Here is a 71,217-nt window from a genome sequence, read left to right as displayed (position 1 = left end):
AGTGGGTGTATATTTGTGCTGGGATCCTCTCTCTCATTTTGCAGCTTATGGAAAGCAATCAAGGTCAGTTTTACAGTATGTCTTTGTATATAAACTAAAATATTCAGCAGGAAGAAGAGAAGTTTAGGTTATTGTAGCCTTTCTAGCTCCAGATACACACTTATGACCCAACTTGAGTTGTCAAACAGTCTTCACAAGCAAGCGGATAAATGCAGACACACTGGAGAGCAGAACTAAATTCATTCATTAATATACGAACCAAATAAAAGTGGTCCCCAGTATTACAAACATTCTCACACTGGCACTTAACCTATATTAGTCATTCGAGTGGTCTTACAAGAATTACTTGACAATACACACATGCTTAACCTCTTGCTTAGACATCTGTACTGTGAGGGCCTCATTTTTATTCCTTGACTTAACTCAATGCAGCTCTGTCTAAAACAGGTGTCTAGCTTTAATTACATGAATGGTCACTTCGATGTGATGCCACAGGGACACTTCACCTGTATGTAAGTCAGCAAACCTTAAGCATCTTGCTAGATAAAAGTACTTAAAATATAAGCATTGTGAACATGTGTAAATTTCTTTAGCTCTTTCATGCAGCATAGCCTAACATTTAAATTAGGACACTCAAGTCCCAGTAATACAAAATTACTTTGATCCAAACTGGTATTGGAGCAGGAATATGCAAATTCTATTTAATTCCAAATTTGCCAGCTTTGCCTCAATTGCCAGAAGAGAAGGTACATATCTAACGCATATCTTGTTGCACTGTTTTGATTGGCTGAGGAAACAGCCTCCAGCCAGGGCTGGCTACGTAGAAAAGCTTCAGCTTCCAAACTTCTGTCATTTTCCAGGGATATACATACATATGTATGCATATATACAACTCCAGAGTCTTCTCAAAGAAATATTTGTTTTCAAGAAAGTATACCGATTTTCATCCTCACAGAACTCAGATAAGTAGGCAGATCCACCTCAGGCTTTCCACTAACTTTTCACTGCTAGGATAAATCCAGAAACTTCACCACACACAAAAATACAGGAAGTTACAGGGTTTGGTTCAAAGCCTAATACATTGTTGGAAACATTTTGACTTCAGCAGCATTTGGATCAGATCAGTTTGGGGGGGCAGGAAATGTGTAATTATAAGCTTGATCGTATCACTTGATTTTCTTATTTTAAGATGTTTTCATAGCTAAAATATCAGCATCCATAAAGCTTTCAAGGTATGTGCAGAGACAAAGTCACCTAATCCATGCAGCATTATTGTTTGACAGGCTGAGAAGCTGAGGCACGAAAAAGTCCCAGCACACAAGAACAAGCATCCAACATGCTCTTCACCTACAAGACCATCTTTCCCTTACTGGACCACTTTTCCAACACACAGGAGTCCATCACAACTACAAGAGTACCCAAGTCATGTAACACACATGCACTGAGAGCCTTGGTTGGTATGGGCTCAGACTACGGAGGCAGCCTGTTTTATGCCACTCAAGGACATGGATGTGTTGCTGATGCAGGCTATTTGCAACCTAGAGTTACATAGATTAGCACAAACCAATTCCGACAATGGGACTGAGCTCTGTGATTTAAAAATAAAACCAGGTTATATTATTAAGGACTGCAACTGCAGTCAAGGTGGAACCAGCGTCAACCATTCCATAAAACATAGAAACTCACTTGTCAAGATTCTGAGTCCTTCACTGGAGTTTATTGGTGCAACCATAATACAAAGTATTAGGATTACGACACTATCTCTTGGGGATGCTCACTGATCAAAACATCTGCCTCCTGCAAAGTCTCCTGTGCCTTGTCTTAAAGCATCTGGTATTGGAAGCTAAGATATAATACACAAGAACCCTAATCTAATCTGACTATTCCTACATTCTTTCCATAAGGCAAGAAAGAGGTAGTTAAAAACTCAGTATATCAGAATTAGAACTGTACAGCCTTGGAAAGACAGTTCTGCTGCTTCTCTGAGGTATGGTAAATAACCTGAAGAAGGTTTTTCTTTAATTTGGTGAAACAGAACTATTAACACACCTAACTTCATAGAGCTAACTGGACTTCTACCTCAGTACATGGCATTTCAGAAGCTGCCCAACTTGACAACCAGATTTGTATCCTGCAAACACTCGCACTTGTGTTACAAGCAGTGAAGCTGATGGTAGGTAACATCAACTGCTCTCAACAGAGCTTTCCAAGGTTAGAGTCCCATGCCTAGGAAAATTCTGAGCTTTTGGTTTCGAGAGTTTAAGTCATTAGCATCTAGTTTAGCCTAAATATTACCTTCCAGGAGGTGAGAAATCTACCCAGAGTTTTATGCCTTCAGTGCTTTTTAATTATAGCTTACCATTTGAACTCCTTCTTTCATCACTGATTTTAAGTATTCATAGGCAGGCTAAACATCAATGCTTTGAAATTTACACACACCTAAATGGTTCTGCTACTTAAAAGGATTTGATCAGCCTCACTGTGTGGCATCACATTTCCACCAGCTGTGTCAGTTAGTTACAGAAAAGTAATGTATTTTACTAAATAACCTGATACTAGTAAAGTATTTTGAGAGAAAGCATTACTACTTCATTTAAGAAAAAAGCTGTACTAGGTGGCACCCCAACCCAGCTAAGCTAGTACAACAAATCAAAAACAAACAAAATCACAAAAAAGCACAAAGTTGGGAAGCTTTGTGCCTCAGACAAAGCTTAAATGTGCCTATTTAGTAGGTAATACAGTAAATCTGTGTGTAACAATCTTAGATGTGGCTCCTGAAGTACATTTTCCATAAGCAGAAACTAGAAGCAGCAAAGCTGGAACCTGTGTTTCTCTTTACCTGGTGTTTCTCCTGCAGATGGAAGAATTGTCACATTAGCTCCAATTCATCAGGAGGTGCCTCTATTCAGGCAGCACTAGCTTTACAAATGCACTGTCTACCAGGTGACTAATATGCGATGGGGGTGTAGAGGAAGAAAACCAGTTCTCCACATGCACCCTCTCCTTTAGCTACTTGCTAAAGACAAAAAACAAGCCTTGGCTGACTCTGAATCCACAGGACATCAATGACAATAGAACACACAAGCAGGTTCAGAGGGTTTCAGACACAGCTTTGTGGTCCACATGCATTTTTTGGCTTTAGGGAAGGAAAACACCCTCTGTTGTTTTCAAGAGCATGTGTTCAGAACATCTGAAGACTGGAATATGTTGAAGCATATGGCATATAATTTCCTTTCTCCCATTCATAATCCACAGCAAGATCAGTTCTAGTAAGAACAAGCTCCAGTTTTTATTTGAAAGTATTTCCATAGCCATGGCCTTCTAGCAAGCCTGTTCAGGCACCATCTTGATGCAAGTGAATATCAGAAAAACAGTAAGTTAGCACTGCCGTGGATTTGCTATGCAATTTACTCGCAGAAAGCAGATGCCGTACATCTTTAAGGCTTTCCATTCGCTTGCACTGGTATCTCATGTTGGAAGTACCAAATCTTCAGTAGCTTTGCCTGGAGCTGTGCACAGTCACCCGGCCACCCAGGTTTTGCTGCACTGACCTTGGCCGTGCTGAGGGCACCGGGCAGGGGGCCGGGGAGCTGGAACACACACTGTGTGGGAGCCCAAACTGCAGGGCAGCCCGGCGTGTACAACCTCCAGAGGGAAAAGCCATTTTACAAGATGGTTTATGGCATCTTCTTTTTCCCCATGTAGAATATGAATAATGGTAATGGTGACAGAGCCTACAGGCAATAAAAGGTCTTTGCAGGTATCAAACAGCTTCAAACTTTGCTTTGGAGCACTGCCAGCTACTAGTCAGCCAGCACTTCCTACCTAAGGCTAGTGCCAGTGTCCATTAAGTAATTACACAGCCTTACTGGTTTCCAGTAAAAAAAGAAATAGGTACAAAACCTATTATATTTTGATCTTAAAAAAAAAATCACATGAAAACCAAAAAGGACAAATTCCCGTTTCATGCACACCTGCCACTGTTAAATATGTATTTCTAATGGATAAGGAAATTCTTTTTATTCTCATGTTCAGCTGTCAAGTATCAAAACAAGAACATAGGTTGCAAAGCCACACAATAAAAAAATCTCTTATTATCATCCCTTGTTCAAACACCACATGAAGGCCCAAACCAAGAGTTCAGGGCTCCCCTGTGCTAAGCTGCTCACAGCAATTTGTAAAGGAGCTCCAAAGAGAACTTGATTGTGGCAAGAAATAAAACTACAAATGAAATAAGAAACAAACAAGAATTTTTGGGCATTACTAGTTTTGCATAGCAAAAGACATTAATATATAAAATTATATGTGTTAAGCTTGCCACTAGAGGTAAAACTTCAGATATTGATAAAATGTTAGAGTTCTACTCAGCAGTTGGAAAGTTTCCACTTCACACTTTTTGTAAAATGGGGAATACAGTTTAAAAGTCTTAATAGTTAACAGAACTGCTGTTTTACACCTGGCCTTATTATAAGATAGGAACTAAATACTTGATCATCTGACATGTTTTAACACCTGCACTGATTTCTCATCCCCCAGCATCTTAGGTACATTCAAAAGTACAACAGATAGAGAATTAGGGAACTGGACCAGCTGGGAAAGATTTGCCATCAGTTTCAGCACTAGTGAAGTTGGACTTGGACTCCAACCTTGTACTTTGTCCTGATAGAACCTCAAGCATAAGATCAATAACCATAAGACTGAAGAACAGACAGGATGTTAGTGAGTTAGGCACTATATGCACATGCCACGTCTGGAGAGGCTGCACAGTAAATAAGAGGAGAACAGAAGGGGGAATGGTATATTCCCAATTTACGTATCAGAAACAGAGGTCCACAAAAGTTAAACCGCTTGCCCAAAATCACACAGGAAGCCAGGAACTCATCCCTGCTCTCCCAGTTCCCAGAGCACATCTGCTTTCGGTCCTTTTGTAGGACAGGTAAATGTTACACAAATTGCTTAATGACTAGGGTTGGAGGAAGCAGGAGAAGAAGTGTTCTAAAAGAGAAAATAAAAGTTCCTCACATCAAGTAGTGTATTTTACACTCCTAATGATGTAAGACACTGAAATATTAAACATGTGATTTCCTTTCCCTAAAGAAAGCTAGCTCAAAAGACAAACCTGCAGCTCAAACAAACGAAACAAAATTAAAATCACAGTATTGCATGTCCCGTTTACCTGGGCAATGCCACCACCTTGTGGTCTGTACAGCCACACCACCACTAGCATCTTCACATCTTCAGCGGTAAATAAACATCATGCTGTCTTGCTGTTCTCTTTTGAGAGAACTGGGCTTAGACTTCACTCATGAACAACCTTAACAGCTCTGTCAGGTGTGCACACACGGAACTGAATGATGTACAATTATTTACTTACTGTTTTACAAAGTTGGTACCTGCTCTCAACACACAGAAAGCTACCCTCGCTGAATGAGCATAACACCTCCTACTAGTGTAATCCTGAAAAGAAGCCTTTCTAGTACTGTTATTCTGGCAGAGATGTCTTTTCTGTCTTCTGAACCACATTGTACTCCAACAGGGAGCACCTCTGTGCAGAGAGACTGTGGAATTACTTTAGCAATAGGTGTAGAATAAGATAAAAAGCATCACAGAAGTTAATCCCCCACAAACTGAAAACACTGGAAGTTCCAATCTGTTTCCTACCTGTTACAGAACACTGGTGCCACCACCTGTTAGTCAGCCACTACCTGCAAATAGGAAACACTTGGTTAGCTGCTGGCCTGGCAGGAAAACAACCAAACACACACCAAAACAACACACAACGACACACACTCCAAAAACAAACAAACAAACCAACAAACCCAAACGCAAATTACTGTCCATCTTGGGAGCTCTAGTGGCAACCTGTCTGATGAATTTAAGGCACGTCTTTTGGCTGAAAGATTCCAGACAAGGTACCTGTTTCAAGCTCTGGATTAGCTACAATAAGCAGTTTCTCCAAAACTCTTAGACAGTAACACGCTCTGTACCACATGCATGTGAATTCAGCAGGCTGGACAGACTGCTTTGGTCACAGCATCAATGCTGTAGGTCAGCGGGAGCAACTCGGTCAGTCACTAGAGCAGGAGCCTCGTTTTACAGCCCTACCCATGAAAATTCATTGAGATGTGACCACCTCAAAGCCACGTTCCATAGTCTGGTACATAAGAAACCACACTAACGCTCTTTGCCCCTCCAAGCACAAGTGGCAGCGTAGACTTGATGTTGCACTATGTACAGAAAAAAAAGATAAAACACTATTCACTGCTACCTCAGAGCAGTTCTGTGAATTACCTTTTGGATTAGACCCAGCTTTCCACCTTCAATAAGAAGTTGGAGCAAAAAATGGAGAATCGACAATCCCAGGCTTTGCTAATGAGGCATTCCACAACCTGAAGCATGTCCATTTCCTTTCCCTACCTTTTAAATCAGCATATCATGATTTGCAGTGTGACTAAAGATACTCATGTGACAGTAAAATTAAAAATAATAACAAGAAGAGTCCATATCAAAGCTATCATGTTTGGCCACACAACTATGTATTGCAAAGTTCAGTTCTACTCTAACTACAAAAAGCATGACTGAAACTGCCATAAAGAAATAAAAATACTTTGGATATCTGCTACTGATATAATCAAGACATCCTGTATGATGTAAACCTAGGCTGCTTTCCAGGATACCAGCACACACAAGCATCTACAGCAATTCTTCCTGCAGTGACCAACACTGAACTGGTTCAGGGTAACATCAGAGCCAGGAAAACACCTTCCAAGAACCGGACTTTGACAGGCTGCAGTATCCTCCTCAGGGGCAGAATTACACCCTCAATTTGCACTATGATACTTCAATGTAACACACGCTACCTCGCTGGTTTTATACTCTTTACCAGTTAATTTTGCAGTTGCACTAATCAGTTTAGCTTACACTTGCCAAATAGTCGTGGACCTCAGCGTCATCATGGTCAAACTCATTCAAAAAATAGCAAAAGCTACTAATTTTATTTTACCTTGCTGCTTCTTTCAGGTCTATGTGGAACAGCTTCAGAACTCAGTCTTGAAATAACAGAGGCCGCACTCTATGCGGAAGGACGATTGGAATGTTTTATTACGGAATCAGCCATTTTACAATTGTTCTCATTTTCTCCAAAGCAGATCAAGACAAACAAGGATTTCTAGACTAGAAACGTCTGCTTTGGGAGTGATAAAAAACAGTTATGGAGTAATTCCTGTCAGTTTTCTCACTCAGATAAGCTCTAAGGCCCAATTTCTACAGGCATTTGAGCACCCTATTCCCTTGAGTTCCTTTCAAAAGTTTTAGCCCATGAAGTCTTTCCCCCAAAGCCAAGTAGCATTTGGCACATTCACACACTATATTTAAATCTCAATTTGAATTACAAATACTATATTCTCTTTACAGCATCCATAGTACACTTAACACAACAGGATCCTCATCACCAATACGCATTTGTGCGGTTATTAGCACAAAAAGACATTTGGAGGCGGGGGGGTGGGGAAATAACCTTATGGTATAGAGATCGAATTTCATTTACAAACATTATAAATATCTGACAGAACAAGTAGTCAGAAGGAAAGGTTTTAAGACTCTATCTTGGATTACGTGTTCAATAACTTGGTAGTAATAATAACAAAAGCAGCCCAAACCTCCAGTCTGGAATTCACCAGAGGTGTCTGACTCACACAAAACTAAAAGCACAGAAGCATTGGCCTCAGACGCCATTAAATGTAAAAACAGTGCAAGAATTCAGATGGCAGTCCCTGAAAATTCCTGCTCTACTTCTAAATAAGAGAAGCAGAACACTTGTGAATATTTATGAACAAATTCCCCTATTTCTGCAGCCTTACCACAAGATAACTATACTAATGCTCCGGAGAAACTTCCACTACTGATTATTTCACCCTCATACTGATTACAGTAAACACAGCCGAACTGCAGAAAACCACAAAAAAGGCAAAAGAGCTACAAAAAAAACAAGGGGCAGCCCAGCCCTTAGCACAGGCTTTCCCAAACTGTTTCAAAAGCCAACAGAAAACACCACCATTTCCGCAAGAATCAGCCACAACCAGAGGAAAAAAAACACACTTTAAGCACCACAAAAAGCAAGCCACATGTCACCACAGCAAAGTAAATAATATCCTACCTGGGAAACATCCTTATGTTGTCATTTTTTGGGAGAGAAACCCAGGCGCACACTCCTCTGTTCCAGAAGGTTCTGCCGCCCTCAGGGCTCCCTCAGCAATCAGCACCTCAGTGGAAACACCTGAAGTGACTCACACCTGAGGTAAAATTTCCCTTCCTTCCCTCACAGCCTTTCAAGCTACTTTCCCTCTACACACAAAGAGAGTAATGTGATTATATTTCTTACTTTTTCCTCAAAAAATCTCTCTTGCAAGACTCAGGGTGGGTGTGGGCAAGCTGTGCTTTCCTCTGAGGAAAAGGTACTTCCAGCCCTACCTCAAGCCTTTGGGTTTGGGTCCCACTGCACCCCCTCAGCAGAGAAAGGCATTTTTATCGCATTTCTTGCACATTTTCAGCATCTTGTCCCACGGTGGGAAACGGGTAGTAATGCCAAAACATGCTTTTTAGCTGCAGGGCAGTGACAGCCAAGCACATCACCCCTACTCCTAAAATGCAGCCTCTTTTCATACCTAATACATGACATTCCTGTCAGGTTTCTACTTCGCCACACAAAATGGCGCCAAGTTGCAGGGCAAGGTCCCATCGCAGTCTGCAGGGCCATATGAACTGCCCCATTGCTTACATACAAAGACAACATCATATACATGCAGCAAGTCAGGTATATCCCTGAAAAAGGAGTTTTTCCTAATGCCTTTCTCAGCTGTGTCAGGAAAGATGAGGGCTGGAAGTGCTGCCCAGCTCTTTCTGGTGTTTTTACAGCACTTAGCATAATGGCGCAGTGAGACTTTACATCTGGGCCTCGAGGTGCCACCGTCACACAAAAATATTGCTTTAAGGACCAATTTCCGGATCCAATTTCAATTTCAAAACTAATTTATTTGGAAGGAAGAGAATTTGAGCCACCTCACGTCTAGGTTAACAAAGATCCAGTAAAAAATAGGGAGTTTTATCAGCAGATCGGAGGTGCATGTGCAAATCCTGTTTTCACAGCTGCAAACGTGTTGGCCAGATTGCAAAGGTCAGGTCTGTGAAATTTTCCATAGGTGGCAGCATTACTGCAGAGTTTCAGTGAGAAATACAGATGAGCTGTATGGTCTCTTTAGCATCAGTAGAAATCTCCCTTATGGGAAAAACCTTATAGGAATTAATTACTTTTCTACTGTCACCCAGCACAGGCTGCCATACAAACCTGGAAGATGTATTTAAAAGATATATATCTGGTAGAAAGGCTGTAACTGCGCCTGAACAAGGCTTAATAATGAACTAGATGTGTGTATTGCTAATTTATAGCTTGTAACAGGCCTGTTGTTACCAATAAAACCAGCCTTTTCTTTCACAGCTTTATTAAGGTTTAGAGTTATGAGAGTGAAAGAGCATATTTTTGCCATAAGTGTCATCTTTGGGGTGTCTTTGCTTCTGGAAGAATTCAGTTATTTCACAGGATAGCTATGTTACATGAAACACGCTGTATTAAATGGCTCACAGGTTGGAAAGAATTCATTATGCACCTGTATTGTATTCTACGGGCTGTTTAACAATCGGTGTAATCCCTGTGAGAAGCTATTAGCAACAACCACCAAATTAGGGTTCAAGTAAAGCACAGGCTTAATCACAGCCTGAAGCTCCACGCTTATACCCACAATACACGTACCAACAGAACAAGTTTCCTTGGATCGCACCCCAACACATCCCACACCACGCTCTGAGGCTTCAACGATCGCATCTTCCATATGCTTCGGAGTCACTTATTTGCAGATGGTGGGAAGAGATCAAAGCTACTTTTTTTTTTTTTTTTAACAGAGCTGTTTCACAGGTAACTAAGCATTACCTGAACCAAAAAGATCAACATTTCGCAGCACTACAGCAATAATCTCAAAAACACTGGGCCAACAAACAGTAGGTATTCTCAGAGCCAAATAACCCATTATAGTGGGTTGCATTTGACTTATGAGCAACCCCTTTTTGGGGGTCATCACCCATAAGAGATTTCCAGCGCTCATTCTTCAGCTTTTCTGATGTCCCTGTGAATAAAGGGATGGAAAGAGAAAGGGACCCTTGCAAGGGGTGTAGGGGAAAGGGACCTGGGGGTCCTGGGGACAGCAGGGTGACCATGAGCCAGCACTGGGCCCTTGTGGCCAGGAAGCCAATGGGACCTGGGGTGGGTTAGAAGGGGGTGGTCAGTAGGTCAGAGAGGTTCTCCTGCCCCTCTGCTCTGCCCTGGGGAGACCACACCTGGAATATTGTGTCCAGCTGTGGCCCCTCAGTTCCAGCAGGACAGGGAACTGCTGCAGAGAGTCCAGCGCAGGGCAACAAAGATGCTGAAGGGAGTGGAGCATCTCCCGGGTGAGGAAAGGCTGAGGGAGCTGGGGCTCTGGAGCTGGACAAGAGGAGACTGAGGGGGGACTCATTCATGTTTACAGATATCTAAAGGGGGAGTGTCAGGAGGATGGAGCCAGGCTCTTCTCGGTGACAACCAGTGATAGGACAAGGGGCAATGGGTTCAAACTGGAACACAGGAGGTTCCGCTTAAATTTGAGAAGAAACTTCTTCTCAGTGAGGGTGGCAGAGCCTGGCCCAGGCTGCCCAGGGGGTTGTGGAGTCTCCTTCTCTGCAGACATTCCAACCCGCCTGGACACCTTCCTGTGTAACCTCATCTGGGTGTTCCTGCTCCTTGGGGGGATTGCACTGGGTGAGCTTTCCAGGTCCCTTCCAATCTCTAACTTTCTGTGATTCTGTGATTTTCCCCCATTCTCCAAAGCCTCTGCTTAATAAGCTTCATACGCGTATGTGATTCAGAATTCCTGCTTCCCCTTCCACGTCTTGTTTTTAGGGCAATGTTAAAAAACCTCCTAAAGGAAGCTGCCTATTTTCTCACTGCTGCTGTGTCACATCTGCCTCATCTGGTTATGCTTTTGCTTCCCTCTCCTGGCTGATTTCATCCTAAAAAACACCGAGAAAATTGCAAAGTATAAACCAATTCTTTTAGAGAAGGCCAAGGAGAAGATATGCCCTGTTCTCCAAGCCGTGTTGGCTCATCATTTTACAACAGAGGCTTAAAAGAGAAATTATCCAGAACTTGTGAACTCCATCTCTAAGTTCCTTGCCTTCCTGATGGAGCTAACCCTCTGTCCACACACCAATGTTAACCTTAGCTACATCAAGGACAAATACCCCGAGTTGCTCTGAAGAACTTGGAAGTATTCCTGGCTGACAGTATTAACTGAAATGCCACATACCTTTGCCAACATATAAATGGGAGAAACCTGACCAAGCCTGTGTAGGATTTATTTTTAGGGGAACTGAGCCCAAAACAAATTTCAAAGGGGAAAGAGTGGGGTTTTATTTTCCACTTTTGAGAATTTGGTGAATTCTGTCAAGCCCCTACCTCTAAACAATCACAACCAACATTTAACATTAACTGGAAACCTCACAGAAATACTCAGTTTGTCCTCTTTTACTATACAGGTCTGAAAGTTAGTTATAACTTCTCCAGGCTTCCCTGCCATTTCATATATTTTAACAAATCCCACTAAAAATAAGAGAACATTTACATTTTTCTTTAGATATTCCTATGATTTTTTTAAAAAAACTGATTTATTTGTTCGTGTTCATGACTCCCCAACCTCTCCCTTCCATTCAAGCTCTTCTCCCTAGTCTCCTCCCCACTTCAACTATTACGCAGAAATGACCTCTTTTAAAAACTGTTCTGAAACAAATTGCCACTCCTATTTTCCTACATTTCCCAGTCTCTTTCTAAATATTCTCCCTAAAGCATGGTTGAATTTCTCCCACCATGACCCACTAATACTCCAAAGGGCAGCCAGTATCTGTCACATCGATTACATCAGTGCTCCATGAGGTAAGCAAAATTCAGGGAACGATGATGAATTGATTTTTGTTTCCTTAAAACAAATCGAAAATCACCATGAGCCCACAATTCACTGTTCTGTCTAGTCCACACACTGAACTTAATTAAGTATTTAATTAAACAATGAATGCCATTAGCAAAACGTGACATGGGTCATGCCATGCAGTCTTCCTCTTCTTTTCCGCCCCTCCTCCACGCATCCACTCAAGTTTTATCTCCGCCACCAAACAGAAGCCTCTCTTTGTTCCAGCTGCAACACGAGCGTCATTGACGAACGTACTCGTGCGTCCAAAAATAACCCCACGAGCGGCCATTCTGCTTGGAGCCATCAGCATCGTGTCCTCGCGCTTGGCACATCCCTCGAAACTCTACACCTTCTCAGCTGGGAATTCAGAACCAAGATCCCGGCTACTTGTAGACATTTAAAGGGACAATAACTTTGTTTTCTTCTACATGTTAAATATTTCTAAAGAGCTTGTGATACTTGCATGTTTGAGCAACAGTTGTTCAGGGAGTTATTTGCTTTGTTCTTGGCCACATTCTACCAAGGGCAATTACTCCCTGCCTTGAATTTCCCAGACAGTTTAATCCAATGTTGTCATTTGTAGTTCTACAGTTTTTCTGACATTAAAAAAATCTTATCCAGCACACATTTTACACATAGATCCAAAAGAATTTCAGGTCTTACTTATTAAAGAGCAATTCCAGAGTCGTTCATGTTGTAAAAGATTCAGGCTGCTCAACATCAGGTCCAGATAACCCAAATGCATTAACGTAGCTAATGAAGCCATTAATGTTCCTGCTTTCAGAAAAAAAAGGAAGGAAAAAATTAGATTATTTGCTTCGCTCATGCAACAAACATCAAACAGAACAGAGAACAAAATCCAGATCCCTCCAGTTCCTTGTCAGTCTTCTAATTAAGAGCTTACCCTTAATTTTCATAAAGAAAAACTATAGGATCTATCCCTTTTTATCTGTGCTGTAGTGTTTCTCACTAAGCAGATTTCAAAATCCGCCCCAGAAATGACTGTATTTTGGTGCTAGATGAAGCAGATCCTACAATGGGTACAAAGTGTAAAGCACAAAAAGGCAGTTTCAGCCTAAAAGGCATTATATAATCACTAGGATTGCAGATCAGTAGGGAATAAAGCTTGTTTCCAAGATCAGGTAACTTTTTTTACCTTCACTTTCATCTCTGGAATGCTTTTGGACAAGATGCAAGTGGAAACACCAGCCTATTCTGTTTTGTTGATATGTGTGAGAACAACATGAGGAACAACAATATTTAACGGTGCGTGTAGCTGTTCCCTCTTGAGGAGCCCTAGAAACATCAGACCCTGGGAAAACAAAGGTTTGATGGTTTATTACTGCTGTCAACACAAGTCCTAGGCAGGTTGGAATGTTCCTCGTGGAGATCTCGGTTTGAGTTGTCTCATGGCCAAAACCACATTTCTAAATGCAGGGAGTAACCCTGGATAAACATCATTCCAGTTCATGCAAATTTATGGCTGTCAGGTTGGGATTTTCCAATCCGCTGTTTATCGCTTCACAGGCCTCCCCCTCAAGACCAATGTCACGGTGAATTTGGAGATCCTGAATTCATCCGGAATTCGCTCATGGCAACACAGCGTTCCAGGTGAACAAAACACCCATCAGCAGCACAGCAAAAGCAAGGTACTTCTACCAGCATCCCATTTTATTTAGGGCACTGTGCTTCACATAACCCACGCTGTGCAGACAGCTAACGCGACACCAAAATCAGCGGATTCCTACAACTTGGGAGGGAAGGAGCGGCCAAGCTCTGGGGAACTGCAAATTTGGCAACATGGGATGAAACTGGTGCTACACCCAGGCTGCCTGCAAGTCCTGCTGATGCTGGCACTGCCCGGAGAAGTCAGAAGGAAAAAGAGCCAGCAGAGGACGGATCTATTTCCAACTGCTGCAGAAAACACCTCTGCAAAAGCAACACTGCAGCTTCGTTTTCCAGGATAGCTGTTCTAGCTTATTGTGGCAGATTCCAAGCCCAGTTGTCTCGTTACTGTTCTAAAAGGACAATACAGTGCTTTAAGCAAACAATTGCCTTCTTATGCACTGTTCAACCTAATTGTAGGAGGGGAGCACCAAACAATAACGTGGCCACAAAAATGAGAGAACAGACAAATGGAAGCGGGTGTGCAGATGAATTAAGCAATCACAGAATTGTTTTGAGCAGGAGAGCAGATACAAGGGTACGACGGCAAAAGGAACACAGAATTTGTGCTCTCTTCTTGCCTCTTGGTGCGTGGCTGAGGCCTTTGAGGTTAAAGTGAGTTTTTAATGCACTCCTCAAACTGAAATTCTGTTAGATGTGCTAAAATGATCTCATATATAGAGGGTATTGGTGCTGGCCTTTTAAAATGACCTGATTTGTAGAGTGAAGGTGAAGTCCTGATTGCTACCACAGCATTGTTGTGTTATTGTTCTGCTGAGAAGGCCTAAAGAATCCGCCTGTTTCCATAGCGTTGGGTGATAACAGGCGGAGAAGATTTTATGAGTTTTACATTTGATTCCTATGCTGTGTAGAGCTTACCAAGCTTTGACATGCACTTTTTTACCGGCTAGTGAAAAAGGCCTTTCAAAAGTCTTTTGTTGTTGTTTGGTGAAGTGTAGAGAAAGGGAGAGCCTCGGCCTTTGCTGATGATGGCCAGCAACAAATAGAATGACGGTGCTGGTTTGTAATGTGACAGACCAAGTTTGAAATCTTAGACAGAATCAAGCAGAACAAGAACTTAAATTGAGTCTCTTGTGGGAAAAATCAAAATGTTGTACCTTGCATTTGTATCTTAGATCATTTCATGGAGATTACATCCTTTGTTTAAATTTAAAAAAATAGCCTTTTTTCCAGGTATGGTGCAATGCAATTGCCATCGATGTGTTCGAACAAACTCACTGTTGTGTTCACTGTGTTGGTAAGAGCTGCTCAAACATACTCTGAGAAATGAAACGCTGTCCTGCTGAGACCCCAAAGTTCCGTTTGAAGCTTTGCAGGTTGCAGCTCCAGAAACTTTCACGCTTTGCCTGTAGCTGATTTGTTGTTCCCGCACCTACAGAACTGTTTTGTGAACCAGAGCACTGAACTTTGCTACTGTCAGAAGCACCAATGCAACCGCAGCCTCCCGTCTGCTGAATCTGGGCTGCCCTGGAGTCATCGGAAGAACCAGAGTGGGTTTTTCTGCACTTTGTGGAGGAAGAAGAGTCTCAACATACTGTCCTCAGCCATAACGCTTCTCACACGTCTTCACTCCCAGGTGTCCTCCCTGCAACCCAAGGAAACAAAAGGAATCTGTTTAGAGCAGGGCTGCCTGCAGCCACAGTGTGTACCAGGGACGGCAGGGCAGACTGACCACAAATCACACCAGACAATGGCTACGGGTTGTGGGGCTACATTTCCTTACATCCCCGCTAAACCATCTGCTTTGCGTTTTCACAAGAGACAAAAACAAAGCCTATACGTGCACGCTGGTGACTTGGCCCCCAAGGGTCCCTGGTCCTTGGAGCAGGGTAAGGAAATAGCCTCAGAAAAGTAGCCACATAGATTTCAAGCCTGTGTGTTATAAGCTGGTTTTAAAGCATGTTATAAATGTTTTCCCTGAAAGACCGAACCTATGAGCTAGTTCAGTGCTATCGTCCCCAGTTTATTTCAAATTGAAAAAATAGGAACAGAAAGCATTTGCTCAAGGTCTCCAAGGGAATCAGCAACACAGCAAGGATTAGAACTAAGGATTTCCTGTCCGATCTGCAAACCACACCTCTCTCCTGTTTACAATGTTAACTTATTCCCTAGCAGAAAAGCCCTGTGAATGGAACAATTCATTCTGCTATTTCGGCCTCCCTTCCTTCCCTTCTCGGTTCATTCCTGGCATTACCTTCGGGTCCTTACAGACCTGTGACCAGAACTGTGGGACAAAGCACAGCAAGCAAAGGACGTTTCAGAACAGCTTCAGCCGCACATACTTGAACAATGTTTGCTAAATTAAAGACAGTTTGAAACGCTTTTTAAAATACCCTAGAAATATTGTGCTCTTGTTAATGAAAAATGAAACCAAAAGGTAAATTAACCCATACAGCAATGAGTAAGTTAATGAATGATGAAAGCCAATCATGCTCGTTACTTGCACACGTCATTTTTTGCACGCATGGCTTGAGCAATACTAGAGTGATAGTGTTACTACTCAGAGTAAGTTGCTACTAATAGTTCCAGTATGGCTTAAGAATCAAAGAGAGTTTTAAAGAGCTAATATGTGTAGGCTCTTGGCATTTGCTTTTAGTTTTGTTTGTTTTAGAAGTCACATTTTCACCTTTCCCTCTGGAATCAAAAGCTAAAAACACCTTGAAAAATACCAGCTGAATTTCTTATGTCTTTCTGTGATTCCAGGGCTTAGGACATCCATCCATCCATCCATCCATCCATCCACACCCTTTACCTCCCAGGAGAAGTTAGCGACACCAGGCTGATTGAACGCGCAAGAGTTGACCAGAGCCTGGGATCAAGAGCAAGAATGCTTGAGTTCAAAGCCTACACTGGCATTTTATTCCAAATTCTATATTTAATCATCGCTTCCCACAATCCGTGGTTTTCAAGGAACATTTCTCCTAGCAAAGTCAGATCACCGACGTGATAAGTTCGTATACCCCGCAAGCAGCACACAGAGCTTGCAATTAACTTCTCACTGCAAAATGCGTGTAAAATTACAGGCTTCTTCAAAGTACAGAAACATGATTCCAAGGAGCTCATCCTGCTCTTTTTAGATCTTTTAATGTATGTTTTAATAACAATGGCTTCATGATACATGCAAGATAACTACAGGGCTTGAGCGAAGACTTATATTTACACATCCCTTTTGAAATAAACCTGTGCAAGTGTAAGTGAAGGATAATAGCTTGTTAACTTAATTAACGCGTAAAAGAGCTTTGCCTTAGTAAGGATCTAAATAGGAGATGCTAAACGCAATGTTAAAATTAACAGGGAAACCCAATAGACAGCAGTGGTTTTAAAACCCTTAGTTTCAACTTCCTGCTTTTGTTGGGCAAAATCATTTCATGCAAATCGCTCAGGCTTCTCTTTCACTCAATTGACATCACCTGTGTAGGTTTATTAGTAAGGAAAACATTTCTGTTCCCTCAATAACACTGCAACCCTTCCCCAAAAAGAAACGTTCCTGTGTATAGATCATGAGAGTTTGGAGATTAAAAAAGCAACACACACACAACCAAAGGAACCAAACGCAGGTGAAAACCATCGAAGGCCCTTTGCAGTTGTGGCTCTCGGCTCCTCCCCTTCCTGCAACGTGACTCCTAAAGGTGCTGAGCAGGGAGGCTCTTCTCACCTGGAGTTCTGCTGCACCTCCTCGACATGCAGCATGTTATCAGTTAAGTCCATGCATGAAGTGGTTTTTCCCTTCAAAAAATAACTTTCTGTTGTTGCAATTGTTGGTATTGCTGTTCTTTTCGTTTATCTTGATGTATTCAAGGAGACTGAGGAGCGTTAATTATCCCCTTTCTAAAGACTAATAGAAATCTTAATGCTTTTTAAAGGGTTCTCTGAGCATGGATTTATTGGTTTTGGTGCGGCGTGATTTTGATACTGACGCAAAGAACCTGCGGTTTCTCTGTAGAATGGTGAGAACTGGTGCTGGAAGGGACCAAGGCTTCTCTTACCCTTAGGCGGGAGCAGCTCTACTTACACTATTCCAGCAGATGGTCTCTAATCTGCTCTTAAAAGTGCCTGGTAGTGGATGTGCTGCAGATTCTTTTGGTGACATAGTTCAGCATTTAATTATTCTTGTTAGAGTAAAACCACTGCTGGAGCGTGCTGTGTTTGCGGTGCTTAGTTTAGGGTGACTGTTCTCAGTCTGGTCCATTTTTTGGTTTTTCCTACTGCTTGTAGGTCTCAGAGTTCCAAGTTATGGCCAAATGATCTTGAGGTGGAAGAGCCAGAGTGTCAGGGTATCCTGAACTACGTGTTTTGAAGTTACAGGAAGGGCTAAACCCGGGTCTAGTGAATCTTGTTTTAAAATAGAACTCCTGCCAGAATTCAGGCACATTAATCCTGTACAAATTGTGCTTAAATAATCCGTTCATGTAATATTTTGCAAATTGTGGCTTCAATCATTGTAATTTAGACCTGCTCTAAGCAAACCAACTTTTGAGCTGGTTTTAAACCTGCCTTGCGAAGTACCGCTTTAATGAATGTATGACATTCTTTCCAAGCCTAATTACCTTTTCTGTTTGCTTGTACCAGGCTAAAGAGAAAAACAAGCCTTACTAATTCCTGACAAAAAAATGCCGAGGCTTCCCCTTGTAATAACAGAGTTTTAATCCAATGAATGTCACACTTTTGAGATGACACAAACCGCTTGTTTACCAGAATTAGCGAGTTTTTGTTGTGTAAGTTTGCTCAGTGATGAGTAGTTTGGGACACTCTGTTCCAGAACCATTCAATTGTGCTGTTACGTTGTTTTGTTTGGGAAATGGCTCTCTAGAAAATTACTTACACTTGCAAAGTGAACTGAAACTTCTGTCCCATCCTCTTCTGCTTTCTGTCATTATTAACACTTAAACTAAACTGCGCAGTGACTGATCGGGGAAGGTGGCATTTTATCCCGCTTGGGAGTATTTCCCCAAGAGCACAGATGCTCAGAACTGCTAGAAACTTCAATTTCATTTCTCCCCTTTCCAAAAATAAACCCCAGCGACTTCAATGGAACTGCTCTAGTGAAGTAGGGCACAATATATGTTCGAGTTTACAATAATAAGGCAGGAACTGGAAATGCTTAAACTTCGTTTAAACCTTGTTTTTTAGCTGAAAATCTCCAGCCAGTGGCGCTGGGGCTTTCCAGGTGGGAATTGGTTAAAATGAACTTGGGCCGAGTGAATCCTGACGGTGCAGAGGTTGGATGGGCCAGGACTTGCCCCACAGGCACTTTACCCTGTGGGTTCTCCTGAAACTCGCTGCAAAACCAGGGGCTGCCTGACCTTGTGTTGAGTGGAGCTTCCATCTGGCGTTATTAAGATGCGACTCAGCACTATTTTGATAATGGTTGTTAATTAAGTGGCTACACACATAGAGATGATTACGTGAAATTAAGAATGGGGAAACACGGGGTGGATATTAGTAAACGTTTTCTAGGAGTTAAGGCTGGTAGGCTGTGAAACGCTCGCCCCAAAAGCAAAGGAAACCTCTTGCTGAGCCACTTCACACCAGACAGAGTGAAGTACAGAGGACACGCTGTAGGGAATTACACTGCCCCGATGTTAACCTGCCCGTGACCTCAGACGGCTCGGCTATTACTAAATTCCAGTGATAATTTTGGTAATAATTACCCCCTTTATTTCTAAACGGGATTGTTGTAATTCTTTATAGTCTTGTCTAACGGGTCAAATTACTGGGAAACTAAAGCAGATACAAAATGAGCTGCTGATAAGAGTCCTTCTTTGGGGACTTGGTTGTTTGATCAGAGAATTGACATTAATATATTTATTCCTATTGGCTGCCAGTCACATTTTGCATTCCCGATTTACGCTGCTGTGACCTGGCTGCTCTGTATGTGCTTCACTGGCCTTTAACAAATCCAACCAGAACCGTGTTTCTGTGGATCCCTGGGTGTCCCTCCCATTTCCTGGAGATGTTCTTTACTCTGAGCTGATGGGTTTGTCTGTAGAGTAAGAATTAGTAATTAAAGCGTGATTGGAATGTATGAATGTTGATTGTGTATAAATATAACGTCACACAGTTGCTGTCTCCCCAGAGCACCTGAACAAATGCATAAACTGCAGTGAAATCAAAGGGCTGCAAGTACGTGCTCACGAACTTTGAATCAGAGCTCAGCAATTTGCACCAGCCATTCATACCGGTGGTGTCTGAATTAACCAGCAAGTGAACACCCAGGCAAAGATTGGGATTCCCAAGATGTCTTGCTAATTACTCCGGCTGTGATTTAATGTTAATTATTTATTATACTTCATTACGTTCTGTAGCTCAGTTAGTTCAAAACAAAAACCTGAAATGTTGGAATTATGATCCGTCCTTCTGGCACCGTGATATTAAATATTTTCTAAGAGAGATTTTGTTTTAATTATAAGGTACATACTAAGGCTTCATTCATTTATATTACAGAACTAATTGCATTTTTTTTTCAACAGAAGCTCTTGAAACAATGCTCATTCTACTACGAGGGCCAAATTCTGCAGTAATTGCACAGAAGTCAGTGGATGAATTGAACTTGATTTGCAAATTTTCCTCCTCGGTGGTTGCAGGACAATTCTGTTTAGGGTTGAAAAGGATGTTTTTAAGGAATCATGAAAAAAGGGGCACGCCAGCTTTCATTCTGAATTTGGCATTGATTATATTGACTAAACATGAACACGGATTTGTAGAATTGAGCAAAGTTGTCCTTGAGCTCTGCGAAATGTGGAGCTGGGTTTGAGAGGGGCCTTCGTGTCCTGATCCAAACAGACTCTGCCTTGGCTGTGCATGTTTTCAAACTCGCGCTGTGTTTGCTTTTAGATTTGTGGATTGCTCTCCAAATGGACTAAGCAAAACACTTGGCTCCAGATATTCTCCAATTTAGGTGAGTCGCAGTTCTTCAGAATGCCCCATTTGTGTTGAGTGCTCTTTCGAACATCAATTTATTGTTGTTTTCAAGAATTATGTCAGTTGCATGTGCAATCTTTATCAGGGATGTAGAGACAAACCTGAATTTGTCCAAAGTAGCCGATAATCCGGGTCAGTCGTGGGTTTGAGGTGTTTACTGTCCAACCCTGGGAGCCTGGCTGCTCTGTGTCTGTTTAGAGGTGGTCAGTTCTATACGAGTAATTCAGTGGTCTTTCGTTTAAGAAAAGCAGCCTCTTAGATTTTTATTTTTGAGCTGGAAATGCAAGATCGGTGTACGTGATGACTTGTTTCACAGTCCATTGCGATTTTGTGGCCGCGCTGGGTTTGCAGGACGAGCTCATGAATCCCCAAGTGAAATCTGGATTAGCGAGCTCTGCCCGGCCTGAGCAGAAAGCAAACGTTTGCACAAACACCTGTGAAGGGAAACTGATGACTTTCACAAGATCTTCAAGAGATGGCACGGAATCAATCATCCGGGTGCCGGATGGGAACTGAGCTGGGCCCTGGTGAGCTCAAGCAGAGCCGTGATCCACTCGGAGCCCAGCCAGGCCGGGCTCAACTGTGTGGATCTCGCTGTCAGCGGGGAAGGCGGACGGAGCTAAAAACGGCTCAGGAGCACGGCCGGTGCGTGCAGGGAATAGCAATGAGAATTGCGAAGCCACACTCGGGTTCTCCGCTGAAATCCGAGACGGAGGCTGATGGAAAACATCCAAGAGGATGGAAAACGCGCAGCAAACAGGTTCTGTGGCTCCGCCGAGGAACTGCTGCGTGAGGAAACGCAGGAGGAGGAAGCGAGGGAGTGGAGGAAAGAACCAAAACCAAACAAGGAAGACAAGCAGGGGCGAGATTCGGTGAATGACTGAAGTAGAGGGTGAGTCTGCAAAGCATCCTGCCCGGCAGGCCGGGAGCGGGGCCCGAGCCCCCGAGAGGCGGAACACAGGCGCGGGTCCGGCGGGCGGGGCGCGGAGCGGAGCGGCGGCCCCGCCATCCCCCGGCCCCGCGGGGGGCGCGAGGGCCCCGCCCGCTCCCCAGCCCCGCCCCGCCCGCCCCCCCGCCGGGTGACGTCACCCCCAGCTCGCCCGGCGCCATTTTGAAAGTGGAGCGCTCGGCGGGGGCCGGAGCGCGGCGCGGAGCGGGGGCCGCCCCAGCAGCGCAGCCGGCCGCACCCCCGCCGCCATCCGCCGCCATCCGCCCCCCGCCGCCGCCCCCCGCCCGGCTCCGCCGGCTCCGCCGCGCAGCGCCGAGACCGGCCGACCCGCCGCGGCCGCTATCGCCAGCCCAACATGGCAGGTAAGGGGAGGCTGCCCCGCGGGCACCGGCCCCTGCCGCCGGCGGGCGGGGGTGCGCTGGGGCCGCCGGCGGGGGAGCGGGCGGCGCCGCCCCCGGGGATCCCGCAGCCCCCGGCCCTGCGCTCCCGTTCCCCCCGCCTGCGCCTTTTGCATTTCTTTATTTTTTTAATTTATTTTCCCCCTTGTGGGAAATCGTGCTTCCCACCCACCCCTTCCTCCTTTCCCTCATCGGGGGGGGCGGGAAAAAAATGAAGCAGCGAGGTGGAGGGGCTTCCATGCTATTTTGAAGTTGGCGTGCAGGAGGTTGGCAGACAGGGTGGGTCCTTGGCCTTTTCTGGTGCTTCTCCCCCTCCAGGCTCTGGGGTTGCAGCCGTGCTGGTGTGTGCATGGTGCCTGTAGCTGGAAGGGCTGTGCAGAGCCGCTGTGTGCACGGGGCTTGGTGCGGACGTGCTGGTGTCAGAGCCCCATCGCACCTTCCGTGGGGTCAGCCGCTCCACACGAGACTCAAAGCGGCTACAGGATGTAATTAAATAATACAGGTCTTACTGTGTTTTCTTTCCTGTGCCTGCTCCCCATTTTGCACCCTAAAGTGCTCTTAGGAGGTTAAAAGGTATCTCTTATTACTTTTCCCTGTGATTTCGTCATTTGGAAATATATAGGTTCCTTTTCTCTGCAAATGGATTGTCTTCTCGGGGCTTCGCGGTTGGAGGAGCGAGCATGGGAGGCTGTGCTGGGTTTGTGCTTGGCCTTTTTTCCCCACACCACACGCCCGTGCTCCACCCTCCTCTTTTTGTTTTAGGCGGGGGCGGAGGGGAAGTGCCAACTTGGTTCAAGTAAACTGGATGAAAAATCGAATTTTAGCCTAGAGTAGAAAGAGCAGTGATTTTTCTTCCAAGCTGTGCTCTTTAAATGCTTCCATGGTGCCAGCTGCTGCATAATGAAGAGGTTGGGGATGGGGAAGAAAATGGGTTGTAGGGGTTTGGGGGAATGTGTGTGACAAACCTTTCCAATGTACGTGCAAAAAGCGTTTGAACATCTCGTGTGGGTGCTCACCTTCACCGTGTTGGGTTGTGTGGCTTGCATGTCTGTAATCCTTCAGAAGAGAAATTAAGGCAAGTGAAAAATGCAAACTGGGCTCCTTGTCGTTGGCTTTTCCCCCTTAACTTAGCACAGAAGAGGGGAAAAAGTCCCGTCTGCATTATTTGCTCTCCCCAAAGCCATAGCAGACCTCTGGGTTCGTGTGGCAATGCCATCTGTTGCTCAGCCTGCTCGGATTGTTGAGGAAAAGTTCCATTTTGACAGTGGCTTTCAGGAAAACAAGAAAAAAAAAAAAGGGGAGGCAAGCCCATTTCAGTCTCTTCCTGTATGGACTCAGCCCTGCAGTGATTTGCTCAGAATGAAATGCAAAAGAAATGGGTGGTGATTTTTTGGTGTGTTTTGGTGACGGGGTTCAAATGAATCACTGCCTTCTGCCGGGCCAGGAATGTTCCTCAAGTTTTCCCTCCGATCTGTTTTCTACGGTAGTAAACTCGTTACCCTCAGATTGCTTGTTTGCTTCTCTGCTCCGATTTGCTGCTGTTTTGTTTTCAAGGCTGATAATTTGCTTTCATTACTTCTGCGAAGAGACTCTAAAATTGTGGTAAAATGGATTTTTATTTTAGCCTTTAGTATGTAGGTTCAGCTCAGTGTTTTGGTGAGAGGAGGACATGAATGGCACGCTTGGTTTGTATCGAGATTTTCCAGAAATGTACAGCTTTTCTTGACAATTCCTGTTGAAGTTGCGTGTGTTGTGTGAGGGTTCTGACTTCTGAAGTAGCTTTGTGTGAAATCGGGTGTTTTAAACGTGCAGTTAAAGTCGGGACGAGCCGCGTCGGTGATACAGGCTTTTATTTTTATCCCTTGTGCTCACCCCGCTTTGACAAAGCACGAATGACCCAAACAATATGGGTAAAGGAAGAAGGTGGGGAGTGGCGATGTGAGGAAGGAGGCGTGGGCAGCGGGACCCGAAATGTTCCCTGGCTTTGTGCGGCTGCGGGGATCTCATTCTTCTGATTGTGTTTTGCAGGAGCTGGAGGAGGAAATGACATTCAGTGGTGTTTTTCTCAGGTGAAAGGCGCTGTAGATGATGATGTAGCAGAAGGTAAGAGCAAGATTATTTTTTTACTGAATGTGTTTTGACTTCTTAGCTACTCCTTCGGTAGGAGATGTGAATGCAACCTCACTAAAATACTCAGTGTTACTGTGTAGAACTGGAGCAAAGCAAATAGACATTTAATGGTGCGTTTGGATACTCAGATTCAGGATTAAACTCAGTTTTGAGAGGGCTGTTGGCGCTTCTGAGAAGGGCTGAGTTCAGGCTGCTGGAATTGTTTTCCAGGATTGTTAAGATTTTTCCTGTCACTCGGCTTTTGATTTGTGTTTTCTCCCAATCTGCAAAATGAGGAATGTGATACTCGCATTCCACAGCGAGGTGTTATGAGAATTAATTAATGTTTGTACTCTTTGAAGATCTAAGTACTAGATAAAGATCAAGTAATTTCCCCAATCTTTCCAGCTTCTGTTAACCAGAAGGGGAAGAAATCTGAGTATTGATGCATTCTTACTTATCAAGAAAAGGGGGGGTTGCATTTGAAATCATACTGGAAGTTGCCTGACGTTTTCCTAAGCTGGCGATGACAAATGTCACCTTACGCTAAGATGGTTGCTGCAGATTGTGACTGCACGGAATGTGCTTGTTTTCCTTTACTGGGACTGGAGATCAGGAGGGGAAGGAAACTTTCTCTGTGCAGCTCAGCGGCTGCGCTGGGGAGCGACATCTCTGCGCTGAGGAAACTCCCGTTGGCTTCTGAATTGCTTTGGACACCCCGTCCTGTTTGCACAACGCAGCCTGTGAGATCAGGAGTTAAACTTTTTCTCTGGCGAGCAGTTGGCCTTGTCACTTATGGAATTCCGTGGGGTTTTTCCTTTTTTCTGTACGTCTCGGATGCTCTGACTTACAAGTGAGATTAATGTTGTATTTAGAAAAGTGGTAACTGCAGTTTCCACTATTTCCCCATTTGACATGTGGTTCAAATTAACTTCCAAAGGCCAAGAAAGCAGCATAAACATAAGTGTCTTGTTTTTGTTTATTAGCTGCAGCATGTGGCAAACAATGCAATTACAAAGACTCCTGTCATCTATTAGCTGAAAGATGGCTTTCACAAACAAGAAACCTGTAGCCATTTTGCTAAAGTTCAAGTCTAATTTCTTCAGTAAGTCTATTTTAAAGCTTGAACTCAAACTACTATTAAGTGTAGTGTAATTTTTTTTTTCCCTGGCAGACTTTAAATTCGGTAAGCTTGATTTTAATGACCTATGACACCAAATCCTTGAGTACAAATATTGAAGAAGTTGTGGTTGTGTGGCAGGTGCTTGCAAATAATTCTTCATTAAAATAGACCTGTTAACATGCATGTAATAGCAATGAACATGTATGGTAAAGTGGCTTTTAGAGCGATGTGGAAATACAGAAATCACGGTGTGCAGAGTGAATTACCAGCTTCACTTTGAGCAAACCAGTCGGGATGGTTTCCAAAACACTGTAAGAATGTCCATTCCTGATTCTACAGAAGGTGTAGAGAAGTTCCGCTCATTGGTGGCTCTGTCTGCCTTAGGATGGGTCTCAATGTGCAAACCCCAGATATACGGCGAGATATCCTGAAATTCAAGTGTCGATGTTGTGGCGAGAGGTCCCAAGGTTGGTGCTGTATTGAACTGGATGTCTGTCTGTGATACTCTTGGGGGAGTTGATAACGTATCGAGCTGGTCCTGGTTTTTGCGCCATGGTGAAGGCTGAAGGAAATCTTGTGGTCCGAAACTTGAATGGTTGTTTAAGTGCCGTGGTTTGCAAGCCAAGCTTAAAGTACGGACTCCAGTCTGTGGCTGAAGATAGTACCAGTTTTTGTCCAGTAGTACCCAAGGGGTGGGGCTTTGAGGTTGAATGGCTTTAGAGCTCAAATTTTTCAATCTAACTTGTGTTGTGGAGTGGCGAAATTCGCTAAAAACAAAATAAACAAACCTGATGGAAGTGGGAGGTTTCACCCGCTGTTTTCTTCCTCTTTGTGATACAATGTTGCAATGTTTATATTGGAAACTGACTTGAACTAAACTAATAGACCTGTTAACCAAGAAAACTGCATCGTTTCATTGCATTGATGAGTAGAATGCAAATCCAGTGGTCTCTACAGTGTTGCCTATAGAACAGGCCACTGGGGAATAACATTTTTAGTACAGTAAGAGTGGCAGTAACTAAAAAGCTCTCTAGGAATGTAGTGTAGAGATTCTAGTGTCTTTGAGGTCAGATCTGACCTCGTAACCTTCGCATCCTTTACAATACCTCTAGTTCTTTAGATACTTGGGCTGGAATGGCCATCATTACAAAGTCAGTATTTGGTGGCTTTGCCTGAAACGTGAACTCTGATACTGTCGTTTTTAATTGTTCTGAGCCCTGTGGGTGTTCCAGAGCTCACGAGGGTGGGAGGGAGAGGAGGAGGAGGAAGGTTGGAGGGCAGGAGATGCTGAGGAGCCTGGTGGAGCTTTTCAAACCTGAGGAGCAGAACTGGCCTCTCCTGGTATGGATGGAATTTATCCTTGGTTGTATGCTGTGGCCTGATCAGATCACAAAGTTAAGCACAGGCATGAGGTTATAAATTGAAATGTGGGTGTCAGCTTCATTATAATTTCAGTCGTTAATTGTAACTGATGGCGAAAGTTGGCCTTTTGGTGATGTAGTAGCCCATTGCATAAGGGCAAGGGTGTTGTAGCGTGTCTGCCTCTGTCTGAAACAGCTGATTCTTTGCTCAGCACACGTTTTCCTCCCTTCCTAAGTTTGTATTTGTCCTTCTGGAGCCCAGTCCTACAACATACCCGTGTTGAACCTGTGCTGTGTGCTCTGGAGGATCCAGAGCCAGGATGTTGGATTGGACAGGACTTCTCCAGGGGAGAACCTGCAGTCATTGTCCTTTAAGTTGAATCATCAGCTTAGCAAAAGCATCTGTAATACATGGAATTTTTTTATTTTGTGCCATCACTGTTTCATTGCAATAAGACTCATCTACCCCGAAATACTTGAGAGAAGTCATTACCATGTTTTCTTAGTGGAAGTTTCCTTGATAGAAATGATTATAGAAAAGGATTACAGGGAATTTTTTGCGGCAGTTTCATTGTTTTGGGGCTTGTTTTTACTCTTGTGCTGTTACATTCTCCAAGATGTGGCATAATGGCAACTCCAGTTGGAAACAACGAAGAATTGTGAATATAAACTGTCTCTGAAAACTACACACTCGCTTAATGGAATGAGTTCGTACTTCAGAACAAATTAAGTCAAATTTGTTTAATTACTTGGCAGAAGGAAAAGAGTCAAGCTGCTGTATCTAAATGTTCTTTCGAGTGTAATCCAGAGATACGTAGGAGTCCGATAGTCCGGGTCCAAGGCTGGGAGCCAGGAACCCAAGTCTGAAGCTTTAACCCTGCGTGATCCCCACTCATCTTTGACAACTCTTTAAGTATTTCCTGCCCAAATTGTCTCTGGAAGAAGTACTGGAATATCTGCTGTGAGTGCCAGTTACTGATTGAGTTTTTAAATCTGATGCTTGACTATTCTGTGCTGCTTTGTTAGTAATCTATGGCTTGTTTTGTGTTTAGAGCTCAAACATCGCCATAGTCTCTTGCAGTTTGCGCAGATGAACATGTGAAGTCTCTTACATTTCTGTCCCCAGCCAGCTCATGTGTGTTGTCAGAGCTAATAATCAACATTTGACTCTCCTCTCGTTCAGGAATGCTTTCTGTATTTGATTCTAGGTATATTTTTTTTATTTCAAGTGTAGTTTCACGTTTATTTTTGGCAGACTTCAAAATTGCAGAGCAGCTATGGGAACTGTTGTTGCTTCAGTGATGGTGATGTCTTCAGTGCACAAAAATAGTTATCTCAGAGTAAGGAAAACTGAAGCCAGGAATGAAGACTGCTGCAAAAAGCACTTTACCACCAGCTGGAGTTCACAGTCTCCTCTTGCCTCACCAGAAAGCTTTTCCTTTTTAATAGGAATTGAAATACACTGCAGATGTAAAAGACCCATGGTTATAGTCCTAGCCTGTATTCTTAAGTCTGCTCCTTCGTCTTCAGCCGTTTGTAGAATGACTGTCTGTATCTAGAGAGAGAAACAGGCTCCTGTGTTCTAGGAACGGCCGCTCTAGATTGACTAAAGCGTGTATTTAAAGTGGGAAGTTCCCAAAACAAAGAGCATTTGGCAAACAGCAAATAATAAGTGGCTGTTGAGTTCCAGTGCTCTTTCTGGACAGGGCACTTCAGCTTGTCAGTCATGCCAACCAGCACAACACTGTCACTTCTGTGACGCTTTGCTGTTCTTGGGACCTTTTTGGGCTAAAATTACAAATGGGTTGAAGAAAAAGAGGCTTTTCTTGTCATAAATCCGGCAGTGATAGTATCAAGACAAATGAATGCCACCGAGAGCCAAGCTGCAATCCTGGCAGATCACAGCTCTTGATCAGTTTTGTGAAACGTTGTAGCTTTTAATTTCAAAGGTGCTACTGAAGTGCTTCTGGTTTGGGTATTTCCACCTTAGAAATGGGTCTCTGTGGTAGCCGTGACTTCATAGAAGGTGTTTTGGGGGAACTAAAATGAAGAATAAAACTCCTAGTGCTGAAGTAAGAGTTAAGAGCTGGCTGTTCTAGCTCTGTCTCCTTTTTTTTTCTCCCCTTCTTTCTGTTCTCTTCTGACTTGCCTATTTAGGCCATGGCTACATGTTTGGCAGCATTTCTGCTTAAAGAGGCAACTCCTTCCACTCCTTCCCACCCTGGCACAGCTGTTCGCAGAGCTGCACAATGAACTTGTCTGGGAAGCTGATCCAGCTGAAAAACACTGAGAATTGTGGTTTCCACTGGATTATTTTTCAGCTGAACTGAAGCCTGGTCTGGTTGTGGGCGCTGGTGTCAGCGGAGTGTAGAGAGGGATCCAGCGCCTGGTTGATTCTGAGGGGTCCTACAAGATCCTGGTGATCTTGTAGACATGTACCCATGTGGGGACACACGCAAAACTATACACGGGAATAGGTTTCCTTGCTTCGGTGTCCGCTATGCAGAAAGAAGGTTTGTTCAGCTTGGTTCTGAGCTGTGTTAATATCAGTACGGTTCAGTCTCTTGGAAGCTGTTGTAGAAAAGAATAACCACTTAATTGGGAGATGGATTACTTACTGCTTGCTTTGCCGTAAAGCACTTTACAAAGATAATCTGACAAACGATAATCTTCTCTTATCGTGTCTTAATCACTCTTAATATAATTTGAAAAATTGATCCCTTGTTTGGGGTTTGGACTCACCTAAACTAATGTATTGTCTCATATTTAGATGCTGTAGAATTAGGCTGCCTTTGTGTTAGATGCTCTTTAAGTGTACATACAATTAAATCTGCCATGTGCTGTAGTAAAAACATCAATTACTGATGGTACCAAATTAAGGCTGCCGTTTGTTCTTTCCTCTTTAGGAAACACTGTGCTCCCAAAGCAATGTCATTAGTATAAGATGCTTTTATAACTGCCCTAAGGGTATTTTCTAGACCTTTTTTAAACATTTTCACTGCTCTACAATACACAATACTGTAACAATTCGTTCAGTATGGAGTGGAGAGTTTGTAGAATAAGTCAGTGTTCAGTAATTGTGTGAAACTGGAGTTTACCCTTCTAAAAATGGTTGAAATGAATTGGGTGGTTACGTTTGCTTTCAAAATGAAGACGCTGGCAAATGAGATCAAGTAGGGTGTTGCTACTGCGAGCTGATAATGTTACTGAAAATCATTATTTGAGGCTTCTGTGGGTAACTGTGATTCAGTTACAGAACAAGTCGCTGCAAGCTTCTCTCTTCTAACTTGTCGTGCTTTTGTTAAGCACTGGAGGAGAAATTATTAATTTGGTCAGCCATTCTTTATAAAAACGGATTTTCCTCGTGGCGATCTACAAGTGATAGCACTAAAAAAAGCAGCAGATTTAGGTCACACGTTGAACCCCTCTGGCAGTTCTGCTTGCAGCTCATTTGGGAAGAAAATTTTAGGGTCAGGAAAAGAGGGTTTAAGAGAGTTGTCTTGGAAGAAAGGTGGATTTCCCAGGTATACGGGATGTGTTTGGTGTGGAAATGTTTCTCTTTGCATTTTCCAGAGACCATTCTTTTGATTCTTAAAAGCAACTTGGTGCAGCAGAGAAGAGCTACATATAGAAATAAAACTTCAGCTTCGACTCTCATAAATATATAATGATTCTTAAAAACACTTGAGAATTCCTGGACAGTTTTTCCAATGGAATTACATAACAAAAACCTAACTTTTCATGTACGTGCATTATCTTTTAATAATTGCCCCGTTGAGCTTGGTTTAGAGTGAAGCGCGGCCTTGGTATGGGAAGAGGAATTAGAATTGAGGCTGCACCCGACTTGCCTGTGGGTTCGTTGTCATTGAAGCAGCTGCTGTTTTAGGAGGAGACGCCCCTTCCTCGTGCTTTGTAGCTGCAGAGCGATCGCTTTGGGAAACCTGCATGAAAATTACAAGTCTGGTGTTATTTGTGGTCAGGTAAATTTTTCTAGCCTCTTCTCAGCCGTTTCGTGCTCCTCGTTGCCATGTGCTTGTTGGGACACTGCCCATCTTATGGAAAACTCTGCTTTCAGTGAACTGAGGTGCATGTTTGGGGATGTGTGTTTGTTTGGTTTCATTTTGTTTGACCCAAATATTTGTTTTCAAGAAAAATCCAGCATCTTCCCTTTCACTCCAGACCCTTTAGGAAGTGATAACCAACTCATGCAAGTGGTGGGGTTGGTAACGTACCAGTTCCGTTACTGGAGCAGAACACGTTTTGAAAGAGCAGCAGGAACACAGGGAGCATGTAAACCAAACCCCTTGGAGATTCTGCACCTCAGGTCATTGACTCCCTGGAGCTTGTGGATTATTTTCCTTGATTTGACCTGAAGTGGTTTGTACCAAACCTGGGAAGAACAGACATTTATTGTTTCTGTAGCGCTCTCATCTTTCTGCTGTTTCTGAAAATAGGGAAGGTATGTTCTGAATTGTCATCTACAGCTGTGCTACTGGGTCATCTCTGTTCTGTTGCTCCGTGTTCCTGCACAAGGGTTATTGAGCATGTTATAAAAAAGACATGACTGCGTGTAGGTGCTGCATCCTGGCTCAGTCCCCATGGGTAACACTAATGTGCCGGGTTCCCGTATTGAACTTCCCAAACTTGTAAAAGTTATTGCAAGGAGCTTGGGGATCATTGCAGGTCAGCAATACTAAATACTCTTGTCTTGTTTTCAGCTGTTATACAACCCTTCCAAAATCAGAATAGAGAATATGAATAGAGAAGATGAGAGATGCGAAATAGCAAACGTAAAGTTCAGTATTTTAGTCAGGTTAGTAGACTATATGTATTTTTAAGACGTTATAAATACAGGTGTCTGCCTTACAGAGTTGTCCAGATTTGTGGATCCATTCTGCATCATTTAGAGGAGTGTTAAGAACCTCTGAAGGTCCAGGCCAGAGACAAGTGTTGGCCTCTGGTTAATAATTTTCAGAAGCTGAGGCATGTGTGCTTGGGCCAGAATAGAAACACAGGACAATACTTGCCAAGTGGGGGGGAAAATCAAACCAAACCAGAAGAGATGGAGGGAAGACAGTTTATTCAGGTTCCAAGTGCCACTGACAATGCATTAAGTATTAAAATGAAGTGATAAAGGAGTGAATGCTCAGAGTGAGTTAAGTCGTTGAGATTTTTTATTCCCCAGTCACTTAATAGTCCGAACTGTGTATTCATCTCTGCTGGAAACTTCAGTTGTACTTGTGACCTTCACAGGCGCTGCCTGAAATCCACCCAGGAGTGTCCTCCCCTTCTCCCCTCCCTCCCTTTATGGCAGCGAACAGTGGTTTTTGCTTTCATTTTCCTGCCTTAGGAGGAGGCACTTTACACCTTGGCTGAGGTACAACGGTCTCTTGCCTTCTACACATGAAGATTAAAAGCCACTGAAATGGTTTGCCTTAGGTTTCGCACCTGGAATAAAAGCTCTGTGCACCAAGTCACAGAATTCTAGTAGCTGGTTTTGAGAGGCATTGCCAAACCACGGTATTTTTCTCGAATACTGCTACTAATTTTTAACTCGCAGCATATGTTCTGGAATGGCTTCAGCAAAAAGAGAAAACCAAGATATTTGAGTGCTCTCAGTCTGGAGCGCTCCCGGTGACAAAGGCATTGCCTGAAGGCTTCTGTTATGTACATGCAAAACAATAGCACAGTATGTTATTTCCAAATAGATTGTTATTTGCAAACAAAACCCTAACCACTGGCTTTTCTGTGCTGTGCAGCCTATTGAAATTCTGGCTGCGATTCCAGCAGAGATTTTTCCATAAATAGCTCTGCACTACTTCAGAACACAAACAAGCCCCTGACAAGATCTAAAATAAGGATTTCTGAGAGGACAGTTTTGCCCGGTTATCAGCGTGTGCTCCGGTGGACGTGGGGAATGGTTCTGTAGGGTGAGGTGGGGCTGTCACAGGAACTGAGAACTAAATATTCAAATGAGTCCTTGAGGACTCCTGAATCACCTGTTTTGAGCATAGCAAATAAAAGCATAAGAAAAATGAACAGATGTAAGCAGAAGCAGGTATGGTTTCTCCTTGGCTGTCACCGAGAAGAGCCTGGCTCCATCCTCCTGACACTCCCCCTTTAGATATCTGTAAACATGAAGGAGTCCCCCCTCAGTGTCCTCTTGTCCAGCTCCAGAGCCCCAGCTCCCTCAGCCTTTCCTCACCCGGGAGATGCTCCACTCCCTGCAGCATCTTTGTTGCCCTGCGCTGGACTCTCTGCAGCAGTTCCCTGTCCTGCTGGAACTGAGGGGCCACAGCTGGACACAAGATTCCAGGTGTGGTCTCCCCAGGGCAGAGCAGAGGGGCAGGAGAACCTCTCTGACCTACTGACCACCCCCTTCTAACCCACCCCAGGTCCCATTGGCTTCCTGGCCACAAGGGCCCAGTGCTGGCTCATGGTCACCCTGCTGTCCCCAGGACCCCCAGGTCCCTTTCCCCTACGCTGCTCTCTAATAGGTCATTCCCCAACTTACACTGGACCCTGGGGTTGTTCCTACCCAGATTCAAGACTCTACACTTGCCCCTGTTCTATTTCATTAAATTTTTTCCCGCCCAACTCTCCAGCCTGTCCAGGTCTTGCTGGATGGATTAGGTAATGGTTCAAGTAAGTACAACGTAAAATATTTCAATGAACATTAAAGCATCCTTTAACATTTTTCCTGATGGGATGTTTGGTTCTGTAAATGAATATGCAGCTCGTTGGTGGTGCAGGTTTATCAGTGCCACATAGGCAAGCATCCTCTTGGATAAGTAGTACAGGGGCAGCTTTTGTGTGGATATGTTCAGTTATAATTGGTGTAAACGATCTCGAGGAAGGTGATTTGTAGTCTTGAGGACTTGTAAACATTCTGTGGATCAGAAGATGATGCGAGTAAATACTTCTGTGGTGTGTCTAGTTCACAGGGATGATTTTATTCTGGTCCTGTTGCTACTGAATATTTTCTTAGCAAAGCAGAAATCTCCTTTTGAAGGAAATCAAAGGGCATGAAAATAACTTGGGCATTTGTGAGATCCGTGCTCTGAGTGGCAGGCTCTTCGGTGTCCGCGGTTATCAAACAGACGTGTTCATCGGTGTCACACAGTGGGGGTGGTGGCACAGAACAGGGTGCTGGGGCCTGGGGAGCTCGGTTGTAGATTCTCCAAATGCAAATCTTTCAGCTATTCCCATTATTCCTGTTAGACATTCATCAATTTGTTTAAAATCAGAACAGTTCTGGTTGGAGGGAGAAAAGCTTATGGGTGGACTCGAGCCCTTTTTAGGTTTTTGGGTTATATGGTATCGCAGTGGCTGCAAAGAACAGGTCAGGGAGAAGCTGTGACCCATAACTGCTCCTTCCTACTTGCAAATAAATGTTGTAGTTCCACAACCTGTGAGATTCTTCACCCGCCTTTCTAAGGTTATTTAAGACGGGTACCAGGAGTGGGCCTGGATTTCTGCCACTTATGCCTCTTATGTTTATGATATTAATAAACTGGTGTCAAATGTCCTGGGAACGGGGGCTGCAGGTCGAAAGACCTTTGTTTCAGCCAACAATAGACCTGAACTAGTGTGAATAGGAAAAGCAAATAGGCACTTCCTCTCCTGTTTGAAGGAATACTTGAGTTTGGGGGAAGCGTGTGTATTAAAAGGTTTAAACTAGCAGCTCATCTTTTGCTTTTTTCCCTAGTAAAATATTTCTGTGTATGTATGTGTATTCTTGTGAACCAAAGACAGTGCTGTGGTGAATTGATTCTCTTTCCCCTAGTGAAGAAGGGGATTTGCTTCTTGGTTTCTTGTGTGTGTGTTCTGAAAGGAAAAAAAGTCTTAAGATTTAAAAATAGAAGGTAATTAATCAGGGCGATGAGGGTTAATGGTTTCTATTTGAAACCAAACAGCTTTGCATTTGTTTGTATAGGGAGACCATTCTTCTATCTGCTGTTGTTATGAGTTTAATATGTAAGGGTTTTTCATAGAAATTTTTCAAGCTTTTTATTAATAATTTAAGAAAATAAAAACACCACCCCAAAGCTATTTAATTCTTTCATCAGATTAAGTGGTTTCAAGGCACCAGTTCGCGACTGTTTTCCGCTAACACCCACCAGCCCCATAGGTTTCGTCATTCTGTAGGTTTGCAGTGGAGTTTGCATTGGAGTTCAAGTGCAGTGCCAGGTTAGGTGAGCAGACACCACCTGGCCAGCCAGATGTGGCCCCGTGGTTACAGTCAGTGTGCTCCAGGTTCTGCTTCACCAGCTCCATGGTGGATCACCATGTTATAGCCATTTAAAGTGTAAAAGCTCTTTCAAAAGCTCACGGTGTTTTTTAATGTGACTGCTGCGGCTCCTTTCACAAAGGTCAAACTTCAGAGCACGTTTATGTCATTTTCAGTGGTAGGAAGTGTGGACCAGTCAGTTCCCATTGGTTTGTGACACAGCTGTTTTCAAGGGGCCTTTTTATCTCTGTTTTCTCTGGGGCACCACAGGTGTCTTGGAGTCCTGTATACTGGGGACTCTGGATTTCCTACTATAGATGGAAACAGGAAACCAGTGGTCTGAGGTTTAAATCAATTTCCTTTCTTTTCTAGCAATGCCAAATTCTGACCTTGTTCAGGGAACCGTTTTGCGTGTAGGCCTGTGGAGATCTACATATCGACAGAAACGGTCGTGGTGATCTAACTCAGGAGGGATCCAACCTTTATTTTAGGGAGTTGAAAAGAATGTTAAAAATCAGATGTGTATTATTATTAATAAGTATATCACTTTCAAATCTAAAGTTGAATTCCTAGTTGAACTGGGACTTGCCTGGTGTAGAAAACGCTGGTTTTCCTCAAAGATTGACAAAGTCGGAGAAAGAAGGGGAGAAAAGAGAGTGAATAAAAGAAATGGGAGTACAGCCAAGTCCAAGAAATAGAGGGAAAGTCTGGGGTTTTAGGACTGCTTGCCAAGAAGTCTTACATTGGCTATTTTGCTTAGGGTGAGTAGATAATGCAGTGGACTTCAGATGAGCAGTACTACATGGATTCACTATTTGCAGGCTGGGTTTGTGTGTGTATGTTACACACACACACATAAATAGGAGTGGAGAGGCTCAACACTTCAATACATCTTCACAAACAGAACTAGAACGCTTCCAAAATCAGTGGAGGAAATGCCGAGTTCACAATAACAGCATGTTTTTATTTTCAGCATCACAGGGCATGGAGCACTTGGAATGCGTGTAGTGAGAATTTTTGCCACAAGCATAACCCCTTTTTTCACCTCTGTGTTGCATGTGTCTAATCCTGTCCCTGTATTTCTGAGGAATTAATATATTTTGGATGCCATCTCCCAAACCTATTGAAATGGGTCCTGGAATGCCCCTTGAAGTCACTTGAGCAGTAGGAATGCCTCAGCCCCGCTGCCTTTGGCTTTGTTGCCTGGTCACTTCTGAGAGCCGGGATGAATGCAGAGTCGCTCTTGAAAGTGAATGAAGAAAAGGGAAATGAAGTCAATAGTAAAATGGGTCATGGTGACTTTAAAGCATAGAATCCTTGTGTTCCCTTCCCCCTCTACACACAGGAATTAGGGATGAGGCTGGAATGCAGAGGGTGTTTTATACCATCAATACTAAATAGCGCTTACCGTTTTGCTCCCTTGTTCTTTCCCTGGGTGTGCAGTTGTGGAATCCTGTGTTGGGAACTCTGCGAACACACATGTAGAGTCACTTCTTAATCTGATTTAAACAGCATTTACACTTTACTGTTAACACTTTACTATCTGGCTTCCGAGACTTCATATATTAGGACTCTAAGTGTGGTAAATCAAAATCATGCCAACAATGGGTTGATGATGGGATGACTCAGTCCAATAAAAAGTCACAGTTTTCCATCAGCAGCTGTGACTCGAGCTGGAGTTTTTGGAAGTTGCATCTGTTCAGTAATCTGAAGCAGGAAGGGTTTGCTTCACCCTGGGTTAGAAAGGACCAAGCAATTCACAAATTATATCCAGACACTTAAGGTCTGCAAGTTGTCCTGGACAGACACTCTTGATCAGTTTTGGGCATGCTGACTTGATCTTTAGAGATAATCTAGCAAGAATGGGTCGGGTATGCTTAGTAATTGTGTTCAATTCAAATATTTCACGGTCTTTATGCCTAATTATATTTGTTTATTCCTTTGCTGCTGCTTTTGATTTTAGTAACAAACTAGAAGTTGGTTTCTTGATGTTTCCTGTTCCAGATGGTTTCTGAGGTGTCCTTGGAATGATCAGTTGATGTTTAGTTTGATCAAAATAGCTTCTTCTCTACCTAAGGCTGGCAAACTGAGGATGTGGGCTCCAATTTGGTCAATAAATTGCCTTTTTACCCCTTAGGACAGAATTACCAGCCTACAAGTAACCCGCTCTCCATTACAGATGAGATTTGTCCGAGTTACTCTCTTGGAAAATTCCAGAAATGGTCATTTGAGCCACTGGGAAAGTGTATAAACAATGAAGAAGTACCAAAATTCTTTTTAAATACTACAATTCTTTGTTCAGCCCTTGAAAACATCAGGAGATTGCTCCACTTGTGTAAACAGACTGATTTACTTGCTCTCTCTGCTTAGGCAGCAGATCAACCCGATTCCAAAAACTCGCACAGGAACATTTTAGGTCTGGTGGAATAAAGACACTCTTTGTTCACTGCCCTGATTGACTTGCTGCTGTAGAGTAGGTGACATGTTTTGCCTACCAAGCATGTTTTATAAGCAGAGTTTATATAAAGTTCATGGTATATTAAAATAGATAGCCTCTTCTGCTAATAAAATACCTTTTATTCTCTTATTGGAAGCAAATATGTTACAGAATTGCCTTGCAGGGTTCACAATGGGCCTTCTGGAACTGAGACACTGGATTACAGCGTTGTTTTTCTTGTTTGGATTGATAAAGCTATTTTATTCCCTTATTCCATAGACTTGTAGAGAGTGGTAAAACTTCAGCACAACCCCTTCTCTAATATTTTAAACATTGCTTTCCTTAAAGAGGGGAAAAAGCATTTGAGCTGTGTCAGTGCCTTTATTGATCTGGCTTTGACCAGTGTAACGTGCCTGTTTTGACCTCACCTTTCCTAAGCGCACTGGCCCAGAGCCTCGGTGTTTCCTCTGTTTTTTAAACCATTTGAATCCTGCCTGACACGTCAGGGAATTACTCGCAATAGCGAAAGTTGGTGTAATAAATATTGGTGAAAAAATTATGAAGTTGTGACTTGTTTCCGAGCTCAAGATAAGCTGGGTTTATGTTGGGTGGCTGATGTCTTGGGAGATGATTATTCTGCAGAAGCGTGTGTCTGCCACTGGTGAAGAATTGCTTGGGAGCTTCTGGTGTCTCCCTCTGGCATGAACTGTGAACACAGAACTTCAAGCAAAGTTACTTCTGTTCTTTGGGAGTATTTAATAGTCTTTATAGTGTTTCTACAACATTGACAGTGTCTATGAAGGGATATTTAAATGGCACTCAAGGACAACTGTATCCATCTGTACAAAGAAGTAGTTCTATTTAAACACTATAGTAACCCCGAGCTGTCTGTCCCAAGAGGAGCACTTAGCACAGGTACTGCAGATCCACTACAGGAGCGGAGATGCCTGTTTCTGTCCCGTTTTTTGCTGTTGTCGGAATGATGTGTTTGATGTTGCCCTGCAGTATTTTAAAATCTCAGCGCTTGGAATGTCGCTCTGCATCTTGGTGGCCAAGATGTCTCAAGGTGCCTGGGGGAAACAGAGAGAGAAATGTGATCTCCAGGGCGTGGGGGACTTTGTGGAAGTCTGGAACAGATAACGCTGTTTGACTGCATCCTGTGAAGGGGTATGGTCAGCAGATAAGCTTTTGGTGGTTATTTCTCTCTGATACTGGCATTTGAAGAGGAAGCGTTGAAATGAGCTCAGCAGTAACCAACAGAATGCATCATATTCCGAAAAGCCGTGGTGTTGGTGGCACAGAGCGCTGTGCATCCCCTTGTCCCTCAGCCATCGCTCCCTGGTGCTCTTTGCGGAGAGAAGGATCGTTTCCCAGCTCCTGGGCGCTCAGAGCAGTGCTCAGAGCAGCTCTCGGTGCTTGCAAGGCTCCCACCTAGAGACTGGAGCCAGAACCGCACGCACGGGAGGGAGGAGGCACAGAGAGGCAGCGCCTTCTGTAGATGCTCTTTTGCCCGCTGCGGTGCTGAAGGACTAAAATAACCCTACACGTAACTATCATTGGAATTAGAGTTACCATTTGAAAAGGATAACATTGGGTTTTATTTTATTTTTAATTTTTTTTTGGCAACGAGGGTGTTAATATAGATGAAAATACACAAGCGAATCAGTGCACTGCGGAAGATGAAATGCTTCCCCTGTCAGTTCTCAAACACTATTAAATCCGCCCAGTTCAACACCAGTGCCTTGATGTCTGTCTCTTTCTTTGACCAAGGTATGGGAATACAATATTCTTAACGGTGAGTTATTTGATTTAATGTGTATGATTGGATGCTTTGCTTTCCAGTACAGATTTTTATATAAAATGTGCATCTCGGCCCTGGTTTGGGATTGTTTAAGCAGAAATATTTTTTCTGCTGACTTCTTCAGCACGTTTGTTTTGTCCTTGGAAAGGGAACAGTCCAAGATCACAGTGTAGAAGGCACATTGTATTCGATAGAATTATTAGTTTAAAAATTAGTGATTTTCTGTTGTGATTGCTGCTAAGGAATGCATTTTGTTTCTAATTTAAAATTGATCTGAGTACTTGAAAAGCTCGTCTGCTTAGTGCTGATCAGGCACTGGAGAGTTCGGAGGACCCGGGTACCGCTGGCTGAGCTGGACTTTTGGAGGTGGGGGGATCTTAGTCCTGGAATTTCGTTCACACAGTTGAACCCAGAGACAAAGCAGGACCTGGACCAGTTTGGACATCACGGTCAGGCTGGGATGATCTTGCAAGTTAAAATAAATGCAAACAGTGAGAATGTCTAGAGTGGTTATAGAAGAGTGGTTAGCTTTCTGCTACATGTGAGACTTGGGTAATTATTAAATACCATATATATTACATCAGCAAACCCAAGAAAGTGGAGGTTTTATCCCTTAATTTTAGGCTTTTCTCACTGTTGTTGCTGCCTGTTCTAATAATAAGTCTTCATACCTAAGGCTTGTGACCTTGTAAAACTTTTCAGTCACCAATAAGTATTATGATGAACTTCTCCACCTATTCTTAGATGGATAGATAAGGTATTTTAAGGCAACTTTCTTTGCTGTTCTCTTTCCACATATGTGTACACATTGAGATCTGCTGACAACTTGCTGTATTGTCTCCTCTGTTTTAAAACTGGCATAGCTTGCAGTATTAAAGCTCTCAGTAGTGTTAAAAGTAGTAATTATTCTGTATACTGCTCACTATTGAGAGGTGAGTGACCATGTTTTTCTTCAATTAATTGATAACTTCCTTAAGGTCTTATCAGAGTATTAGAAAAATGTGGTTTGCATTGTATGGAATAGTCAGATAGCTTGGTTTGCCCTTTGCTTTTTCTGTATGCTTGAGTTGATTAATTGTATGTTACCTTTGTGCCCTGCTCGCTTCTGAAAGGCCCATATTGAATGCTGTATCTTCATCAGAATGGTGTGCAGTATTAAGTCTTACAGATGCGAGATAAATCACTCGTGTTGGGGAACAAGATTAAATTAATAGCTGAAGCAACTTGCATTCCAGGGAGAAAAATATGTGTGCTCAAATCAAGGTTTTTCTGTGTGCGATCTGGATCCTGGTTTATCACATACACCCTTACGTCATCTTTATGTCCTTAACAGAGTGTTCTTGAGACATTTCAGTCTGTTTGTGTGTCAGCGGTGCCAGATAATCACGGCACGGGAGGCCGGTGGGGACGGGATCATCCCGTGTTTGTCCTTTGTCGTGGGGCAGTTTGTGCTGGCTGTGTAGAAAACGGCGGAGCTGCAGGTCCCCCTGACTCGGCATCTCTGGCTGGGCGAGGGCTTTGCAGGGCCGGCTCGGCTGGGCTGCGGCTGCATCGTGCTGGTTGCAGACAGATCTGCTGCCTGCTCGTAGCTGCGGGGTGACGCGGTTATTAAAGAACAGCTCGGAGGCCACCGCCCGGGTGTTCGGGACAAACAGAGAATGATGCAAGTTGTGTTTTGGCGTTAAAATGAATAAGAAGAAAATCCTGCGTGTTTCACTTCTTCAAAATGAAATAACCCTGTAGCTGTCTAGGATAAGGTCGCTTCTGTGATGCGCTGTGCAATAGTGTCTAAACTCAGACTGAGGAGCTTTGCTTAGCAGTAGCTTTCAGTCTGTAGAGCAGGTACCAATGTTTAACTCTAAAACAGAGAATGAAGACACCATGTAATAGAAAATATGGAGATGTTGTTTATCTATATTAGACTGACATGAAGGTGACTTGCATATGTAAAAAACTGAGGTACTTTCTCTGCAGAAAATTAGATTTATGTCGTTGTTTTGCAATTTGAAGTTGGTGTTCAAAGAATGGTTTGGCTTTTGATTCTACTGTTTGATAGTATGAGGGACATGTGTGCGTTTGAAAATGTGAATCGTTGTGCTTGAGCTTACATGGTAATTTATCCTTTTTCCTTTTGCTGTATAAAGAAACCAGTTTGATACTAGGCATGACTTTTTTGTCAGTGTATATCCACAGTTTAATTTTAGCACTCCATTTAAAAATACTTGTGGTAATGTAAACCTTCCTCATCCAGAAGAGATACTGAAGTTTTTTAGATATGGTCTCTTGAATTTATTTCCTAATTTTCTGTAGCTGTTTTTCTTCTGCATCCGTAGACACTGGTGTCTGAGCATGTCTGCCCAAATATGGTTTCACACAGAATGTGAGGGGTTGGAAGGGCCCTGGAAAGCTCATCCAGGTCAATCCCCCCATGGAGCAGGAACACCCAGATGAGGTTACACAGGAAGGTGTCCAGGCGGGTTGGAATGTCTGCAGAGAAGGAGACTCCACAACCCCCTGGGCAGCCTGGGCCAGGCTCTGCCACCCTCACCAGGAACAAGTTTCTTCTCAAATTTAAGTGGAACCTCCTGTGTTCCAGTTTGAACCCATTACCCCTTGTCCTATCACTGGTTGTCAGCGAGAAGAGCCTGGCTCCATCCTCCTGACACTCCCCCTTTAGATATCTGTAACCATGAATGAGTCCCCCCTCAGTCTCCTCTTGTCCAGCTCCAGAGCCCCAGCTCCCTCAGCCTTTCCTCACCCGGGAGATGCTCCACTCCCTCCAGCATCTTTGTTGCCCTGCGCTGGACTCTCTGCAGCAGTTCCCTGTCCTGCTGGAACTGAGGGGCCACAACTGGACACAAGATTCCAGGTGTGGTCTCCCCAGGGCAGAGCAGAGGGGCAGGAGAACCTCTCTGACCTACTGACCACCCCCTTCTAACCCACCCCAGGTCCCATTGGCTTCCTGGCCACAAGGGCCCAGTGCTGGCTCATGGTCACCCTGCTGTCCCCAGGACCCCCAGGTCCCTTTCCCCTACGCTGCTCTCTAATAGGTCATTCCCCAACTTACACTGGAACCTGGGGTTGTTCCTGCCCAGATGCAGATAACTCTGGCACAGTGAACTAGTTACTGGTTTTCAAATGTACATCTTTAAAAAATGACTTGCATATTTTTGAAGACATCCCTACTTGTATTTTATAAGTGTACTTAAACTGAATTGAAGTACGCATTTTCTTTTTACTTGTAATAGATTTCTTGGCCACTTAATATTTAGCAGAATTAGTAACTTGTGGGGTTTATTTTTGTTCCCATGCAGCGGATATAATTTCCACAGTAGAATTTAACCATTCTGGAGAGTTGTTAGCAACAGGAGACAAAGGAGGTAGAGTTGTCATCTTTCAACAGGAGCAGGAGGTGAGTGCTAACTGCTTACATTGCATGCCTGTGTAATAAGTGATTAATGAAATTCAAGAGTGATGGAATTATTGAGAATTTGGACATTGTTAAAAAGGAATTAATATTTAAACAGTCTTTAGCTGTGGTCTAAATTGTGTGTAAAGTGGAAACAAAAAGGGGAGGTAGGACACAAAGACCTTGAGGAAGCTGAAGTTGGTTGTTTTACAGTGATTATACTTGGCTGTGATTATGATTTCAAATTTCACTGTAGGTGGGGAAATAAAAGTTTCCCTTAAGTGAGCGTGTAATTGTGACCTAAGATGTCCTTTTCCATTCTGATATCAATCAGGTAAAATAGAACCATAGTAGCAAAGATATCTTTTAGTTTTATTTTTGTTCTTTTGGTCGTTGCAGAATTTTACAGACCAATCTTGTGATGCTCTGAAGGGGCCTCTGCCCTCACGTGAAAGGTGGGCAAGCTGAGGTGGAGTGCTTGATTTTCAACCAAGGCCATAGTTAGACTTGATGTCACGGTGAGGGTAAAAAGGCAGTTCTGTCATTGCACTGCCAAGAAAATCCATGTTGTTACTTGTTCTCTTAGTGTTTTGTTCCATTTCAGTGCTAACATCTGGTTCTGAGTAGGTCCCTGTGGTCGGTTGGTGCCACCTGCTGGGGGGTTCTCAGCTCTCCCAGCCTCCCCGGCTGTAGTTTCATGCACCAACTCCTGGGGTGCCCTGCACTCGGAGTTTTAGCCGCATCCTTTGATGGAGCTTAAAGCTTAACTAGCATATTGCCTTTTCCAACTGAGTTGTCTTTAATGACTACTTTTGTTTTTGATGCGTAACCCATGACTCATATCCTTACGATCTGTGAATCTGGGTATAGTAAGAACAACCTGGATTATCAGATTAAGTGGCACAGAATTGGTTTGGGCATAATTTCACTCCTCGCTGTTTAGGGAATGAATGACGGTCTGGGTTCCCTAACGCATTAGTAGTTAGTTACACCATAGGCACTACTGTCTAGACCAAGTTTTATATGCAAGGAGCATCTAAAAGACAGTTTTTTACAAGTATTTTGGCTGGATTTAAGTACCACCTTCTATCACGCTGCATTCCAGGGTGCTGTACAGACCCTGTTCATATGGGAGGAAAACCACTAAAACACAAGTGCCCTGTATAGAGTTCTACAAGCTTGTGTAACTTTACCCACTGCCAAAATGCTGCCGCCTCTGGGTTGGAATGCGGCAGCCCTTCTGCAGTGTGGAGTGAGTGACATTGCGTAAGGATCGGCAGGAAATGAACGCTGTATCTAATTGAAACCCAGGGAGGAATTTGCGTAGGCAGCCTGTAATTACCTAAATTGGAATTTAACATAAGGCACTGGGGCCAACACCTTTTGTTTTGGTCCCCCCCCACCTTGGGTACCATGAGATGGTCTGTTTTAAACGTTGCTTTTATTCCAAGGATGGATTTCATATACTATTGGTTGTATATGTTATTCCAGTCCTGTAGAGTTTTACTAGAATACACAAGAAGTATTTTTAAGGCTCAGTCATTATGGAATTGAAGGAAAGTTCCCTGAATCATGACCAGCACTTCCTAAAGCACAATAGATTTACTTAAACTGCCCAACTTGTTAGGTCTAACTGAAAATGAGAACAAAGTTCCTTCCGTTCTCGAGGATGGGAAAGCCGATATAATTGATAGGTGTGGTACAACATTCCAGAGCCAAATTTTATTTCTAAGCATTTTGTCCACTTCCCCCCCGCCCCTCAGCTTATTGTAAAATGTGAGAATTTCTGCCAGCAAGATACAATGGTGCAAGGAATGTGAGAAATGTGGGCTAGCAGGGGTCATATCCAGAAGTGTATTTTAGTGATAATATTAAGGGATGGCCATGAGACAGGAGAAGGAAGGAGCAATGCCCCCAGTCAAGAACATATCACAGGAAAGGCATCTGCTGGTGCAACCTCTTGAAATGGGTGGAACAGGAATATATCACAAAATTGAGCTTGAATTACACCTAGTGAGCACTATTTCAGAAATGGTTTCAGTTTTCTGCCACCTTACTCATTGGAGGAAACTTAATGTTCCGTGCACACAGTGCAATATTAGTGCTTCGAAGCCCCTGCCTCAAACAGCTTTTAGAAAGAGGAATCATGCAAGTTTGGAGGTTTTTCAGTTTTCTAAACAGTTCTACCCTGAACAGGCTTAACTGCAGGTGTGACTTACTGTCCAAGATGTGTTCAGAAGAGATGTTAAGCTTTTTTTTCGCCATCCTCTCCAGAATGAGGAAGCAAAAGCTTCTTAAGCAGTTTAGAAGCTCTCAGGGAATGAGGAGATTATAAACCAGAATAGTGGAGCTGCTTGTGTAAATTTAGAGGTGATGTGTGGGATTCCCATCTTATGCCCAGCAAGCCAAACTTACCCACAGAGTAGATTTGCCATACGTGTGGCTGTGTAAGGGAATATTCTCCTTAAAAAAAACCCAAAAAAGGTGGAAAAATTAAAGATGAGACAATGATGAATATTTTTGAGTTGTGTGGGTGTGGTGGTTTGTGTGGCTTTTTTTTTTTTTTAACTTACCATGCGTAGAATATTTAGGCAAAATGTTAGTTTTTAAGTTCAGCTGCTCAGAATTAATATGAGAACTTGCTGAAGATATTATTGACACGGCTGAGGGGAGTTTCTGGAAACGTTAGTGATCAGAAGCTGCTGCGATAACTGTCTCTGATGCTTTCTTAGCCAGAAACTGTAATCAAGCTCTTGTAAAAGGGATGATCCTCATTTTGTCTATTCCACAGGCTTATTAAAATAAGGCAAGTTGTACACCAAAGGGTGCTCATGGCAAATCTGGCCTGGGCAACAATAGAGTATAGAAGTCTTAACCTATTCTTATACTCATTAGCATTCCATCTGTATATCTTGCTGCATAAATGTATAGTTTTGGCTTCTGCCTGCCTTGAAAAGCATTCTGTACATTGCATACATATCCTGATCATTTAATTCTCTTTTTAGAACAAAACCCAGTCTCACAGTAGGGGAGAATACAATGTTTACAGTACCTTTCAAAGCCATGAACCAGAGTTCGACTACTTGAAAAGTTTAGAAATTGAAGAGAAGATCAACAAAATTAGGTGGTTACCCCAGAAAAATGCTGCTCAGTTTTTATTGTCTACAAATGGTAAGTTCCGACTTAATAGCTGACCTATGTAACAAGACATAAATTAGGATTTTGTCTAATCCTCGCCACTTGCAAAAGGCTGGAAGCAAGTTGGTTTTAAATGCACCTACCTAGGGACGCAGCTACATGAGAGTTATGTTGCTCAACTCTCCTGCTGTTCATTCTTGCCTGGATAGAGAAGTCCCACAATGTGGGGTTGTATATTAGTCATTTTTTATGTAGTTGATTTATAGCACAGCTCAGCTGTCATTCATTACCTTCCAATGTGTATAACTGTGTGAGAGCTTATATTAGTCATTCATAACAATCCTAACAAACTTGCTATATAACTTTTATAAAAAGAAACTGTGGAGGAGGTCTTTTAAATGCTTTTTATCTCACCTTACTTTAGCCAAGCAGTTTTTTTGTCTTTTTTGATACACGTAGGTGTCTTGTCTTGTTTGAAGGCTTCGTGGTGAAGCTCACCAACTGTGAAAACTAGTATTGTTGCTACAGCTTGGATTTTAAACTCTGGCTGTTTTATTTACAGATAAAACAATAAAGTTATGGAAAATCAGTGAAAGGGACAAAAGACCAGAAGGTTATAATTTAAAGGAAGAAGATGGACGGTATAGAGATCCTACTACAGTTACAACACTACGGGTGAGTAGTTCCCTCTCCGAATTAGCCACATTTAAGTGGTTTCTCCTCTCACCCCCCCCGCACGCAGATCAGCCTGTGGTGCAGTAGCTGCCTCATCAGATGATTAACTTTGCATTTTCTGTCATGCCACTTAGCAGACTCAGTTACTTCCAAGGTGATTTTGAGATGTTTTAATGGGCTTGGTGTATTGAAGGACTGTGATTGAGTGTTAATATGTTTGTCTCAAACTTCTTTTGCTTTATATTTTGCAGGTGCCAGTATTCAGGCCCATGGACCTCATGGTTGAAGCTAGTCCACGAAGAATATTTGCCAATGCTCACACGTATCACATCAATTCCATCTCCATCAATAGCGATTATGAAACGTACTTATCTGCAGATGACTTGCGGATTAACCTGTGGCACCTAGAAATTACGGACAGAAGTTTTAGTATCTTTTCTGCAGTGTTTTGTATTATGGGAACAGTTTGGTTACAACAAAACTGTTGGATTTTATTTCCTTTTGCAAAAAGCTCTTTGTGTAGCATGTTTCTCTGTGTCCCAGTTATTTCTCCCTAGTAGTTGTAAAGGCTTTTAGCTCTCGAGAGGTAGCTCAGCATTAGCAGTATGAGTAGTTGTCATTTGCGTGGTGAAAACCACGCTCTTTAGGGAGAATAAAAACAAGCTTAAGGTTTCAAATGAGATGAGCAGTTCTGGAAAGCAGCATTATAGTAAACTATCTTGTGAAAATCGTCTTGAATTGCAGTAAGAAGTAAGGTCAGAAATACCATCCTTATCTTGAAAATGTTTGTGCTTTTTCACATTCTAACCCTCAGCTCCTCCTGCAAGTGCACCTGCAAATGTTGCAGGCAGTAGGATCACAGGAATGTGTTCAGTTCGTTGCTGGGAGCAGAGATCTGTGGACACATCGGCAGGATCCCAAGCAGAAATCACAATGCCTTCTTTATAACGCAGTAGACAAATTATAATTTAAGCAAAATAAAGTTCGGCATGAAAAAGCTTGGGTGGTATATATGTAGTATAGAATTAATTACTGCTGAAGTGGAGCTAAAAATTAAGCAGACTCTTGCTGTTACAAGAATTAACTTCAAACTGATATAGAATGAAGTGTTGCAGTTGACTTCTATACGTATTGTGGGACTTGATTGTAACTCTTATCTGGTTTGTGACTGTGTCCCAAAGTCCTGAAAAAGCATAGCTGAATACAGTAAAGTTGAAAAATACAGTGTGAAAACTGGAGGAAATTTCTTAACAAAATGCTGTAGATATTGTAGATATTAAGCCTGCCAACATGGAAGAGCTCACAGAGGTGATAACAGCTGCCGAGTTCCACCCAAACAGCTGTAATACATTTGTATACAGCAGCAGTAAAGGAACGATTCGTCTCTGCGACATGAGAGCATCAGCACTCTGTGACAGGCATTCAAAATGTAAGTTCTGAGTTGGGCATTGTCTGTATTGAACGCTGAAATATTGTGTGTGTGTATTTGTATTGGATTTCTGTAGTGTATTGAACAGATCTAAACCCTAAGTAATCTTAAATTAGGTTCATATCTTGCTAAAGTAGTGAATAAAACTATTTGCGGCTTAAGCAGGGGAGTGTGCCCAGACTATAGGACTGGGAATGGCTTTCTGCAGACTTCAGGAGGTCACATCCTAGTTTGGTCTGTACTTGATGCTAGAAATCTTGCCTGTGTGAATGAAGACTCCAGATATTAGCGAGTAGTCCACTTAGAATCTGACCTTGCCATGCTGCAAAAATGGAATATTTCAGAGTATGGCTGATTAGGCTTTCTAGTGGAAAGTTATGTGATATGATGCCAGCAGAGTACCCAGCGTGCCAAGTTTATTGAGAAAATGTTAACCTCATTTGGGTGTATCGGAAAAGACACAAACTTACTTCTTGAAATGCCTGTCTTATTTTTATATAGTGTTTGAAGAGCCAGAAGATCCTAGCAACAGATCATTTTTCTCCGAAATCATCTCTTCCATATCTGATGTCAAATTTAGCCATAGTGGTCGATATATGATGACTAGAGATTATCTGTCGGTGAAGATCTGGGATTTAAATATGGAAAATAGACCTGTGGAAACATACCAGGTATTTGGTGAAGATACGTGGGCTAGAAATTAAAACACTGAAGGATGTGGAGTCTTACTCATAGTCTTGATGTGGCAGTTAAATTTTTGTCTATAGATCATTGTGTCCAGGCAAAGCATCAATGAGATTTTTGGGTTCCACACACCTGCTAAAGGATCTTGCTGTTTGCAGGCTGATTGCAGAACCCAAACCCATATTTGGGTATGAAAAAGCCTCCCTCTTACACAGTGGCAATGTGGAAAGGTAATTGTCGGCCGTGAGATAGCACATCTCTCTTAGAGTCTTCAGTTGACTTTATATTCTCCTGTTCTTTCCTGGAGAAAATGGAATGCAATCCATTTCCTTTGGGGAAAAGAAGTTTTTAGCCAGCACTGAAAATTGCTGTGATTTTTTTTTTTTTTAATAAGAAAATTTGTGAAGGGATCCTCTTCAGCATGTCTAGGAGGAAGATCAGTCACCAAAGCATGGTTTTTAGACATATGCAAAGTCTGATAAAACCTTTCGATATCTCAGAAGGTAGTGAGAGTATGAGAGCTGCTGTGAGAGGGAAAGCGTTCTGAAGAACTGCCAGGCTCTGGTAGATGTCTCTGACCCCACCCCAAGTGACCTGCTGGTATTTGAGTTCATTTGAAATGTTTGTTGAGCAGAATACAGGTATGCAAGTTTAATATTCAGTGTATCTGAATGTTTTTTTTCTAGGTGCATGAATACCTCAGAAGTAAACTTTGTTCACTGTATGAGAATGATTGCATTTTTGACAAATTTGAATGCTGTTGGAATGGATCAGACAGGCAAGTTTAATTCTTCTACAATATGCACTTATGACCTTTCCAAGTTCTTAAAATGGGCAACGTGAAGCATGACCTCAAATATGTCTGGTTTTATTCATGGACTGGCTTGGATAATATTATAATACTTAAGTAGACTTCAACTTATGTTAGCTCTTAACCCTTGATATTGTAGCATCATCTGGGTGTTCCTGCTCCGGCAGGCGGGTTGGACTAATGATCTTTCGAGGTCCCTTCCAATCCCTAACATTCTGTGATTCTGTGATCAACTGCTTATTTGCTACATCTAAATCAGCTCATTGTATCCCTATCAGTATTGTCAGACATAGTTGTGGGTGTTGGTTTTTTTTTTTTTTTTTTAGACTTATTATCTGCTTAAATATTTTTTGAGGCAAATGAAGGCCAGGGAAACTTTTAAGCGTATTTGTCTGAGTGAAAAGCTGATATAGAGAAAGGATCTCCTATAAGGCACATTCAAATCAAAGTACTTAGATAACAGTGTGTACCTTAAAAGGTTCAGTTAAGGAAAAAGATACCTTTTAAAAATACATATATATATATATATATAAAAAACACAATAAAATGTCTTGGTTTCACTTAAGGTTGTAGAAGGTATGGGCCAGGATGCCTGCTTTCTGCTTTTATCACATGGTGTGGTCTTAGTTGAGACCTCCAGGTTTAGTAAAAGCAGAGGTGATTTTCAACTGAACTCTTTATCTTCCTTCCCCCTCTCTGCAGCATTGTCATGACAGGCTCTTACAACAACTTCTTCAGAATGTTTGACAGAAACACAAAGCGAGACATCACCCTAGAGGCATCCCGGGAAAACAATAAACCCCGTACGGTTTTGAAGCCCCGCAAAGTATGCGCGAGTGGTAAGCGAAAGAAGGATGAAATCAGCGTCGACAGCCTAGACTTCAACAAGAAGATTCTACACACAGCCTGGCATCCCAAGGAAAACATCATCGCTGTAGCTACTACAAACAACTTGTATATATTTCAAGACAAAATGAATTAGGGTTGGCATTCCTAACTGAAGAGTCCACTTCCTCCATAGTTGAAATAGTTGAATCTAGCATTTGTACCTGTAAATGAAAGAGAATGAGAGGTCCATTATGGCACCCCTTTCCAGTGTTTAAAAACGTGCCATATGACAACACACTTTTATAGCTACATGGAGAAAGCTCTGTTGATCCGTCACTGCGTTCTTCATGTCTGCTAGCCATTTAGGTGAGGATAGGGCACTTTTTAATTTAAATGACTACTTGCACCATCTTGCCTAATGGACTAGATTGGACTGTATCAACATCGGTTTACTCCACTTTTTATGCCTTCCATTGTGATGACGTCAAACACAGGGAAAGCCTTCAATCATGCTATGGGATTTAATTGTGTAACCTCATTACTGTATCATTCGTGGCCCCTTTTTTTTATTAAATACAGCTCGTTCTTGCTGTGGCTTGTAGCATTCCTCCTCCTTCTGGCCTCCTGGACTCCCCCTTTCCCTTTCATCCCCCTCCACCTCACCTTGGTGGTGGTGTATAGAAAATACAAAATAAAGCACATGAAATGGGTCCGTTTGGGGTCAGTGGTAAAGGGGGTCTGTGTTGCAACAAATGTTTTAATAAACAGTTGACTGTAATCACTCCTTGCCATGTCTGGCACCAAAAAAAAAGAGAAAATAAGGAAAAAAACAAACAAACTACTGAATAAAAGTGACAAAGAATGGAGAATCTGTTTTCTTTTTTTTTTTAATCTACCTCTTTATACAAATACTCTGTGTTTTACCTTAGATGCATGGAAATAAAATGATGTTTTTTGTAATGATTTTAACCAGTATTAATTATTTTTCATGGGAATGAAGAGAGGGAGGGATTTCATAAGTGTCTGCATTCATTCATGAATGACAAGAATACCAACTGTAGTGTGCATTGACCACTGCCACTTCGAAACCATAATCTGAACAGGTCAGTTACTGCTCCAGTATCCTTGAAGGCTCCTTTTTTAAAAACTATTCCTTAATTTGGAACAGGAATAGAGTTTTCAGGTTTTAAAATCCATATAATGGGACTAACGTCTTAATGTTGAGTTTTGTCCTGGTTTCCTTAATGCCTTGTTTAAGAGACAATACCTTTAATGCCTTGTTTAGAGTACGAAGTCCCCTGTGGCTTTTTAAAAAGTTGTCTGAATTCTTGTCTGGCAGTATGATGTTATGTAGTACAAAATACCAAGTGATTACATAGATAATCACTGCATTCTGAGATGCTCTATTTTCTGTATTTTATTGCTATCGGTATCTGAGTGGAAATGTAGTTTTACCACGCAAGTATTTCTTCCGGCTTTTGGCTTTGCAAAGTTATTGCACTTACAGAAATGTTAAATGGTGCAACAATCAGAAAATACGTGGCGTACAGAAGCTGCATGAAATAAGTGTTCATAGTTATTTGAGAGATTTAAACTCTTCAGCAAATAAGGCTTATCCAAAGATGAACTAGATATTGATGCTTTATAAGGCTCATGAGTTTTTACCTCCAGATATTTTTTGCTAATTGTGCTTTTAGGTTTACTCTTCCTTCACAGAAGTGTTCAGAATGAAGTTTAAAGTTGTAGTGAACTTACCTTGACTTGGGAGAATTTTCACTTTTTAGTTACCTATATTTAAATTATTTCTGTGGCTTAGTTATAGGTAGTTATTATAATGCCTCTATTATTTGATCAACTGTGATAGTGTTTCTGCTGTAAAATTATGGCTGGGTTAGAGGTTGTTAACAAGACTACTATTGCAATCATACTTTAATTTCTTTAAGTCCTTGTGCAGTGGTTTGAAAATGTAAAAATTCTAATATTTATTAGATCTGGTTCTCTTAAATACAGTATTTGTCTTGTACCATGCATGCCTGACCATGAGCCTTTGTAAGGATTTTAACTTTTTTCCTTCACCTGTTAGCCTTGTAAAAATAAAAATTAACTGCCCCAGGGACAGCAACTGTTTTCCAGTGGGTGAATAAACTAGTAGGCCCTACTACTACTTACATAGCATGTGACTAATTTTACTCAAATGTGACTATACTTGCTAATTGTTAAGGAAGCAACTTGTTGAGTAATGTTAATCATGTGTATAGGTGTTTACAGCATCAGGGCCAAGGTTTATTCTTTATCGTATCACACGGGCAAAGAGGTAATTAGATGCTGCTTTTGCATCAGAGCTGGTAAAATTCATCTCTGTTTTGTGAAGGACGGGTAGGTGTAATGACTGCTATTTTGGGAAGACTGAGGGTCGTGGCATTAAGACTGCTGCTCTTGTGTGTACCTGTATCCCGAATGATGCACTAAATACCTGAGAAGTTGCTTAGCACAGACACAAAGGAAGTGAGGATGTGAAGAACCAGACAGGTAGATTTCACATAGAACGAAGTGCAGCCTTCTAGCAATACTACATTCAAGCGAAACTGCCTCTCGGACCTCAGCTGTGCATGTTGGGATGGAATTAGGGGTTTAAAGCTAGTCTGGGGAAAGTTTTTTTGTTTTGTCGGTAGCGGTGATCCCTGGCACGTCATCTGAGGTTTAGTTTATCCTCACTAAGACCAGCTACTGACTTTGGTGTCATACTATCCAACTAGATAATTCTCTAAGCACACTGTCTATTGACATATTCTGTAAATCTTATATTTTATTAATAAAATTATGCATAGAATACACTTTGTCAGGTTGCTTTTTATCGTCTTTCCCTCTTCATTTACAGGTATTTTTGAAGCTACCGCTCTCTTCCCTGCTGCATGTTGAAGGGTGCCCCTTTCTGGTAGCTGCTGTGTTGTGGTTTCCAGGCCTTGTCCCAGGCAGGGTGGGCGTCGGGGTAGTTCTGACCTCTGCCAACAGAGTCATGGAAAAGCAGCCGTCCCATTTGAGTGGTCTCTTGCAGTGTACCCAAACCAATGCAAATCCTCAATTCTCAGCTCTTGAATACTGGACTAAAAGGAATTGTGTTCTCTAGTGTCTTGTCTTGCAGCCAGTGACGCTGCCTAAATGCCAACAGCTACCACGTATGCAGTTAGTTTCTGCAAAATTACAACCGTGCTCCGAAGCACAGTGGTAGTACTGTCAACAGGTAACGTGCAGTGGAATGGGGCTACCTGGCTGGTACAATGCTGAGGTGAAGGCAAGTTCTGTGGCTGAAGTCTCTTCACCATTTTCCTGCTGAGAAATGCCTTGAAAACATGTCAAATACGCTGCAACATTCTGCTTTTCTTTGGTATTCTGTTGAGGCAGGACTGTAATTTCTATTCCAGCATTTATTATTTAAATAATCTTTCCTTCTCAGCCTAATTGGAAAAAGCTCAGGGCTCATAAGCAGAAACTTGTGTTTTTGCTCCTCTTGGAGAGGGGCTGTGGGATGATAGAATACTAATATTTTGAGGGGGTTGGTTTTTCTTGGTGCTTTTTTTGTTTGTCTGGCTCTGGAACTGGTTGTTCTTGGATGTTACATAGCTCTGAAATAATTTCCTGTGCACTGGTCTTCAGCTTTTCATCTTGGGCGGTAAAGAAGGTATAGTCTCCCAATTCAGGACAAACACTTCTGATTTCAGTCAAACAGGAGATGTTTCCTTTTGCCCTTTCCCATGTAATTACCTCTTATAAACTGAAGGATTGATGTACTGAATTGGGGTGGGGAGAGGTGTGCTGGAAGTTAGGTTGCTGTGTAGTGACTATGGGTGGCTTAAATGATTTGTATATGTTTGTTTTTATTTAACCTGGTTTGGTCTTGTAAAAATGAGCAGTGGAACAAAGCAATAGCAGTGGCTGGAATAAAAACAGTGAGCATTTTTTTCTACTGTGATTCAGATGAGAGACTAAGAAACTCTGAATTCCATTTCTCTAGGCAATCTACCCTTGAATTTTAATAATCTCAACCATTTGCAAACAATTAATTTATTGTTTCTCTCTTACAAGAAAACGGCACTCACGTTTTTTTTCTGATGCAGGTTTTCCTGTGTCAGTGCTCTTTCCACTAGGAGGCAAAATGTGACCAAAGAGAGGCAGGTGCTCCAAAAATGCAAGAGATCGAGGTGAGATGTTGCAACTGTCCCTTGAAGTCATCTTTGGAATCGCCGGTCGTCTGCAAGGACCGTGTGTTTGATTAGTTGTTGCTAAACATGAAATACAAGAAAAGCATTTCCAGTACGCAGCATGACTACCTCCAGGATAAAGAAACCAGCCAAGGTGGTTTTTGCGTGGCACCCATCTTAACAGGTCAGCGTTGTTTTCAGATTTGGGGTATAGAAGCACAAAATGAAGACAGTAAAAGTAATCCCAGCATGTTTAAGACTTGAGATCATTCTTTACTTAAATTGCTTCAAACACCTTGGAACCATGAGAATTAAGCAGTGGGATTAGCTTGGTTCAGCTCTTGGAGATAAATCAGGTGGCTTATGACTTGTTTAATTTCCTTCAACTTAAAGGCTTTTTATAAGTTTTGAGAAGAAAAACCTTTTGTATTGCACTGCAGTACAAAAGGCCTTTCCCAGAAGTTTATGAGCACTGTTTCTCTTCTATTAACATGTGGTTTTCTGTCCTTCCAACCTTGCTATTGTCATAGCATTTTCCATCCAAGGATTCAAATTACTTTACAAACATCAGTTACATCATTCAACTGCCTTAAGGAACCTGTGTAGTGGTTGGAGCACAGGGCTGAAAGTCAGGCCTTGCGAATGCTATTTCTGGCTCTGCACTGACTCACTCTATAATCTTGATCAATTTATTTCTGACTCAGAAATGTTAATAGGCCCACTTTACTGATAAATATTCATGCCACAACTATTATGGCAAATGCTTCCTGAATGATGGAGATGACAAACACTTGTGATGTTAGCCTGTGAGTGTTAGGGTGGCTAAGTAGGATAGGGTTACCTAGGCAGGTTTTCTATTCAAAATCATAAGTAGCTCATTGTTCTGATTGCAATCTAGAATGTACCTGCACCCCCTCTACCTGTAAACAGCTGTCTTATTAAACTATGTGTGGTGGACACTAATAATTCCACTTTTTGTAGCTATACATTTGCATTCCTGTAAAGTACAAGTCCAATTTTGTCACACAGATGCCATCTTCTCTATCTTAACTGACAGTAATTAAAAAATCTTCGCTGCATGCAGTTGGTCTGTCTGCTAAATGTTATCATATCAGATTGAGGCAATGGTTTTCAAGATTAATACCAACTATATTTCACAGACCCACAACTTGGCTTAACTGAGAGGAGAAAGAAAGATGAGAAGACTTGTACCATTGCACCGTGCAGGTCTGGCAGGTTCTCTCACACCTGCTGCTGCAGTCTCATGTGGGAACACACCTGAGCGGGGGGCTCGGTGGACACCACAGGGTTGTGAGGGCTCATCTCGTCCTCTCTGGAAGCAGCGCAGGATGGGCGATGTCCGACAGCTCCAGAGAGCCGTGCGGGGAGGGCCAGGCCCCTCCAGCCCGCGTTTCCCGGTGGTTTTTGGCTGTGGAGGCGGGTGGAACCGCCGCCCTCCCACTTCGCCGCCCTCCCGCGCTTTTTGCCTCCCCTCACAGCGGGCCCCGCCCCCTTGCGCATGCGCGGCGGCGGCGGCGGGACGTGCGCGAGCCCGGGGAGCGCCATGGTGCCGCGGCACGCGCCCCGGGGCGGGCGGCGCGTGCGCGGCGGCGGAAAGGCGGGAGCGGCGCGCGGCCGCGCCTGCGCAGTTGCACGGGGAGGGCGGGGCGGCCGGGCCCGGAGCGGAGTCCGGGTTTGTTGTTGTTGTCCCAGCCCCAAAGCGGCTCCTCGGTCTCCTCAGCCGCCCCGCTCCTGCCCGCCGCCATGTCCAGCCCTCAGGAGCCGCCGCAGCACAACAACAACAACAACCCGCCGGCTGAGGGGACGCACACCGAGCCGGGGCTCAACAGTGAGTGCGGGAACGTGTGGAAACGAGCGCAAATGGGGCGGGGGGTGACCGGGAGGGACTGTGAGGGAAACCCCGGGGGCCGCGACTCCCTTCTCCCCCTTTCCGGGCCGGGATTGGCGGAGGACGGAGCCGCGAGAGCCCCGGGGGCCAATTGGCGGCGGAACGGGTGTAATTGGTTCGGTGGCGGCCGCCGGCGGGGCCTGTGGGGAAGAGGCGGGTGGCGCGGCCTGAGGGGATCGGGGTGGGGGCAGCGCCTCACGGGGCGGGTTATTTGGGGTGTAACGCATCACGGGGGCTTCGTACCGGGGAGAGGGATGTTGGGGTGTCCGCAGAGCCTGGGGCGCTGCGGGAGCTGCTGGCTGCGGGGCGAGGAAGGCGGACGGGGGGCACCCCAGAGCGCTCGGGGGCTGTGGGGAGCTCTGGGCCGCGGGTTCGCGCCCCGGCTGCTCCTCACGGGAGCGGCGGGTCTGAGGAGAACCGGCCAAAGAAATGAACTGGCTCCGGGGTTCGGGGCGAGCCGAGAAGAACAGGAGCAGGTTTGTTCCGCGGTTAAACCGAGTTTATTCGGTGGCTGGTGTTAACAGCTAAATGGGGATACAGCCGGGTAGGGGGAGGAGCGTGACTGTGGGAATTAGTTTATTCAGTGGCTGAGTCAATAGGACTGACGTGAGCTATTTTCCTCTATATCCGGCATCTCTGTCAGCTGCTCTGCTGCATCCTTTTGTTCCCAGGATAACAGTAGTAAGGAACATCGGTGGTTTTTATGTCGGCTCTCATACTTAGTCGGCAGAAGCTTCGTGGTTTACAATGAAGTTAAACTGACCACGAAATATACTGGTTGGTTGATCTGCTGTAACTCAATGGGAATTGTATCGAAGAAGAATAAACTATGCCTGTTTCATAACACTGCTATTGTGTTACAGTAACACTACATATTGTGATAAGGGTTGCAGTTTGCAACAATGTTCACCTGAGTCAAACAGGTATTTTAGCAAATTATTCAGGGCTGTTAGAGTACTTGAATAACAATTATGCTGTCTTAAAGTTGTGACATATGTAGTGCCTAACTCAGTGCTTACTTCAGAAATTGTGATCTTTGGTGCATCTATATTTTAATATTTCCTTTTGGTTTTCTGTTAGCATGTTAACTTACACTGTGGGACATGTTATTCTGCTGTAACGTAGAAGCAACAAGAGATGAGTGCACTGTGAGCCTGTGCTGGATCTGCCCACGTAGATCTTATTGCTGGATCAGCACGCAAAGGCTTGGCAAAAATCAATGTGATTACAGGAGGTGGTGAGCACAGCATATGAGAGGAAATGTTTGATAGTCTGTGCTCCATGAACAAAACAAACGCAACCAATCGGCTCCACGTAGGCTTAGTGCTGCTTTCAGTATTCAGCTGCTCCACAATGCTTTCGTGTTATATGTACATTTTCTGCTACTATATAAGCTTTTCAGTGAGCCTTTTCAAGCTAATGCGCTTAGACACTTATTCATTTTGTTCTGTATGTCATTTGTGCGTGTTTAGAGCCTTTCATTCAGAGATTCCTTAGCACTTGAAGCAAAGGTCAGAAGACCTGGGAATAAAACGGGTAACTGAACCTGTGCTTTGTTGGGTTCACCGAAAAAAAAGATTTGCTGGCTCTGGGAATTCTAGATGCGTCATACACTTTAATTATTATAAAGCTCTGTTACACATTGACAAAAAGAAGAAATGCCAGCAAGAACCCATCTAGCTCTGTCATGGAAAATTTGCTTCATAATTACCATTATGGGAATCTGAACAGCTTTCTTTTCTTCTCCTTTTGTCTTTCTTTCTTATGGCGTACTTAACTGTAAAAGTGATATTTCTTAGTTTATTCAAGTTGACCATAGCTCAGACTTGCTGTGAGCTACTAGTTTGAAGTATTTTTATATATATAAAATGTATATGCATATATAATTTATGTATTATCCTTGGTATCTCCCCCCAACCTACCCAATTGAAATCACAGAGTGAATAAACAAAATGAGACTCCCCCCTTTGCCACACACATTTAGCTACTGTTGTTTAAAAGGACCACCAATTATGGAAAAACATGTAATTAAAGTATATCAGTCCACAGTGAAATAATTAACCTTAGACCATGGCCAAAATTCAGACAATTTTGGAGAAAAATATCATTCCTATAAACAGTTGTGTGGTGTTCTGTTTTGTCTTGTGTTTGGGGGGGGGTTGTAGTTTTGTTTGGTTTTTGTGTTTTTTTTTCCTTAAAGTATGTGTTATGTTATTTGTGAAGGGAGGAGAATTCTACCATATTTCTTAATTCTACCATATTTCTTAATTCTACTGTATTTCCTGTTGTACTGTCAAGTTGGAAACATGGTTAAATTAAGAATTCTCATGTGGGTGATTAACATATCTATCTTATTTTTGAAGCAAGCTTGGGGCAGAAATCACTCTCTATTATTACTTGGGCAGTTTATTTTCAAATATATTCCTGTGCATCTGTTTAAAGCAGCAGCCTCTAATCAGCCTGTGTAACTCCAAGGGCTCCTGCTCTCTCCCGAACCGGTTGTGACTGCCAGTGGGAGTGTGCAGCATGTTTTAGCTTGATGTCAGATTACGCCTTCGTGAATGTATTTGGGCTCATTAAGAGTGAGGTCAGATGGAGAACGTGCTGCATGTCATGTAAACTACTGCTCGACTTGTTGGGACTCTTTACTCACGGTTTAATTTGAGTGTTCTTCCTCTTATGACCACAACACATCTTAGATAAACAGCAGGTTTTGTCAGTCCAGGATAAATGTTAATAGAAGATTTTATTTGTACATGAGATGAAGTGCTGCAGACGTGTGTTTAAGTAGCTGCGTTCTAGAGCAACCAGTTCTGATCATCTTTCGCTGAGCTTTTCTCTGCCCGTGCTTGGTGTCAGAGGAAGACACCTACTTGTACTTCTGCCCTCTGCTTTTTTCACAGTTGGACACTCACTGCTGATTTTTTAATAAGATATATCTTTGCAGATCCTGAGTGTTAGAATTCTCCTGGTAGATGCTCTATACTCCAAGATGGTTCTTGGAGAATGTATAGCTCTCTGGCCTGACATCTAACTGCGGTTGCCATGTGCTTTTCTGCAGGTGGGGCCTCTTGCTGTAAAGGTGTTGCTGCAAGGCAAATCTGCCTTTCTGATGTAGTTCTCACACGGAGGCCTTTTTCTTTAGAAATTTAGACACCAGCAGTGATCATAAATCTGGAATAATATGGTCTCTGTGTCTCATACTGACTACTCTGAGCAAAGGCTGCCTTTTCCCAGTTAAAACTTCATTATCTGAAAAGCCCAGTGTGTAGTACAGAGTTGGTGAACGTTACAAATATTTAAAAAGGAGTTTTAGCTGTTGTTTTAATATCTTTAGACTGTCTTTTCTTTCTTGAATATTTTTACCTCAGTGGTGAAGATGTCAAAACTTTAAAAAATAAGAATCAACAAAAAATCTGAATGTGCTCTCCTTCAGGTGACATAAATAAAATTACAGAGGAGTTGTGATGCCATAACTGGACGTCTGTGAAATCATCTGACTGATAATGGGAAATAATGTTTCATTGAAAACAGTGTCCTTTTGAGAAACTGGAGATCTTTTCCTCCATAATCATGGCTAATATGGTCAAATGATTCTTGTTAAATGCCTTAGTGAGAAGAGGGAAATTGCATTTGGATAGGGAATGTATTTAAATATTTGAAGCAGATAAAGCAGTAGAAGTCTATTCTATCTTTACCCCTCAGGACATTAAATGGTATGTTTATGAATTTAGAATATTTTCAAAACCCAGGTTTTTTTGCCTGAGAATGGCAGCCTGCCTGACATGTATAAAAATCAGAGTTTGAGTCAGGGCCTTTGAAAGTAGAGGGAAGAAGGAGAGTATAACATTCCGGATGGGGGAGTTGTGTAATAGGGGGCTAGGTGTTGAAAATTTTCTTTCAAAAAGGAATGAACAGGGAAGCGAGGTGACTAGTGTAATTGAGTGATACATACTGAAGCTTCAAACTGCAGAGAGAAATGTGGCCTAGTAAAGTATTAATAGTTGAGGAGAGAGGGCATATTTTATTCGGCTAGCTTCAGGGCTAGGTAGCAACAAAATATAACATTTTAGGTGTGTTTTTGTTCATGAAAGAGGAAGAAACATGTCACTCTTGTCTCCAGTACATGTTTGTGAGCTTTGTCCCAGCAGCAGTGTATGTTATCTGAATTCACCATGTTCATGTTTTTTTCTGTGTGTAATTGATAAACTTAAGATGGGTTTCAGTTCCACTGCTTTTAATGAAGTGACGTCTGGCTGGCCCAACAGGTTCCTGGGTGGAGTTACAGATGAATGGCAATGGCAATAGCAACGATAACGGCAATGGGAAAAACGGAGGTTTGGAACACGTCCCTTCATCGTCCTCCATCCACAATGGAGACATGGAAAAAATCCTCCTGGACGCCCAGCATGAATCAGGACAGAGCAGCTCAAGAGGTAGTTCCCACTGTGACAGGTAAAGAAATGTTTGCTGTCCTATGTGCAGTTGTGTGTTGTTTCCACTTGTAATGATACAAAAAGAGGTATAATTCCCAATACTGTCAGTGTTATCATAGAATGTTAGGGATTGGAAGGGACCTCTAAAGATCATCTAGTCCAATACCCCCTCAGTCACCCCTCAGTCTCCTCCAAGCTGAAGAGCCCCAGCTCCCTCAGCCTTTCCTCACCCGGGAGATGCTCCACTCCCTTCAGCATCTTTGTTGCCCTGCGCTGGACTCTCTCCAGCAGTTCCCTGTCCTTCTGGAACTGAGGGGCCCAGAACTGGACACAATATTCCAGGTGTGGTCTCCCCAGGGCAGAGCAGAGGGGCAGGAGAACCTCTCTGACCTACTGACCACCCCCTTCTAACCCACCCCAGGTACCATTGGCCTTCGTGGCCACAAGGGCCCAATGCTGGCTCATGGTCATCCTGCTGTTCACCAGGACCCCCAGGTCCCTTTCCCCTACGCTGCTCTCTAATAGGTCGTTCCCCAACTTATACTGGAACCTGGGGTTGTTCCTACCCAGATGCAAGACTCTACACTTTCCCTTGTTCTATTTCATTAAATGTTTCCCTGCCCAACTCTCCAGCCTGTCCAGGTCTCTGGATGGCAGCACAGCCTCTGGCGTGTCAGCCACTCCTCCCACCTTGGTGTCACCAGCAAACTTGCTGATAGTACGCTCTATTCCTTCATCCAAATCATTGATGACTATATTGAATAATATAGGCACTGGAGGAACCTCCTAGACTGTGGCTGGCCGGCCGAGTAGTCCTTCCAACAAACATCAGGAAAGTTAAAATCCCCCACCACAACCAGGGCCTGTGATTGTGAGGCTGCTCTCAGCTGTCTGTAGAGGCCTCATCAACTTCCTCACCCTGATCTGGTGCCCTGTAATAGACACCCACAATAGTATCACCCTTGCCAGCCTGCCCCTTAACTTTCACCCATAGACTCTCAACTTGCTCCTCATCCGTGCCTGGACAATACTCAATACATTGTAGTTGCTCTCTCACATAAAGAGCAACTCCACCACCATGCCTGGCTGGCCTGTCTTTCCTGAAAAGGACACAGCCATCCATGACCACATTCCACTCATGTGTGCTGTCCCACCATGTCCATAATTGCCAGACGTGATTGCCACCAGATCATAATCTCCTGCGCTAACACAGGTTTCAAACTCCTCCTGCTTATCTAAAAGATATCTAAAAGAAGGATAGGATTTACGTGTTTTGTGTAGCAGTTGAAGTTTTGGGCAGTGCTTTCTTTTTTCAGTGAAGGATGGTCAATTCTCTTGAGAAAGGTCGGATTATAAATGAAAAAACAAATTGAAAAGATGAGAGGTTTTGGAAGGCTTTCTAATACTGATGTTTGTGATCTGAAGGGTAGTGTAGTGTGTAACTCATCTCGGTAGTGTGCAGAAGTGCATGTGGAAATGATTCAGCTGAGATGCTCTTTACACTAATGATTATTTAGGTGACAGTATAGTATGACAAAATGACATAATGAAATCATTTTTTCTTTAGCCCTTCACCTCAAGAAGATGGACAGATAACTTTTGATGTGGAAATGCACACAAGTAAAGACAGTAGTTCTCAGGTATTTTCTTCGTTAACCTTTAAAATACATTAACTTAAAAAAAAATATTTTCAAGTTGTGGATATTGTATATAAATGATATGTTTATATAGATCAGTATTGGGAGTACTTGAGGGGCAGAGCAAGCTCTCTGTCATATCAAAAGGTCTAAAATATTATATATTTTAAATGTCAAAAGATGCATTAAACTACTGCTTGCCAGCAATTTTTTTTTTCATTATGAGATCCTAGCCTTGGCTCTTAGCTGCAGTACAAGCAAATAGATTATCTACACCTTACTTAAAATTTGGAGGTGTCCCTTAGTCATTTGGGTAAGGCTGTTTACTTCTCTTGTACTTTGTTCTTGCAGGTTTTTCCTCAGTCTGTTTTGTTAGAACTTTACATAGTACCTCCCTGTAAATAGCTATAGTAAATAATTTTTTGCACTCAAGCTTATGTCAGTTTAACTAAATTATCCTTTCTTTTAAGGGCTTGCTTTCAGAATAAAGTTTTATTAAATTAAAACACATTCCAGAACAATTATTTTAAACAACTAGGCAGGGTTAGTAAACTTTGTTTAGGGTTACATTCTGTATTAATTGAAATTTGACTGGTAGAGGTTAATAGCCTTGGAGTGAGGGGAAAAATGAGGCTCCATCTGTAATGCTGAGAAATACCCTGTTTAATAGCAGTTATATTATTGTTTAACAGTGCTTGTGTGTCAAACCTGTTTTGGTTTTGAAATGTTTATATTTCTGCACAAGATTTCAGGGTGTTCAGTTTATTGCTCTACAGATAGTCAGCTCACATGACAGTGATTAATCTCCATCATACGAACTGAGAGGAGATTAATGCTGAACTCTTAGTTCAATCATTTAATACAATTTGCTGTCTTCAGCAGTATAAATAAAAAGCACTCCTGGAAGAATGAAACCTTGCATTCAGTTTTGTCAAAGACCTGGCTGAACAGCAGGACTGTTGCGCTTCTGCCCTATAGAGCCAGAACAATCTGAATGAAGTTGTTGGTTAGTTCTGCCATCTCTCTGTTGGGACTGTCCTGTCTGATTGCTTCTGGTTTTGGTATGGTTCCCACTTTAATGTTGTAAGTGGTTTATCTTCTTTTACTAAGGGTCACTCAGGAAATTGTTTTAATGCTAAGGAGGAGTTTGTACTGAAGTCACTCTCTAGCCTTTCTATTTTTTTCCCTGTTGAAGTCCTGGATGTAGTAATGAACTTTGTGTGGTTTACTGACTTGTGCAGATCCTCCTTTTAGCATAATAAAATCTCTTCTAAATAATCAGTAGTCCAGGAACACTTGCTTGTTTATCAGGTGCCACCATTTGGTGTTTATCATTTTACCCCTGTTGTTGTCGCTCTCAATTTAACACCATAAGGAGGAGCTAATTGAGTGTTACAAGGCTTGTCCTGTGTATATTTTCAGTCTGAAGAAGAAGCAGTAGAAGTAGAGAAAGAGTTGGAAGTTTTGAAGAAAAGTGCTGACTGGGTGTCAGACTGGTCAAGTAGGCCTGAAAACATTCCTCCCAAGTAAGTTAAACTCTCTTTTTTTTTTTTTTTTTTTTTTTTTAATGAATATTCTTTTATATGAAGGAGAGAAGAATCACAGGTCACAATTGCATGGAATTATTCTGGCTCTCCAAATAGGACCATCTTAGAAAAAGATGAATTTCTCTTTGGGGAGGCTACAAAAAGTCAAAACAATGAAGTATGTAAATCTTAATAGCAACAAAATTACTTATTGAAAGTAATATATATCCACAGCAATCTGATTACAAGATTTCTGACATAATTATTGGGAGAGCTGGGTACTTGGAGCTGGGATTCATGGGGTTTAGTTTTGGCTTACTAAATGGAATAGTGTTGAGCAAGTCTCCTAAATTCTCTACCTTTCTTTCTTTCTATGTAAAATATGTAATGTTCATCCACGGAAGGGGAAACGTTGAGATCCTTGAATGCAAAGCATTTTTATTAAAATAGAGGATGCTGTCTAAATCGGGCAGACTTCTGTATCTCTGTTTGGAACAAAAAATGAGGCTCTTGCTAACAAATCACATCCTGAAATTCCCTCTCTCGGACCTACCTCTCTCTTCAGCTACTGCTCCCTTTGTCTCTATCCTGTCTGTGTAAGTGGTCTCTTTGATTCCTTACTCTGGGTAAGGGATCTCTTGCTTTGATCTCTAGCTCTTTGTACCTTGTAAAACATGTTCCTACAGAGATCTGTGCATTTATGTGAAGAAGTGGGAAAAAAAATCTTGTTGAATTTCTCCCCCCCCCTTCTTCTTTCAGGGAATTCCATTTCAGACATCCCAAGCGTTCAGTGTCTTTAAGTATGAGAAAAAGTGGAGCAATGAAAAAAGGTGGCATTTTCTCTGCAGAATTTCTTAAGGTTTTCATTCCATCTCTGTTCATATCTCATGTTTTGGCTTTGGGACTAGGGTAAGTATGAACCTAATTCTCACTTCAGCTTTTGCATCAGGCTTTGCTTTTGTGCTCTACTCGTATGGCAGGTACCTGCAGGAAAGGTCTTTATCTAGAATAACCAGAGTATTGTTGCACCTTGCTCAAGACACACGTGGTGCACTTTCTGAAATGCAGGAAAACTTTGCAGCAGTTAAAATTTTGCAGGCATTAATATGTTTTATTTCTAGAACAGGTGAAGTTTCTTACATTGAAAATGAACGGATTATCATGAATTTGCAAATAACCTTTACAATTGCAACATGTGCCATGTGATTATCCTCGCCTTCTACTTAAACGCTTTGGGTTATAACGTAGGGAATGTAAGACTAGAATAGATGGAAAACTGCTGTAAATTTTGCTAACCGTTACAAAAACATGTTGTAAAAATAATACCAGGTCATAGTCTCCTGCCCGAACACAGGTTTCTAACTCCTGCTTATTCCCCATGCTGCGCACATTGGTGTGCAGGCATTTCAGAGAGCGAGCTGAGCACACCGATTTCACCCCAGGGTATGGGAGGCCTCCCAGCCTTCAGCAACTCTAGAGTGCTGCCCCACTGATGCAAGCCCAGCTACAACCCCATCCCCCTTCGAGCCTAGTTTAAAGCTCTCCAAATGAACCCTGCTAATTCCTGTCCCGCACACTCTAATTTGCAATGTCTAATGCTGCAGTTTTGTGATATTACTGAAAGTCAAGCTTTGAATAGTTAAAGAAAGATACATGAAATACTGGATGTGACCTGCAAGGTCAGCTATGATGCTGCTCAGTGATGGTTTCATTGCTTGTGTAATCTGACATAATTTCTCAGCTTGCTGAAGTCCTTACATTATGTTTATCCACCTTATGTTCTTCTGTGATGGGGCAAAGACGTACTCAAAATATGTTTTTAATTAGCTTCATGCTTTTTTGTGGGGGGAGTAGTTCAGTGTCTCTTTAAATTCTTGTAAACTATCAGTTGAATGAGGAGGATAGAATATATGAGAATATATTGTAAGATATTTGAAATGTAGCAAAATTGCGTATTTATGCGACGAATTACATCTTGAATGGATGTATTTGTTAGAGGTCAGTGCTTGCGTAGATCCTCAATGCTCGGTGTTTTAAAGCTCACCAGCTCCCTTTACAGGCAGTACTTTTTTGTTTTACCACAGTCTGGGAGTGTTGCTCGGCTGCTCAAGAGCCCCAGTGTCAGGTGCTCTACAAACAACACAAAAGCTTTTGGAGTGGGATTTTCAAATGAGCTTGGGACTTGAAGAAATCTGCTTTTACTGAATATTGACAGCATCAGTCTCTCTAGGCTCATCTGAAAATCTCACCCGTTAAGTAGTTTTATAGGAGAGAAGTCCTTGGAAGATTCTCATCAGGCTCGAGAGACAGTTAGAGTAGCTGAGTGCGCGAGGACTGTTTGGGAAATGGACTATTTCTGTGAAATACGATATGCCTTATACTTTTTATTTCAGCATCTACATTGGAAAACGACTGACCACACCTTCAGCCAGCACTTACTGAAAGATGGAGTGCAAAACCTGGAAATCCACGTGACCTGTGAAGGTGTTACTGTCTCATTTAGTACATTTGACTTGAGACCATTTTAAGCATGACCCTGACTTCACCCTTTCCTTACATATCCAGGTTTTCGCTAACTCTGGAATTCAGTATTGTGTTGGAACTCTGTTGAGGTGTTTCGCTATCCACATTCTTTCCCTCTCTCCTCCCATTCCCCTGCCTCTTGGCCTGCAAGACACGTCAGAGTTGCTGAACGGAGTTTACAACTGTCTATATGTTGCAAGGGCTTCTCTCAATGCAAAATGCCACCAGCAAGTTTTAATTTTATCAGTGATGTTGTTGCCTCCTTAGTGCAACCTGACTTAAATTGCAGTTGTGCATGGTATAAATGTTGACTGTATTATGGTGATAAAATTAACAGTCTCTTTGGAAGAAAATTATTGATTGGAGTGAAAATGAATTTCTCTTTTGAAAAACAGGCTGGTTGTGAAATAAACTAAGAAATCACTGGCAATAAAAAACAGTTTAAATCAGCTTTTGGGGGAATTTACTTGGCCCCTTGTATTGGCTAACACCCTTTGATTTGCAGGAGGCAAAGACTGCATAGATTTTAAAGTAGGATAACTAAATCCATCAGCATATTTTAATAGTAGGTAGTTGTTGTAATCTTGTCTTTTCTATGAAGTCAGCTCCTTATTCCTTGTAGGAAAACCTGTCTGATGCCTAGAAAATATTAGAAAAACTGCATTGTTTGCATGTGAAGAAGCTTTTATTTTCCTTACCTGTTTTCTTAAGGGAAAATTTTAAATGTGAAATTTTCCTTCTAAAAGTAGTTTTAAATTAAGGAAAAACCCAACAGCTGTAGGTAGAGTTAGACTCTGTATAAAATGGTAGGATTCTGTTTGTTGTGGAACCATTTACAATTACTATGATATGGCAGTTTCAGAAGGTAAAGTGTTTGACTTATTGTTAAGAGGGACAATCTTGCAGGTGCGTAGAGATTCAGAAGTTGCGAAGCTCTAAAATGTCTTCTGCAAATGAGTTTTCAATATTCCTATCTCACTGTTTACTGTACAATCTCCTTTGGGGATACATGGAATCCGAAAGTCACTCGTGATGTCTCATGTTAGATAGACTTCTCACTGATGTTGTTGAACTTTTATCTTAGGGAACATTAAGCCTTGTCCTCCTTCAGTGACACTTCTTTTCAAAATGTGAAGCTTTAGTACCAAATTGTTACAAAGCATTGGGACAGTCATGTCCTTAAATAGATTTTATTGGATTTCAGAACATGTAGCATGACTCTGAAGGATAGAAGACTCTTTTATATATATATATATGAATATATAAAAAAAAATGATATAGACTTTAATACTAAGTACTTAGGGAACCAATGCTAATTATAAGACTAGAAGAAAAATCTCATTTAAATACAAACTTTAGTAGGTTGACTTGCAGAAAATGATAATATAGTCAGCCAGTTTGGAGAGACCAGCTACCTGTAATTGTTTGCTTGCATCAGACTTTATCGAGCTGATTATTTGATAGAGCAGTGATCGCTTGAACCATTTGATGCATAGAACCTAAATCCCAATTGAGATTTGGTTTAAAACAGCTTAGCTCCTAGGAAGGAAGAAGAGTTATTCTCTCCTTCTGAATGCTGTTGGAGAATGCTTTCAGGGTGACAAAAAACATCTTTTGGAGATGTCTTTTTCCTTTTAGTCGTGAATGTTAGAGGCACTTGAGCTGCCCACAACTGCAGATTTGTTTCAAGCGTGGATATTGGTTTTCACCCAAAGGTGGGGAGGGAAGGGGGAAGTGGTGAAGGGTGGTTTAGATAGTACCAAGTACATCCTTTTACAGTCCTGAAAACCGAGGGGATGGGGGAAAGGCTGAAACACTTTCAGTTCTAATTACAGCACCTTGTTTTGTATGGAAATTGGAATAGTGGAAAAATAGATTTTTATTAAGTAGGGAGTACCTTTTTTTAAAAAAAAAAAATGTTACCCCTTTCTGAATTAAAAGGTAATTCTTCTTAAGAACATCTGATATATAATATTGCAAGCTTGTGGCTAGAGTATCAACACAGCTTATGATAATTGAAGGAGCCGTGAAGTAAAAATGGTGAAAACTATGGATGAGGAATGGCTACATGATCACTGTAACACTTGCTATGATGCGATGCAGTATTTATTGATACCCTACTATAAGCTTTGGATGGAAGTCTACAACTTCTAGTTTTACAATGAACAGGAACAGATTGTTGTATAATTTGCAAGGGGTTTCAACTATTGATAGTTGAAGTTTTGTTAAGATAAATGTTGTTTTAAAAAGCTTTATACCTGTTTACAGTTTTGGAAAAAAAATGCAGGCTTCATTTTTCTTACATTCAGTGAAAACTGGCCTAGAATATTTGTAAATAGAATCAAGGAATAAATGCATAAACTCGCACATTAAAAATGCAGCAGGCTAACTTAACTGCAGCAAATGCATATTTACTTACTCTTTTAAAAACTGAAAGCTGAAGATCGTTAGAATTCAAATTTTTTAATTGACATTTGCTGAACTATTGGAGTTATCTGAGCCAAAGTGATTATGCATTCTTCATAAATTAGTTAGCACTTTGTAACATTATATACAGTTTACAGTACATGTATAAGTTGTAGCTTATAAACATTTTGTGCCATTAAAGCTCTCACAAAACCGGTTGTCTGAAATTACTTCATGCTGCGCCTTTCTTCACTTTTTCTTCTCTTTTCTTTTTTTACAGGACTGCTTTGTATAATGTTTTATGAAACTGTTGTGCTCTGGGTTGTATGAGCGTTGAAACTGTAGACTGGAATAAGTTTTTGATTGTTTGGGGGTTTTTTTTAGTGACTTGGGATCATCCGCTTCTTTTCCTGAAGCTCTTAATAAAAATATTTCCATTGTCAGCATTGTATACCTGCGCCAAGTCCTCTAGCGCCTTGTCAAGGAAAACCTTGAAAGCAAAACAATGTCGTGGCACATGAAATGTGAAGTGGAATTGATGAGATTTTGTATAATGGGTCAACTCTTCTGTACTCCTTATGTTTCTCTTCTGTTTCCTTAATCTGTTAAATTTGCAGATTAAAGAATAAGGGACGTAAACCCTAATTATTAATCTGCCTCCATATTCTTGGTTCAAGAGCACTGAAACTTTTCTGAGTTGGTGAGAGAGTAATGAATTGGTGACAAAAGTCCCGGTTGTGCGCGTGGTGCTCCGCAGTTGATGCGGGCGGTGGTCTGTGACAGTCCTGGCAGCGCAGGAGAACAGCCGGAGCCCGATGGAGCTGCAGAACCTGGCCTGGCACAGCGCAGCAGGGTTTGGCACAGCACGCTTTGGCACAGCACGCTTTGGCACAGCACGCTTTGGCACGGCTGTGCTGCCCAGCGCTGGGAAACAACAGCTTCCTTTTCCTGGGGTTATCTACAACCAGCTCTGGTTGCAGGATTCTGCTCTTCAAAAGTACAGGTATTTTTGTAAATACTGATAAGGTAGGAACAATTGTTCATATCAGAGTCAATAAGAGCAAGAGGGATACCGGAGTTGGATTTTTCAGCTTGATCTTGGCAAACTCAAAAGTGAAGCTTTGTAGTGTGTGTGACTACACTATCCGGAGTGGGAGCAGTGCTCAAATCTTTTTGCAGGGAGTGTGGTGTAAAAATCTGTTTGTATCCGTATGCTTTTTAGGTGCTGCTGAGTTAGTTGGATTTAAAGCTGTGTGCCTAGAGTACAAACTACAGCCTCCTGAATTCTCACAGAGACAGGTCCTGTGTTCTTTCCTCTTGCATGAGTAGGCTGTACCAGTACCAGAGGACTGTACCGACTTGCTTACTTGATGTACCAATTATCATTTTATTTCAGTGTGAGAAGCAATTGACAATTACAGCTGCATCTTTAAAAGCACTGTCTGATAGGTAAAAGAGATCTCTGGGGTTCCTACCAGTTATTTTAATAGCTTGCTTCATTCCACGACAATATTACATCCCCATTCTCCTGCTAGATGGCAGCTGCAGTGAAGTATCTCTGGTGTAAACAGTGTGCACTTGCAAGCGTTGGTTTGCAACACTGTAGCTGACCCTGATCTGATGTTGGGCTTTGCTTCTGTGTGCTGAGATTTACGTCTTGTCTAGTTAAATTACCAGATATCTGGGGAAAGTCGGAACATAAACCCAGCTTAAATTCTCAGCTGTCTTCAAAGGGTTACAGGCATGATTGGGCTATCCGGCTGGAGATGTAATTGCTTTTAGTATATTTGGGGTAGAGATACAAAGTCGGTTAGCTGCACGGTGTTGTAACAGTGAGTTAAAGTGATCAGTGACTCGGAAGAGGAAGCTTCTTCCGCCCCCTCAAATTGCTGAACAAAAATATGAATCTCCAGCAGCAGCAGGAAATTCTCAGGTGAATCGCTGCCAAAAGCCTAATGCTCAGAAAGGGAGTTTTGCTGTGCGTGGTTGTTTTGCCTCTGCTGTGTTCCCTGTGCGTGTGCCTGTGCACACTGGGGTGGGAAGGGGAAAGAGAGGAGTTGTGGCATGATAAGCATGGACAATAGAAGTGAGTCCTTTCCCTGTGACACTTTCCCGTAGGCCTCCCTGCTAGGTGAGAATTAACGTCTGGGTGAGAAGCCTCCCCAATTGGCTGGGAGCTCGGTGGTATGATAAGTGATGTCACCCGGCAGGCCTGCTCGCAACATCCTGGTTTGGCACTTTTCAGGCTTAGGCTTTTATTTCTCAGCAGAAATGTGTGTGTGAGAGAGAGAATGGTGCTGGAAGGCGCTGTGTTCCATTTCCTTCTGCTCAAGTGAGATGCGCTTATAAATCGTTACTGTTCCTCTTAGGAGTGTAGTCAAAGTTAATGTAAAATTAGTTTGGGGGGGAATTAGATTTGAGTACTTAACTGCACAAGAGTTATGGGTTTCCAAAGAGCAGGCGAAGAGCTGCCGGAAATGTGCTGATGAATGCATGAGGAAGACAAATGCAGCAGCACTGCAAGTATTATGTTAGTTGTGAGTAT

General features: G+C 42.5%; 2 protein-coding genes across 4 annotated transcripts; both read left to right on the top strand.

Moving 5' to 3' along the window:
* The first annotated feature begins 21,515 nt into the window (after positions 1–21,515).
* PPP2R2A (protein phosphatase 2 regulatory subunit Balpha) lies at positions 21,516–52,873 on the top strand. 3 transcript variants are annotated; one of them, XM_082072711.1, is made up of 10 exons: positions 21,516–21,546; positions 24,030–24,104; positions 42,377–42,474; positions 45,477–45,642; positions 46,172–46,284; positions 46,536–46,713; positions 47,549–47,713; positions 48,215–48,384; positions 49,084–49,175; positions 49,911–52,873. In XM_082072711.1, exons 1-10 carry the CDS (start codon positions 21,531–21,533, stop codon positions 50,188–50,190), a joined length of 1,353 nt encoding a protein of 450 aa, XP_081928837.1. In that variant the 5' UTR covers positions 21,516–21,530; the 3' UTR covers positions 50,191–52,873. The 3 variants fall into 3 exon arrangements, with proteins under 3 accessions (XP_081928837.1, XP_081928838.1, XP_081928836.1); XM_082072712.1 differs by lacking the exon at positions 21,516–21,546 and adding an exon at positions 21,777–21,965; XM_082072710.1 differs by lacking the exon at positions 21,516–21,546 and adding an exon at positions 23,433–23,484.
* Positions 52,874–55,893: 3,020 nt separating this feature from the next.
* On the top strand, positions 55,894–69,317 carry BNIP3L (BCL2 interacting protein 3 like). The gene is made up of 6 exons (XM_082072567.1): positions 55,894–56,084; positions 60,413–60,599; positions 62,148–62,220; positions 63,640–63,743; positions 64,503–64,652; positions 66,137–69,317. The coding sequence occupies exons 1-6, from the start codon at positions 56,000–56,002 to the stop codon at positions 66,183–66,185; spliced, it is 648 nt and encodes a 215-aa protein (XP_081928693.1). The 5' UTR covers positions 55,894–55,999; the 3' UTR covers positions 66,186–69,317.
* The last annotated feature ends 1,900 nt before the right edge of the window (positions 69,318–71,217 follow it).

The sequence above is a fragment of the Streptopelia decaocto genome, assembly GCF_964273445.1.
Source record: "Streptopelia decaocto genome assembly, chromosome: 25".
In the NCBI taxonomy this organism is placed as follows: Eukaryota; Metazoa; Chordata; class Aves; order Columbiformes; family Columbidae; genus Streptopelia; species Streptopelia decaocto.
This window is presented reverse-complemented; position numbering and strand designations above follow the sequence as displayed.

What these genes read in the sequence shown, in the direction of transcription:
- PPP2R2A (XM_082072710.1), top strand. Translation starts at nt 23,448, where the DNA reads ATGTTCCTCAAGTTTTCCCTCCGATCTGTTTTCTACG. An exon ending in CTACAGTTACAACACTACGG is followed by an intron (nt 46,285 to 46,535) that starts GTGAGTAGTTCC and finishes TATATTTTGCAG; the next exon opens with GTGCCAGTATTCAGGCCCAT. An exon ending in AATTACGGACAGAAGTTTTA is followed by an intron (nt 46,714 to 47,548) that starts GTATCTTTTCTG and finishes AAAATGCTGTAG; the next exon opens with ATATTGTAGATATTAAGCCT.
- BNIP3L (XM_082072567.1), top strand. Translation starts at nt 56,000, where the DNA reads ATGTCCAGCCCTCAGGAGCCGCCGCAGCACAACAACAACAACAACCCG. An exon ending in CCTGAAAACATTCCTCCCAA is followed by an intron (nt 63,744 to 64,502) that starts GTAAGTTAAACT and finishes TTCTTCTTTCAG; the next exon opens with GGAATTCCATTTCAGACATC. An exon ending in GTTTTGGCTTTGGGACTAGG is followed by an intron (nt 64,653 to 66,136) that starts GTAAGTATGAAC and finishes TTTTTATTTCAG; the next exon opens with CATCTACATTGGAAAACGAC.